The sequence below is a fragment of the Microtus oregoni genome, unplaced genomic scaffold (genome assembly GCF_018167655.1).
Source record: "Microtus oregoni isolate MIOR12 unplaced genomic scaffold, Mior012 000001F_ref0000356, whole genome shotgun sequence".
NCBI lineage: Eukaryota > Metazoa > Chordata > Mammalia > Rodentia > Cricetidae > Microtus > Microtus oregoni.
Window position 1 is genome coordinate 54,735,835 of NW_024543060.1, and position 71,933 is coordinate 54,807,767.

The 71,933-nt window shown below is 44.5% G+C and overlaps 1 protein-coding gene across 5 annotated transcripts; it reads left to right on the plus strand.

Annotated features, from left to right (window-relative positions):
• The first annotated feature begins 18,888 nt into the window (after positions 1-18,888).
• Mdm1 (Mdm1 nuclear protein) lies at positions 18,889-45,951 on the plus strand. Of its 5 annotated transcripts, XM_041677105.1 has the most exons (16): positions 18,889-19,045; positions 19,929-20,043; positions 23,964-24,337; positions 25,363-25,497; positions 28,210-28,377; positions 29,478-29,572; positions 29,651-29,750; positions 29,922-30,017; positions 34,563-34,592; positions 34,894-35,069; positions 35,480-35,779; positions 36,589-36,698; positions 37,197-37,306; positions 41,648-41,861; positions 43,525-43,584; positions 44,998-45,951. In XM_041677105.1, exons 1-16 carry the CDS (start codon positions 19,028-19,030, stop codon positions 45,108-45,110), a joined length of 2,214 nt encoding a protein of 737 aa, XP_041533039.1. In that variant the 5' UTR covers positions 18,889-19,027; the 3' UTR covers positions 45,111-45,951. The 5 variants fall into 5 exon arrangements, with proteins under 5 accessions (XP_041533039.1, XP_041533049.1, XP_041533058.1 ...); XM_041677115.1 differs by lacking the exon at positions 34,563-34,592; XM_041677124.1 differs by lacking the exon at positions 29,922-30,017.
• Positions 45,952-71,933: the final 25,982 nt, after the last annotated feature.

Here is a 71,933-nt window from a genome sequence, read left to right on the forward strand (position 1 = left end):
GCTTCACAAATTGGTCTGAATAAAGTACCAGAAGCAAGCGGGATAAATCCCAGCTCCATTCGGATCACATGTGGCCCCTCACCTGCAATGCCAAGAATACAGTCTTTATTGTAACTCTGTCACAATTTCTGCAGATGCTCCCACATAATTCCATGATTACTTTTGCAGATATAGTGCATGGAGATTGATAAATAGATTTTACAGCTTCTTTACTAAGCAGACATTTAACAGTCTAAGGAGTTTGTCTCAGCTTGGCAGAAACTCCAGGCTGGGAATAAAGTAAGTGTTTTCTTTCTTTAAAAAATAGAATACCTTTTAATTATTCTTTGAAAATTTCATAAATATAAGCAATACAAATACCAAGAGATACACACACTTAGGCTGTTGCTCTGAGATTCTGAATTTTCTTGCAAATACAGTACACATACAGTAGCCAAATGCTTGATAGAATTTAAGAAAAAGACATCAACATAGCTGTGGTCAGTGCAACAGGACGGACTACAGCAGGCCAGGGGGCAATGCCACCAAAGTCAGGAATGGCCCGGAAAAGGCTGTGTCCTAGTCTGCAGGTTTGATGACTCAGTGTGAAATATTTCCTACTTTATTGTAGACTTCAGCTTCCTCAGAAACATCTGTTGACCATAATGGTGTTCTGTGGGCTGTAGTAATTACAGTATCTAGAACCTATAGTTCGCCAACTACTATTTAACTATTTTACTTACATTAGGTAAATGCATTATTAGACATCTCACAAGGTAGGTACTGTTTATATGTGTGCATTCCTGTGTGTGTGTGTGTGTGCATGCGTGCACGCAATAATGTGGGTACATGTGCATATTTTGGGGTGTTGATTTCAACTTTGGGTGTCTTCTTCAATCACCTTTACCTTATTCTTTTAGAGTCTGAGTCACTCACTGAACTTGGGGTTCGTTAATTTGGCTGGGCTGGCTGGCAATGACTTTTAAAGCTCTGCCTGTTTCTGTCCCCTTACCCAGTATTGGGGTCACAAATCCATGGCACAGCACCTGGCTCTTACAGAAGGCGTAGAGACTTGAATTCAAGCCCTCACACATGTGTGGCAGGCACCATATTGGCTAAGCATCTCCCCAGCCCACAGCTACTATTTCTTTGCCCGGGTTACAAATGAGAAGATAGGCAGGTGGGCACTAGTGACCTTTCCCAGGATCATACAGAGAGCATAGCAGGACCAGATTCCAAGCCAGGAAGTTGGCTCTAGTATGTGGTTCTTCACTACTAAAGCACATGGCTCAACAAAGACTGTTCTGGCTGTGTATTAGCAGGGGGGAGAGGACCAGAACCCAGAGTCACGGTCAAACAAGGGAGAGAGTGCCCCAGCTGACCTGCTTCCCAGCAGGAATCCACAGGAAAAATGAAGATTTCTCCAGTCTCTGTTTACATGGAAGAAATTGCTCCTTCCCATGTGAGTAAATGATTTGCACTCCTGTCAGGTTATGAAACTTAAGGAAGGAAGTTACCTAAGAGGAAATCTGGGGTCTTCATATGTTTAACCTGAATAAAAGACATGAGATAGAATGGGAAAATACCAATTCAATTTAGGTCATATTTGAATGTTCTGGAAGGCCTTGTTGCTTCTAACTAATACTTTCACTGAAAGGGAAGCTCATGGGTTTTTAAAAAGCTTTTATTTTTATTTATTTATTTATTTTTAACTTTTATTTATTTTACATATCAACCACAGTTCCCCCTTCCACCTCTCCTCCCGCTCTCCCCAACCCACTTCCTATCCACTCCATAGGTAGTCAACAAAGCCTGGCACATTACCTTGAGACCGGACCAAGCTCCTCCCTGCATCAAGGCTGGAGCAAGGCATCCCACCATAGAGAATGGGCTCCAAAAAATCAGCTCATGCACCAGGGATGTATCCTGGTCCTACTGTCAGGGGTCCCTCAAACAGACCATGTTACATAACTGTCGCCCACATGCAGAGGGCTTATTTGGGTCCCATACAGGCTCCCTAGCTGTAGGTCTAGAGTCTGTAAGTTCCCATGAAGCCCATGGGTTCTTTCATGGGTTGGCAGTGGTGCACTTACAGAAATAAGACCGCCTTGTGCCCTTCTTCCCATCTTTTGGCTTGCTGCTCATTGCGAGCTAAGTTTCAGTGAACCAGATGGACTCATTGAGAGAGGTGACAATCACCTATTAGCTCACCCCCTAGGGAAGAAGCAGGTGACAGGATTCAGGCAGGAACATGAGCCCGAGAACAAAAGACGGTGTCATTACTTGGAGCCACAGAGCTGCTTCGGTTCCAGCAGCTCTGATTCCCAGACAGGTTGCTCACGAGGACAATTCTGCCCGCTCCATTTCCTTAAGAGGTTCTGCGCCTACAGCGGGGCTGCTCTTTATGTTGTTGCTTTCTGAGATTTGTTTGGCCTCCCTGAGCTATGCCTGCTCTATAAAATCTGAGAATGCAAACACACAGTGCCGTATGGTAATTGAATGAAACCATACTCCTAGCGCAGTCCTCTGGGACCAGTGAGAGTCTTGATTACACCTTGGTTCCTGACTGTCTTGGGGAGCAAACACTTGGGCATTCATATACCTGGGAGGGCTGTAATGATAACATGTAGTGATTACAGGCTCCAGCGTTGACTCTTATGAGAGAGAACTCACGGGTGTCAGGCCAGAGGTAGACAGTCTTTTTTGTCTTTCCAAGGGAAATAAAAGATACGATTCCACTTTACTGTGTGAAAGTAGTCCCACAGAAATTGGGGCATGATGGCTATCTTTACAGCAGCTAAATGGCAGTCAGTGAGAGAAAGTGACAGCTGGAATGACAGTCCTCAGGACTAAGAGACAGGTGACACCTGGGAGTCTCGGTGTGCTGAACCAGCAGCCCACGCACCACAGCCGTCCAGGCTTATATTATGACACAAATGATTGGTAGTAATATTTGACAAGGTTCATTATGCTAAGTGTATAAATCAAGCTTCTGGACTTGAATATCAGTGACGCTTTCCGTTCTGGGCGCTGCAGAGTTGAAGGAGCTTGATAAAATATGTTGAAGGAGTCCATCTGTTAGCTGTTATCAGGTTTCCTTTGAACATACTGTACGAGCCCCGCACAGGTAGAGAGAGTCTATCTGAGAGATTAAAAACCATGGTTACATTAGCACACATCTGTTTCTGGGGAACCCTGCTTTTCTTTTGTAGTGTGCATCTGTTTCCTGCGGCTGCTCTGCTCAGCTTGATGTCTGCCTTTGGAGTGTGTGGTGTCCCGCGTCTCTTCTGGGAGCGCTGGAGTGTGTAGACGTTGTGGAGACAGAAGAAATGCTAGAGGCAAGTCTACAGTGTCCCTTCTCACAGAAAGTTTGCTGGTGGTAGATAAAATGTAGGTAGCTTCTGTAAAAATCATCTCATTTGCCTTTTAAAATGAACTCTGCAGCCTTTGCCCATATGGAATCCAACTGAACTTACAAAAATGTTCAAATACTAATGACTTGGGAATAATACTTCTTAAAGTAGCAATGTTTCTTAATTTCCAATTTCATTTTAAAAGAAACACTACAGCTACCAAAGACAACCCCTTTGAAGACTTTGAAACTAGATTCCCCAAACCTCCATGAAGCTAGAAGGAAACAGAAGGCTAGCTTCTCTCTGGGCAGTGCTTTTTGAGTAGCAAGTCACTGTTTCCCCTTTTTCTTTAACAAACAGTGAAGAGATAGAATTTCCTGCTTGGGTCACAGGAAAAATGACAGAATTGTTCATCCCTGTGATTCGCTGACACAACCTCTCTTTCACAGTATGGGGTGACGAGTGTGAGAGCCCAGATTTGGGCTGTCACCTTGGACACTCGCTCCCAAAGAGTGAGACCATGGGATTCAGGTAGGTGTAGACAGGCTGCCACTCGGGGAAACATCTGATTCACTTTATCAAGGACACAGGTTAGCATGGAGAATCATTATTTGTACATGTTCAAAACTGTTTCTGATGACAGCAAGGAAGACATGCTTGAGCATCTGATTCACTTTATGGAGGACACAGGTTAACATGGAGAATCATTATTTGTGCATGTTCAAAACTGGTTCTCATTATAGCAAGGAAGACATGCTTGGGCTCTGCCCAGCACACGCCACCTCCCATGTGCCTTTTAGGGCAGGGCAGCTGCCAGTTAAAAGGGTTATTTCATGGTACCCTGAGAGTAATCTCTGTTACTTTATCTACAGAGCAGGGAGAGGTTACTGGTTATCCCTCCTTGCCCAGTTTTCTTTTGATTTATTTAGACACAGTGGTATAAAGGGAGGACAAATTGCATCTTAAAACAATACAATCTCCTTGTTCCTTTCAGTTTACAGGGGGTCCTTGCGTGTCTTCCCAATGTGTTTTCACACTGCAGCCTTTCCGAACTCCATCTGGCCTCACCTGCTGTAGCTCAGTCTGCAAGGATTACTTGCGGGTGGTGGTTAATAGTGGGCAACTTACTTGACCTCTCTGGGCCTTGGTTTCCTTAGTCATAAATGTGATAGCAGTGTTTTTACTTCATGGAATTATTGTGAGATCAAAGCAGGTTAATAGATGTAAAATTCCTTAGAACAGAATTCAGTATGTGGTGTACTGGAACATTATCATTGGTATCATCAAAGGATTCTGAGTCTTTCCCAATATTTTTAACTTTAAATTTTATTATTATTTTATGTGTATGGGTATTTTGCCTACACGGATGTCTGTCCACCGTGCAGGTGCTTGGTGCTCAGGAAGCTGGAAGAGAGCATCAGATCCCCTGGACTGGAGTTACAGACGGTTGTGAACTGCTACATGGGTGCTGAGAATTGGACCCAGGCCTCTGGAAGAGCAGCCAGGGCTCTTAACCTCTGAGCTCCCCCTCTAGGTGCAGCAGTGGAGGTTGAAGGGTGCTGTGAAGCGCAGGACCATATGGCAGCGTACAGTCGGAACCCCATAGCGAAACTCAGGGCGGTGACCTGTAACCTGGGCAGAGGCTGGGTTAAGTAGGCTTCTGTACCTTAGGGGCAACAGAGGTGGAGGACCAGGTAGGCTGAGATGGAGGAAGACAGTGAGGAGGGTGATTCAGATACAGACGTGAAAGAACAGGCAAGTCAGAAAGTAAGAATAGTGGAGGGCAGTGGGGAGCAGGGCAGTGAACTGGGGCTACTATTGTTGTTGTTGTTGTTATTACTACTACTTGTTGTGGGAATTCATTCCGTCAATAGATTTGGGGTACGGGCCTTAGGGCGTGGCTTCTTGTCTTCGGAAGTGACCTCATAAGGAAAGAGGAGGGCAGTCGCTGCTCTCTCGTGGTGGCGGAGGTCAGACTGCTGCTTCATCCGCTCGTCCCTACAACTGCATCTAAATACTGTGGCTTAAACAGAGGCCTCACATGTGCTCAGCAAGCACAATACTACTGAGCTATATCCCCAGACCCTTACAAATATTTTACTTTTTATTCTGAGATGGTGTCAAATTAAGTTGGCAAGGCAGGCCTCCGATTTGCCCAGGTAAGCCTTGAACTTGAGATACTTCTGCGACAGCCTCTAGGGCGATTGGGAACACAGGCTTTGCCTGGAGGATTCCCCACCTCCTGAGGTAATGAAACAGGATCACTGAAAATTTCCTGAGGGAAGGAAAGGATAGTTATCGGCCTCTGAAGGTTTCCTGTGTCGGGAGTGGAGCCTGGAGCCTGCCTGTCTGCCTGCCTCGGGTCTCTTACTCCACCAGTGCTTTTCCTGCTAGCATAGGAGACTGGGAAGCTTTCTGCCAAGCAGAGGGATGAAAAATGAAATAAAAAACAGTGACAGTTCAAAGGGAAAACCCCACAAAACCCAGCAGGAATGATCAAGGCCTAGCTGCCAACTGATTGGATAATGGACTTGAATTAGGGGCCAGGTCAAAGGTCACTCCGCACGTTCAGTTCTGTGGGTTTGAGAATTAGAGACAATGGGGAATGGGCTGAGAATTGACTCAGGAAGGGAGCAAATGAGACCTTGCTCTTGGAGAAACTGAGGCTGTGGCAACAGCATGACCTCCTCTAACGACAGTGAACTGTTAGTATTTCCTCTGCCCTTTTCTACAAGTGCTGCTCTTCCTCTTGGAACTGGTAGGTGACAGGTCCTGCTGCTGCCTCTACTCTGCGAAGGAGAAGAAGCTCAACACAGCTGCAAGATTACACAGACGGCTGACGCAAGCCGTCTGAATCCAGACCTCACGCTAATCCTTGGCTTTTCTCTCCAGCTCTCAGGACAGCCCGACCCTGGCAGGGAGAGTGGCACCAAAGGATTTACAGGGTAACTCTGTGCCCACAGAAGTCATGGCAGCTGCAGGATAGGGGAGCTGTTTGAAGAGGGAGGTGCAGACAGGAGAGACGCTGCCAGAAGACAGATGTTGGGAATGATGCCGAGCCCAGGAAGCGGAAGGAGGGAAGTACGAGCTGAGGACAGAAACTTTGTCCAGGAAGGCAGGGACCAGTGGCTGTTGAGTCATCAAAATGAAAAGTTTCTTTGCTGCTTTTTCCACCACCTAAACAGGACAGACCTAGGGCTAAGTCCAGCATGGTTCAGGGATGGCCCTGACTTGAACTCTCTGTGTAGCTGAGGATGACTGAACTCCTATATCTCCTGTCTCAGTCTTCCAGGTGCTGGCATTGCAGGCGTGTGCCACCACTGTGCCAAGCATCTACTGCGGTTTGGGATTGAGCCCAGGACTTCCTGCATGCTGGGTGAGCGCTCTACCGATGACACTTTGTCCCCAGCATGTGTGTTCTCATTCCTGAACAAGCCTATGATGCTGTCACCTCAGGACCCCTCTCATGTTCTCCTACATGGCGATTCACCTCTCCAGTACGTGTTTGCTGACTGCTTAGTATACAGCCAGGGCTGTTTGTAGGAAGTTGCAAATAAAATAGACCAAAAAAAATATGTGGCCTTTCTGTTTGTAAATTATCCCCCTCTCAGCATCTCTCACTCCTGTTTAGACATCACTTTATTAGAGAGGCCTTTGGGAGAACCTTGTTCAAACACCGATCCTTGCTGCTCACCTCACCGTCCCGCATTTGCTTTGCGTGGGTTATTTTATGTGGTAGTTCTCAACCTGGGGGTCGAATGACCCTTTCACAGGGGTCACCCAAGACCACCAGAAAGCACAGGTATTAACATTATGATTCATAACAGTAGGAAAATTACAGTTATGAACTGGCAACAAAAATAATTTTATGCTTGGGGGTGAGCACAGCAGCAGGCACCATATTAGAGGGCTGCAGCATCAGGAGGGTGAGCACCACTGTAACCACTGTCGAGAGCCGTCTGACACTTCCTGCTGTTTCTTTTTCTTTTCTCTAGTCCCAACACGAGACAAACTCTGTAGTAGAGAGCTGATTTTTGTCTCTGCTATAGTTCCAGAACAGGGGTATGCACACAGTAGGGGATTTCAAATATGGAAGGAATGAATTAAAGCTGTATTCAGAGAACACTTTTAATTTGGAAGCTTAGGTCTTTATTCTAGAACGATTGCTTATGTTGTGTGCTGTTCTATGGTCATTTCCTTCTCATCCTGTTTTCTTTCCAAACTCCTATCATGGCCTCAGATTCTGGACATTTTCAAGTGCCTGCTGATGTTTAGTAAGCCCACACTTTTTTTTTTAAAAAAAAAAAAAACAAAACTCTTGCTATCTTTTCCTGGGCTGGACCCAAACTCCTGGACTCAAACAATTTCCCTGCTTCAGTCTCTCAAGAAGTTGGCCCTGCAGGCATATACCAATGCATTGGACATTTAAAAACTTGTACCAGCTGATTGTAAATTCTACTGACATGTCTTTAGTTTCTAAGAGTGCTGTTGTGTCCTACCCTGTATTGGCACAATCAATTTACAAGCTAGACCGAGCAGGGTTCTTTTTCAGCTCTCTGCTAAATCCCATTCCTGGCTATGAAACTCACTACCTCATCTAATGCTCAGACATGTTAGTTAGTCTTAGAAAATAAGAAATGCTGGTAACCTTTGGGGACATGGCAGTGATTTCCACAGTCCCCAGACAGCATGCAGCTCTAATCCAGGCCCCTCTTTCCTTCCCCTGACTCAGTCCTGACAGCCATGCCCACTCAGGGCTCAGGCTCATGAAGATGGGACTACACAGCAGGCCTAGCTTCTCTACACCTCTGCCTTCACTTTCCTGTCTACTGTCTAAACCAAGGCTTCTCAAACTTTTGCACTAATGACTTCTTTTTGACTGAGAAATTTTTACATGACCCTGGGTATGGAATTTTTACATGACCCTGGGTATGGAATTTTTACACGACCCTAGGTATGGGAATAGAAGTACACAAATCAAACAATCCTTTGGTATGCACAAATCTTGCTGTTCATTAAAAAGCAAAGTATGTTTGCATACTAATGAGATAGATGCTATGCTTGTTTTCTTTTCTTTTTCTTTTCTTTCTTTCTTTTTTTTTTTTTTTTGATTTTTCGAGATAGGGTTTCTCTGTAGCTTTTCGTTCCTGTCCTGGAACTAGCTCTTGTAGACCAGGCTGGCCTCGAACTCAAAGAGATCAGCCTGCCTCTGCCTCCCGAGTGCTGGGATTAAAGGTGTGAGCCACCACCAGCCGGCTATGCTTGTTTTCTTTTTTTTTTAATTTATTTATTTATTAAGGATTTCTGCCTCGTCCCCACAACCGCTTCCCATTTCCCTCCCCCTCCCCCGATCAAGTCCCCCTCCCTCATCTGCTCGAAGAGCAATCAGGGTTCCCTGACCTGTGGGAAGCCCAAGGACTGCCCACCTCTATCCAGGTCTTGTAAGGTGAGCATTCAAACTGCCTAGGCTCCCACAAAGCCAGTACGTGCAGTAGTATGCTTGTTTTCTTGACACACAGAACTGAACCTTGGCTGAGTGCTGGATGCTGCAGGACATAGAGCTTCTTCAATGTTTTCAGAGTTGATAGACGTTCTAATCCTGGATCACCAGTGCAGAGACTCACTTTGCACAGAAGAGAAGTACAAAGTAGGAGCGTGCTTAGGACCGTTTCAAAAGGGTTGGAAATTCTGTCCTAATTCCAAGCCAAAATTTACCTAACTTTAAAACAAATGAAATTCAAATCAGTAACCGAAACTGAAAAAATTTAAAATCCAACACTGTGACCCAATTCAATCCAAAGACCCTAATATGTGGAGGAAAGTAGGCAGGCTAATCAAAGTTTGTGTTCTGTCATCAAACCATTATGTTCACACAAGAGCAGAAACTGCCGTTCATAACATAGAATAGCGCTGACCCTGAGCCAAGGCTTCTCAGGCACCAACACACACAGTGTGGCAAAGCGCACATGCCGTGCATTCGGAACGGAGGGCACAGTGAAGTCATCCGGCACAGTTGGGCCAGCCCCTCCGGAAACACCTTAGGGCCACCATTCTTTGATTTTGGATTACCTTTTGATCGTTGCTTGTCCCCAAATCTTTTATTTGTTCTCAAAATTGTCATGATTGCCACCTTCAGTCCATGGCTTACGAAGCTGGGTTCCAGATGCCAGCTTCCACATTCAGTAATGGGCCTCACCTAAATTAGGGTTTTTATGTCTGCGAAGAAGCACAATGACCAAAAGGCAAGCTGGGGAGGAAAGGGCTTATTTGCCTTACCTTACTTCATTGCTGGTCATCACTGAAGGAGGTCAGGACAGGAACTCAAGCAGGTCAGGATCCCAGAGCCAGGAGCTGGTACAGTGGCCATGGAGGGGTGCTGCTTACTGGCTTGCTCAGCCTGCTTTCTCATAGAACCCAGGACCGTCAGCCCAGGATGGCACCAGCCACCATGGGCTGGGCTCTCTAGCACTGATCACTGAAAGAACAAATGCCTCACAGTTGGATCTCATGGGAGTATTTCCTCTGATGACTCTAGCTTGTGTCCTGTACAGTGCCCCTCCCCCTACAGTATTTAAGGAGCTGGTAAGATGCATTTCCAGAGCTAGACTCGAGCCAGAGGGGTTACTGAAAAGGAAGCCTTTTGTGGCTCCTCCAGCGTGTGCACAGTTGCAGACCTTGTCCCTGGAGGGATGCTTTGGAGGTCCGCCCATGGAGGACCTCTGACTGCAGCAGCTGTGGGCGGGGCTGTACCTCAAGACAGTACCTGCTCTCATTTCTGGACTGCTGGCAAAGCACTCCGGATCATAGTTCCCTATCCTGCAATACTGTTAGCCGGGCTCAAATGCGAGTCCAGGCCCTCTCCCACTGTCCAGTTTGGCATACACAGAAACACAATTTCGCTCTTTTGTGGGGGTAAAGAGTTCCTAACATACCCCCTCTCTGTTGTCTTCAGTAAGCCTTGCTGTTCTGCCTTCCTGCAGAACTAGATGGTACTACTCGGTTTCTAAAGTCCAAGGCCACAGCTCAGGCTTTTCTAAGGGTCCCTTGAGGTACCTCACATCCAGCTGTGGTAACGGGAAGTGTGGAGGCTGAAGAAGTACCGTGTAGGGCACAGCCCTGGCAAACCTAGTGCACTGAGAACTGTGGATGCTGTTTTTCTCCTGCCAGAGGAAGGTGGGGGATCTGACGATACTGGCTCTTTCTGCTAATTCACTTGTTATGGAGGGAAGCAGACATGTCCGAGCTGGGCCTAGCTAGCACGTGCCTACTGTGTCGTCTCAGCCTGAGAGCCGTGTCTCTTAGAGTGCCATGGAAAAGTCAGAACGAATGTCTCTAGTGCTCACAGAAACATGGTCATAATGTCAAAAGAAATATGACCTGCAATCAGAATTTGTATCAGTTTTGAAGAGTTGTTCCAGGCGTGATCCTGAGCATCAGACAGGTTTGGGTTAGAGGTTCAGTGCTGTAACGACTAATATGTAATAATTTGGGGCAAGTTATTTAATATATGAGACTTTTTTTCTGTCATCAAAGAAAAAAGAGAGAAGGTTACTGGGAATGCCTATCTTCTAAGCACAATGGTCTGTGTGCAGGGTGGCTCAGTGCCTCCAGTTTCTGTCCTGTCTGAGGCTGGAACTACCTTTCCCAGAATCCCTTTTACATTTGATTCTGGATTTGAGTTTGTTATTTCAATTTGGAGTCTGTGACTTGTGCAAGATTTAGAAGGCAGAAGTAAAGGGAGATGCTGTTCTTGGGACACTAGTTTCCAAGGCTCATCAGTTAGGGTTTCCAAGGGCCTAGGAGCTCATAGCCCTTCCTGTTTTCTCACTGAATAGCGAGGGCAGGGTTCTCTGACCACCCATGAGCTGGTTTCTCCATCCATGGTCCGGGCTTCAGGCTGAAGTCTCCCATGGCTTTTTCTCTTGTCTTCCATTGTCACCTTCTGGACTTTTCCTCCTAAAATATCTCCCACATGCCTATGTAAGCTTGCATTTCTGTATGAAGCCATAAATCCTATGTCCCCTTCCCCAATTCTGATACAGCACCAACTGTCTTAAGACATGGGGCAATTGCTTCACAAATAGCAATAAGCATACAAGCAATACGTCAGAATAAATTTGATGCTAACATCAATTGTGAGGTTCAACTCTAGTTTATTTTCTTGTTTTTATTTTATTAAAAATTTAAATTTATCTTTCATATCAACCACAGTTTCTCTCCCTCCTCTCATCCCATTTCCTCCCTCCACCTCCTTTCTACCACCCCCATCCACTCCTCAGAAAGGGCAGGGCCTCTCATGGAGACTCAGCAAAGCCTGGCACAGTAAGCTGAGGTAGGCCAAGTAGCTCCCTCCTGCATTGAGGTTGAGCAAAGCACCCCAGCATAGGGAATGGGCTCCGAAGAGCCAAGAACAGATCCTGGTCCCACTGCCAGGGGCCCAACACACAGACCAAGCTACACAACTGTCACCCACAAGCAGAGGACCTATTTCAGTCCCATACAGGCTCCTCAACTGTCAGTCTAGAGTTGGTGAGCTCCCATGAGCTTGAGCCAGCTGTCTCTGTGGGTTTCCCCATCATGGTCCACCTCACTCTCTACAGCAGGACTTCTGGAGCACAGCCCAGTGAACTGAACATACATTTTATATGTACAGTGATTGGTTATCGAGCTGTGTGCTCACTAGGTGAAAGTGATAGTGTCTGCTTTATAAATTACTGCCAGTGGAATTAACTTTAAAGAACCCATACTATTTTTCTTGGTTCACTAATATCAGCAATTTTTCTTTGTACTGTGCTCTTCCAATCCAATTCCTTTTCCAGTTGTTCCCTTTGGATTTTAAACCCTCAGTTTCCACCCTCCTTTTGCCTGTGGAAACCATAAACAGAACACCCTGCTTTTCCATGGATCTGCCATTCGTAGTTTGAATGGTGCCAACATCTTTAGATTCTCTGGAAGTGCCAGGCTGTGGACTAGCTGTTCCAGATCTAGGAGCAGGAAAGAGCCACAGGGTAAATCCAGGGAAGGGAAAAAAAACGGGATTTAGAGCTACTGCTTGGTCCCTGGGGCTTGACCTCAAGCTAAGGGAACACAGATAAGGACAGGGACTCTTTCTCAGTCCTGCTGGGCCTGGGAATCAGGACTAGGCAACACTTGATTGACTATTCTGTACAAGAGCAAAAGCAACCAGTGCTGGTAAGAATCCTCCACTCCCACATGTGGTGGACGCAGACAGCATTGAGATTAGTTCTCAACAGAAGCAAAGGTTTTTAATTTTGGTTAATGGCAGTGATTCTCAGCCCATGGATCATGACCCCTTTGGGGTTGAAGGACCCTTTTGCAGGGGTCACATATCAGATATCCTGTATATCACATAGTTAGGTTATAATTCATAGCAGTAGCAAAATTGCAGTTATGAAGTAGCAATGAAAATAATTTTAGGGTTGAGGGGATCACCACAACATGAAGAACTGTATTGAAGGATCTCAGCATCAGGAAGGTTGAGGACCAATGGTCTATGGCTTCAAATAGGTGTTACTTGTTAAGAATACTGGCTGCTCCACCGGGATACACTGGGGATGACACACTGCCCATGTCCTACTTCAAGGAAGGGTGTGCTGTAGTACTTCTGGGAGGATTCGCTGCTGTCAGCCCCTGTGAAGGGTGACCTCCTCCTAAGAGAGGGGAGACACCTTGCCCAAAGCTTCCCAAGGAAAAGTCTGTCAAGCCGCCTTAGTTCAGGGCCCTTCCTCTGCCTGGCTGAGGCTGGGATCAGGCCTAGTTTGTAGCTTGCTTTTTGTCTCCCCCTTTCTCCTCTTTTGCCCTCCCTTCCACAGGGTTGATCCCAAGGTGGTCAGCATTCAGCTTACCATCTGCTTCTCTGAGAACCCGGTCCACAGCAGACCCTGCTCTCCAGCTCTGACTGATGCCTCAGTGGCATCAGTGGCTCAGCTTCCAATCGCTTTGACTTTCCTACTTTGCGCTTGATTTATTAACTTACCATCTTTTCGTGGAGTTTTGAGAGGGACTCGAGAGAAGAAACAATCATTCGGTGGAAAGAATCATTAGGAGAACTGAAGGACCACATCACAGAACACTCATGAGAGCTGCACTTGGGATATAGTAGAACCAGAAAGCTAACTGAGAAGCCATTGCTACAAGCCCTAGCCTCACCATGGTTGCCTGCTCCAGCACCACACCATGGTCACTGCTGATATGGCTTACACCATCAGATGCCCTAGTTCTGCTTCTCTTCATTACTCAGTGTGAGCCCTTCTGATTAGCAGGCTGTGAGTTATACCTGCGAATCTGCAGCACCATTGTCTAAGGTCAAAGGTCAAAGGGAGGTTTAGTTTCCCAGATACTGCAGGTGTAACGGATTTGGACTTTGTCATTTTCATTGTTTGCCGCTTCTACCATTAGTTAAGATGAACACGCCTTCTAAAACTTATTCCATAGCCGGTGCTCAATGATACTGAAAGAATTTCTTTGACTTTATAGGTGCAGTGTTTTACAGCTGGGCATTTTCCTGTCTGTACTGTCCCGCACCATTGACTTCATATTAAGAGACTGGAGGCTGAGCAACACAGGACTGAGATTTCCCAAACTCACTAACTCATAAATCTGTTAGGATCACCAACCATGAGAAAACAAAGGAGAAAAAACTGCTTTTATGTACTGAAAAATTCTTGATCACTTACTGACACTTACTGGAGCATTACCAATAGGGAGAGATACGGTCTCAGACAGAGCAAGGAAGCAAGCTGGCCTTGAGCCACAGCCACTAAGTGAATACACATGAACTATGTGACAAAGAAATATTTCAAAGTTAATGTTAGCCTAAGGATAGACATTAAGGGGATTGGTGGATTGCACCCTGTGATAATGCCACTCAGGGCAGAACAAAGGCAGAGTGAAAGGCCCTGGATCAGGTGGCTCTGGGGGTGGCATTTAAAAGCAGCTTCTTTGTCCTGCCTACTCTATAGTCTCCTCTAGATGGAACTTTCTGGCAGTAGATTTAAAAGCATCCTTAGCAAATCCAGGTGCTCACAGGCAGCCCCTGCCGTGTTTCGTTTTACTCCCTGCACTCTTTGTGTAAGCATCCTTCCGCGTGCACGATTGGGATCGGTTTGACAGCAGGGCTGTGTCTTACCCATCCACCTGGCACCATTTCCTGCCCCTAGCCTTGTGGTATTTTACTTGTGTAGAATTTTGTTTTGTTAAATAAAGCAAATATATTTAGAAGCAAATGCAAATTCCCTAGCATTTCTGCTGCTCCCATGAGAGGAAGGGCATTGTAAGGCCCTTGGCTCCTGCGTTTAACTGAAAGGCAGACAAGTCATTTCAAGGACCATTAAAGCTGCTTTAAAAGTATTTTTTGTTACTGTATAGAAATTATGTGTAGTATATGCAAATTAGATGACCCTAGAGAGGGCCTGTTGAAGGAGTTAATTTATAAAAGGAAAACAGTCCCAAAGGCAACTATTAGTATTGCCTCCAAAAGCTGCCCTCTGACCTCTACGCACACGCCACAGCACACATGTGCTACTCCCTCCATAAAAATAATTTGCATATCCTTGTAAGTGGGTTGAACAAAATACTTCTCTCTAGTGCTGCGAATGGGATTAGAGTCACCCTGTGAATGTCCCTGTACCATAGCAGATGACACAGCTTCTCTTCTTATGATCTTCCTGGGTCCCAACTGTTGGCAGATCATATGCATACCCGGCTTTTCCTTTTATCTTGGAGAGTCTTGAATGCTAACTAATGGAAATGTCTTTCTCTTTAAGGGTTACATGGTGTGTGTGTGTGTGTGTACGCGCCAGTCACCTGTCAGTTCCTGTTATCTCACTTCAGACCCTGCATCCCGCTAGGTTTGCTAAGAAAGAGCCCCAGAGAGGCTGGACTGGAACTGTTGTCCCTCTCCGCTGTACAAGTGACCTCATGCCCCATGGTGGCAGTCCATCGCAGGCTCCAGTTTCCCCATTTTCTTTTGCCTCCTTTGGCCTTGCCTCATGGTGTTCCCCTTGGAGCACTGGCACCACCTGGGCAGTGACACTTTCTCAGAGGCCTGGGCAGTCCAGAGGCTTCTCCTGTAAACTTCTGTTCTTTTCTTCCTTTGTGCTCCCAGCCCCAGGGTATGAGCTGCTTTCCAGGGCTACTATTCTCTGTTTCTTCTTTCTGCTTTAAAAGTTCTTGGCCGGACAAGTGGTGGCACGTGCCTTTAATCCCAGCACTCGGGAGGCAGAGGCAGGTGGATCTCTGTGAGTTCGAGGCCAGCCTGGTCTACAAGGGCTAGTTCCAGGACAGGCTCCAAAGCGACAGAGAAACCCTGCTTTAAAGAAAAAAAAAAGGTTCTCAGTAAGAAAGAAACAAAATACTGGGAATGTCTCTTTGCAGAAATGCCTAGGCGCTTTCTGTTTTCCTGGCTGGACACTAACAGATACAGGATTCAACACCAGAAGGCCCAACACGCTCGGGGTTGCTGCAGCAGAGACCGAAGTGGCAGAGCACCTGGCTCTTGTGTGGCCACTGAAAAGCCTGCTCTTTCTCTGGCCTTAGATGAACCACGGCATATTTAACTTGTCCTCTTTGAAGGACGGTTAGACCATGCCTTACTGTATGCGTTATTCTTCTCATCGCTGGAAGCCGTCCACTCTCTACTGCCCACACCTCTTTGTTGTCAACAGAAGCGACTTAAAGGAGGAAGGATTTAACAAGGGATGCACAGTTTAGTAAGGGCTGTAGTCTACCATGGCGGGAAGATGTGGCGGTGGAAACACGAGGCCGCTGCTCACATTTTGTTCATATGCAGGAAGCAAAGAGAAATGAATGCTGATGACCATACCCTCGTCCCCCGACTCCTCCCTGCTTTCCTGACATTCCAGCTATGGGATGCTGCTTGCCGCCCTTTCTCTGGAAATACTTTCAGAGATACAGGTGCACTTCCGAGGTGGTTCCCACCCAGTAGAGTAAACAAAGTAACCATCATACCTATCTTTCATTATCAGTAACAAGAAGAGGAACTGATTCATCAAAAATGATTGTCAAATTGTTCTCATCTGGGGTTATAGTAACTCTGCTTGTAGGAGAAACAGAGAGTCACACGGGGGTGGGGGAAGCAGGTACGGTACGCTGGTCCCATCCATTGCGAGCGGTTGTGAGAGGCTCCTAAGGGAAGAGAGAAGCAAAACATAAAATCTGTTTTAAGAGGAACTGCTTTCTGGCCTCTTCTCCCATCAACTTCATTTTGAGACCTTTGGAAATAAGAAGGATCAAAACAAAGCAACAGCTGTTTAAGATGCTTCACCATTCTCTTTCTAGGGGGAAAGAAAAGAGGGATCGTCTATCCATAGCCAGACTGAACAGTTTAAACAGTAGCTTTGTCTCGTGGAGACTTGGTACCCAGCTAATGTAGTTGTAGCCGGCAGTAACAGTGTAGTGCTTCTATAGACGTGAGGCTATTGGAGAGGCCATGCTGCTGGGTGTACTGTGTACAGCTAGCTCTAAGTCCCTGTGAGGCAGTGCCTGTTGAGTCCTGAAAAACATGCGTGGAATTTTGGAAGCCACCCCACTCTTGTGTTTTTTTGTAGTGGCAAAGACGGCAAGAGTTGGTCACACAGACTGCACAATTCATTCACAGAATCCACACTTCTTCTATTCTACATATTTGATTCATTTCTGGGGCATTGATATTTGCTTAATGGTAGTACAATAAAAAAAATTCTTCTTGAGTCCTTGTAATACACCTCTAGCAGACTTGGCCTCAAGTCATTTTTCCCACCGGCCCTTTTGTTTTCTGGCCTTTGGTTCCCTGCCCCGCAAAGCTTTAGCAGGATCCTCATTGTCCTTGTTTAAGCAGACAGGCCGTGTTCTTTCAGTTCTGCGTGCTGACTTCCGCCTGGCATTGTGTGGTGACAAAGCTTTGTGTGCAGTCAGAATGGGGTCTTCCCTACCCTGTAGTCTGGGCGCTTTCCTGCAGGGGAGTTTTGTTTCAAGTTCCACTGGGCCTCGCTCGTGCCGTTCTTAATTCACACAGCTGAGGTTTGTCATCACCAATTAACATTAATGAAAGGCCTCCTGGATGCGTGGCTGCTCGGGGACTTATTTAATATGCTCTTTGTTTTGTACAGCAGGTGGCTTTTTCAAATGAATTTTTAAGTGTCTCAGGGATGATGAAGATGAACAAAGACATCAATTAGAGATCAGAAAGGCAAGTCCACAGGAAATACTTAAAGGAGAGCATGAAGGGTTCATCTGATCACCCCAACATTTAAAAGAGGTGTTTTTTTTTCTTTCAGTCAACAAATGACAAAAGTAACAGGTATATTCCTTATTCCTGGAAGAACCCTGGCAGCCTTCTAGCCAGACTTCTGCCTTGATCATCTGGTTTCCTTGCAGTTTTCAAGGGCAAGTCTGAAATTCCCCCCCCCCCCCCAAATCTTTTCTAATCATTCCAATCCCAGGGAATGACTTCTCTGCTTCAAACTTTTTATTCATGTTTCCTATTTGGGAAGTGAACCTGGGACACATTATACTAGTGAACCTGGGACACATTATACTATTATTAAATAAATCTATGTGTATCTTTCCCTGGCATGCCCGAACAATTTCTTTCTTGACTTTTAGAGTGAGCAATTTTAAGAATATTTAGGATAATAGGCAAAATAGCCTATTTAAGTCAGAAGGACATTCATTCATTCATTCATTCATTCATTCATATTTAGGGTTTCTCTGTGTAGCCTTGGCCGTACTGGAAACGTAGACCAACCAGGCCGGCCCCGTACTCAGAGTTCACCCTGTCACACCTTTAATTACAGCACCCCCAAGGCAGAGGCAGGAGGATCTCTGTGAGTTTGAAGCCAGCCTGGTCTATAGATAGAATTTTATTTTTAAAAATGGATGAGAGAAAAAACAAGGCTGAAGGACTAGTAGTTGCGATTCACAAACCTAATGCCCTCCCCTTAAGGCCTGATATGAATCTCTGTTTTTCCCCCCTTGGGAGAACACCATGGAAAGACGGCAGTGCTGGTTTCGTGGTCTTAATAAGATTATCTTAATAATCTGCCAACGTCGTGTGCAGTTTTGGACCTATCCTTTTTGATCTGAGGCTAGCTAGTGTAATGCGGCTGTTGCTAGAAACAGGTTTTCAGCCAGGTCCTCCTGGACAATTTCCTTTCAGGAAAAAGAAACTGTGGGTTCTGTCGTGCATTCTGGAACGCCAGGCGCGCGTTCACGGTCTGTGATGCCAGACGCCTGGAACCAGCGAGGTGGCGGAATTCGGCCGGCACAGGGCTGGCACCCACTCAGGTCATCGAGCAGTGCGAGCACTGGTGCCACAGCCTCCTCCGGGACCCAGCTCCAGCGGGCCCCGCCCACCGCAGTTCCCGCATCCTCATTGGCTGGTTCTCCGCCCGCCATTCCTTCCCCCGCAGCAGGCCGGGGTGCGGGGCGGCGCCCTTGCGAGCGCTGGTTGGTCTAATCGTAATGACGGTAAGGGCTGCCATTGGTCTGCAGGCTCCCAAACGGGCCGAGCAAACCCGAGCGGGGGGGGCGGGAGAGCGGCGAGGAGTGCGCCGGCGCGTCGTCGGGGACGCCGGCTCCGGGATCTTGCTAGGGAACAGGTGTTGTCGCCCCGCCCCTCGTGGCTTTAGGTCCCGTTAACTGTCGGCGGGGCTGGCGCCGAAGCGCAGGGCGACATGCCGGTGCGCTTCAAGGTGAGCTGGGGGCTCGGCGTCTGGTGGCCGGGTGCGCGCTTCGGCCTCACGGAGGCTCCTGGCTTGGAGTCTGTGCAGGGGCCGTGGATGCTCCGACCCGTGGTCCATCGCGGAGGTGCGGGTGTGGGAGAGTTCTATGGGGTCCTCATGGGGTCATTCTGGGGGCGCCAGGAGCGGAGACGGAAGGAGGGCACTTGACAGTGGGACGAAAGGCTGCTTTCAGTGTAGGACACCCGTGGTCCCTCTGATGTTTGCATTCAGCACCCCCTTTCCAGCAAACCTTAAAGTGTGTGTGCCTTTTAATTGGGAAACAGGCCCTCAGTGAGAGGAGAGCGTGGGTGGGTATGCAGCGTGCCTCGTTGTACGTTCGTTTTAGGGGTTGCTAACATTTCCAGGTAGCTGTCTGTGTCTGGCACCCTTCTACGCAACAGGTGGCCATAGTGTTCCAGAAATCCCCACTAATTCTTCAGGGCTTGTCGGCGAAGTGGGAGGGGAAACTTGTTTTTCTGCAGTTGTCTTTTATTAAAAGGAATTAGGTGGAATCCATAATATTATGCACTTGGTGGGGATTTATAATACATCTCTAGGGATGATGAGCTCACACTTTGGGATTAGAGAACCAGCTAAGGGCAGCCTCTCAGAGTGGCAGACTCCTGCTCCCATCTGCCTCAGGGTGGTTGTGAGGATTAAAGGGCTACTTAGCCGTGGCTGGGTAAATATTAGCCATTATTAAGGAGCTTGTCTGGGTCTAATGATCATTCTTAGGCGGTTCAACACTCTTTGGAGGTTGAGATTTTCTTTGTTTTTCCTTTTTGATGCTGGCTTTTAAAACACTGTTCATTACACACGGTGCTCAAATTGTACTTCGCACTTGGCGTTGCAGGGGCTGAGTGAATACCAGAGAAACTTTCTGTGGAAGAAGTCATATTTGTCAGAGTCCTACAACCCCTCAGTGGGGCGGAAGTACTCAGGGGCCGGACTTAGATCGGATCAGTTAGGTAAGTGGAGCAAACCAGTAGCTGTTATAACCTGAATAAACCTTGGGTTTTGTTTACAAAACAATTAAGATCCACTTGTCTTGACTGACTCGTTATTCATGTAGTCGGCAAATATTTATTGATGCTCTACCGTGACCCCAAACTCCTTTATGTACAGAAAAGAAGAAACTCAGTAAGGCATTTCAGGTTGTATATAAAATAGCACGATAGCAAACAGGTTGGAGAGTAGAGATGAAGGGAATACACTTGAGGTTTGCCGTCCTTTAAAGGTACTTCTGGGGGTGTTTGGACTTGAGCCAGAAAATTGAGAGGGGTGAGCATGGGGAGGAAGACTCCCATCGTTTTGAGGAGCAGAAGCGTAGGTAGAGCAGCTTACCCAGGTTCAGGTAGCATCAGAGCCGTGGCTTGCACTCGTCTGTTTTGGCCAGTGTTCGTGAGTTCAGAGCTGTGTTCTTATTGATATGCTTCCTCTCCAGACCTGAGAGAATTGAGCCCTGGAGTACCACATCTCTGAGCACAGCCCTCTTATCTCCTGTTTGTCACTGGAAACACAGGGCTCTAGGACTCTTGGCTTCCTATTAGAATACTTTTTATTATGCTTGTATGTGTGCAGGTCCACGTATGTGCATATACCCGCAGAGGCCAGAGGACCATCCTGGGTATCATTCCTCAGGAAGATCGCCCACTTCATTTTGAGACATGGTCTCTCATTGGCCTGGAGCTCACCAATTAGATTAGCTTTATGGGCCCGTGAGCCCCAAGGGTCCACATCTGTCTCCACTTGCCAGTGCTCACGTAAGAACATGCCACCACATGTGGCTGTTTTTACATGGGTCCTGGGGGTCAAACTCAGGTTCTCATGCTGAGGAGGCAATGTCAGCCCTAAAACTCATTTTCAAATTGATGAATCAATCTGAATTTGAATCTACAATAACTATAACTTTGAGCAAGTCAAGCCTTGCCAAATGGGCCTTAGGAAGACACATTGCACATGGTTGCTGGGTAGGGCCAAAGGAGGCATTGCTTGGTGAGGGCTTTATGTACATAGATCAGTACTTATTGTCCTATAGGTGGTGTGTGACAGTGACTGATGGGTAAGCCCTCAAATGTGAGCATCTGAAGCCAGGGGAAGGCATGACTTACAGTGAGGGCTCCAAGCCTTGAAGGCAGTAAAATAGGGGATGTGTTTAAATTAGGTTTGGAGAACAGAAGGAAGTGTGGATAGCTCCTTAGGGCTCCTTGCAGCATAAAGATTCTTAGTCCAGGGCCTGACTTCAGAGCCTGGTTCTCAGGCAGCACACTGGAAAACTTCTCTCCTCCTGTGTTCTGTATTTTGCAGGGTTTGTCAGATCAAGAATGCAAACTAGGGCTGGAGAGATGGCTCAGAGGTTAAGAGCACTGGCAGCTCTTCCAGGGGTCCTGAGTTCAATTCCCAGCAACCACATGGTGGCTCACAACCATCTGTAATGAGATCTAGCACCCTCTTCTGGCAAGCAGGAATACATGTAGGCAGAACACCATAATAAATAATAAAATTAAAATAAAAGAATAATAAAAAAAATTTAAAAAACGAATGCAAACTAAACTGGTCTTCAAGTCTAACCGTCTTCACTGAAGGCCAGAGGGTCTGACTGGACACTGGACAATTGGTTAACTTGATCCATTGCCTTTTAAAATTTTAGCTGCCATTAGCAGCATTCAGGGGACCAGTGATGAGAAGAGACCATGTGAGTGAAGCCGCCTCGGAGCGGGGTACATTTTGAAGGAAGTAATGGTTTAGGGGAGGGAGGCTCGTAGGAATTTTAGGTAAGCACAAAGAACTGCACAAGGATTCCAGGGTACTCAGAAATGGAAGTAGGAGGCCACCAAGGAGCCATGGGCTTACCTAGGACTGTGGTCTGTTCTCTCAATACAGTGCAAACCAGGGGCGTTTGTTTGCTGGAGCTGGGAAGACAGAGGGTAGCTGATGAGAGATTGGTCCTCTTTGCTTGTCACTAAAACCCTCCCCTCTGTTCCAGCAGAAGTCTAAAGCAGTGGTCTTCCATTTTTGTTTTGATTTATTTTCATACTTCCTATAATAATTAGAGGGCCTGGAAGAAATGGCTCTGAGGTTTCGAGCACCGCTGCTCCTGCAGAGGACCCAGGTTTAGTCTCTGTTACCTGCGTGGCAGCTCACAACTATCTTGCCCCTGAGGGCACCAATTATGCATGCACTATACATACGCACAGGTACGTCCAATAAGAATTAAAAAAAAAAGATTTAGAGGGCAGCAGAGTGTAGTTCAGTGGCAGAGCTCATGCCTAACCTTGGGATTGGTCCCTACTGGTCCCCCCAAAGTTAGGAAGATCTTGTTAACTTTCCTTCTATTATAAAATTGATCTTTAATTTTCCCAAGCTCTTCAATTGCCCCCAAGGATGTTTCTGTACTTTAGAGCTGCCAGCTCGGCTCAGTTCAGTTCGTAGAAAATATAATTTGCAAAGCCACCCTCACTGGCGAACTGACTTACCAAATTGAGCGATTTCCTATGCGAAGAGCTAACTGTGTGCTGTGGTTCAAGGTTAAGGTGCAAACGTGCGTGGCTTCCCATGCCATCTCCACACTTGAACTGTGGGGCGTCCGGGAAAGCATGGAATCAGCTGCAGCTCCTTCGTTGTTTCTAGCCTTTGCTTTTCTGTGAGACAGTGTCCCTTAGTGGGCGGGCCTTGTGCTCTCTTGTCCCTTTGTCTCCCTAGCCCTGGGTTACTGGAATATGTTGCATAGGTCATATCGGGCTGCTGGAGATGTGTTCCCGTGTCCTGTAGAGCGAAAGTGGGACCACGGTAGGCTGCAGCGGATAGAAACAGATGGCAGATAGAGCAACGCCAAGCAAGAGCACACGCAGAATTCGGGATCTAGAAAATGCCCCTTTCTGATCACCCCACTCCCTCCATATGTTTCTTTGTCTCTGTACAGTGACATCATCAAGACCAGGGAGCCCGTGAGCACGGGACCCTTGCTTCAGTGCAGAGCCGCTCAGAGAGAGGCTTGGGAAGGTTGGGTTTACCTCACGCCAGCTTTCCTGCCGCCTTCCCTTCCCTTCTGCTCTGGTCTTTCTCTTCTTAGGTGGAGCAGCCCTTCTATTTAAAGAAGGGCCCGGCCTGAACTAGAGCATTAGCTCAGTGCTGCAGACTCCACCTCCCTCAGTAGAGGCTGAGGTCCAGTTTGGTCTGTGTGCCTGCTGGACAGTCATGTGGAGAAACTGTGTCTTAGCTCTTGTTAAAGGGTCACTCTTGAATTCTCAGGAAATCAAGGCAAAGGAGAACCAGGATCTCGCGTGGTGACATCTCATCCTGCTCATCTTGGTCTGTTGTGCACAGGAGAAGCTTTGTGAAAGTTCTGGATCTCATAGACCAGAGCTTATTGTTCTAAGTAGCACAGGAAAGTAACCAGAAACGGAGGCAGCATTCCTGACCTGCCAGGCCTCTCACCTTGTGATGCCCGTGGCTTGTGCCAGGAGATTTCGGACATTGTGACCTCCGTGTTCAATTTTAATACTACTTTAAGGCAGAATAAATATTTGATGTTGAAAACTTTACCTAGTTAGTTTTTTAAAGTCCTGTAATCTGGAGGACTGTGTGTGTGTGTGTGTGTGTGTGTGTGTGTGTGTGTGTGAGAGAGAGAGAGAGAGAGAGAGAGAGAGAGAGAGAGAGAGAGAGAGAGAGGAGAGAGACGGGGCATGTGTGGAAGTCACACAACAACTTGTGGGAGTAGGTTGTCCTTTCTACCTGGGGATTTAACTCAGGTTGTCAAGCTTGGTGGCAGGTGCCATCTTGCTCTCTCTCAATTTTAAGCTCTGTTTCTCTCCTTGTAGGTTTTATTAAAAGCACTTCCCAACTGTGAGCTTTGGTAGTAGCCACTTTTATGTGCTATGTTTTGTAGGGATCACGAAAGAGCCAAGTTTTATTTCAAAAAGGAGGGTTCCTTACCATGACACTCAGATTACAAAATCCCTGGAGTGGAACGGAGCCATCACAGAGGATGCTATGGTTGTCCCACCTGAGCCCCAGACCCTCCCAACACAAAATCCACAGGAGACAGAGCCAAAGGAAGATGCTAACCAAGAAAGAGCTCTCTCGTTAGAGGCTTCCAGGGTTCCCAAGAGAACTCGATCTCATTCTGCAGACTCCAGAGCTGAAGGGGCTTCAGGTGCTGTGGAAAAGCACCAGGATGTAACAAGAAACCACGTTGTGGATCCCAAAGAAGCAGAGTTGGAACTTTCTACCAAACCTCCTGCAGAGCGTGTAGATCCCAGGGTAGGAATGTCCATCATATTTTCTTAGAAAAGTGTGACAGGTTTTATTGGTTTCATCATCATTTATTACTACTACATTGTGTATTTGAAATTTTTTTCTTGATATTTTCTTGTGTCTCTGGCCTAGATGCACCAGGCTGCTGAAAGTTACTAAGAATGGCTTTATTCTTAATAGTCACTATTTTGTACTATGTACTGGTTGTACTAAGACATTGCCTTTCCGAGATGAACAGCTGCTTCTGGATTCTATTCTCCAGAGAGACTGGCACCAGAGTCCTGAGGGATGAGGTCAAATTGAGGCATAAGGGGAGCAGGCTGTTTCTTTGGCTGGGGCGCTCAGCTGACTTCTGCCTACCCTCGTTTCTCTTTCTTACTGTGACCAGCAAGGGAACAAACAGCATCTCAGTTGACAGGAGGGAGAGGAAGGAGCCTTCTGGCCTGCTCTCCAAGTGCTCTGATGTCACAGCTGGCCTGTAGCAGGCACATAAGTGGAGGCTGCAGGTGTGTGTGTGGGAATCTCACTGCCTCCCACAGTCAGTTCTGTTGCTCTTGCCCGAATTTATTACTTCAGCCACTGATCGGAACCCAGGAACCATTTGGGAGTGCTGGAGGAGCTTCTGTGACTTGTTAAGAAAGCCAGAGGATGTAGGGGGACCGTGGAAGGTGATGTGTAAGCTTGGTGGGCATAGGGAAGGGTGGCCACAGAAACTGGGGATAGGGCAAGGGGCTGTGATTTTTTTTTTTTGATACTAGAGTTGTGAATGATTAGACGGAAGGAACTGAGCAACGCTGTTTTTTAGATGTATAATACTCCTTGACACTATTATTAAGAAAGGAATTTTAAATATTTTGACTGTTAAATGTGATTAGAAGTTAAAAGTTTGCTATACTGTGTGCATGTAGTTGGCAATACTGTAAGGAACACTTAAAACTTAAGGGGATGAATTTCATGTTACATGGTTTATAGCACACTTTAAAAAGGAACAGATTTTAATAGCTTTGCCTGGGTTTTCTTCTCCCCAACAGTTGGATAGGCATCTTCGTAAGAAAGCTGGATTGGCTGTTGTTCCGTCGTACAATGCCTTGAGAAATTCTGAATACCAGAGGCAGTTTGTGTGGAAGACCCGTAAAGAGACTGCTCCTGTGTTTCCAGCCAGTCAGGTAGTGGAGCAGCTGTGGTATGTTTCTGAACATGCTAGCCTGGCTTAGTAATGCAGGCTCATGTGGAACTAAGCTGGGAGAAAGTCGGGACTGACCTAGGCCTGGGTCTAGGTTCTGAAAGACAGAGTGAGGGTTTAGCTGGACTCCTGCTTTCCCTTATGATTTATATAATAATATTCAGGCCTGTGCTGCTGATGGTCGCTGTGGCCTGACCCGCTAAGCAGGAGGCAGAACAGCGAGAAAGCCGGGGGTGGCAAGTGTTCCCACACCAAAAGGGCTTTTTAGGTCATTTACCTTTTAAATCATTAAATTAGGTATATTCTAAACTGTTGTTTATTTGACTAATGTTTTTGTATGATATGTTTTTTTTAAAGAAAGATAGCTGTTTTGGGTAGTGAATAAATGCAAAGTACATTGACAGTAGCCCTTGGTGTGATTGTTCCCTTGAATCAGCTGAATGATGACAGGAATCGAGTTTAGCTGTATTTGTATGTCATTATATTTAGATTCTTAGATTTCATTATATTCTTGTGCAGTTTTAGTATTTTATTACCTTGCTAATAAACACTCTGTTAGTTGCTGCTGTCTTCTGGAGAGTTGTTAGCCTCTGAATTGTTACTTATGTTTCTCACTTTCAGCCCCCTGACATGGCAGCTTCATCTTTTCCCTGATCTTTGTGTTTTTCTTTATAAGTCAGGGCCCCCTTCCACGCCCTCCATTCATTCTGCCTGGATTTCAGTGCTCATTGCCCGCTCTGTACCCGAGCACGGAGAGGGCGGTAGATGCAGCGTGGCTTAACCTTTGTGATTTTACACTGGCATCTGCACACCTCTGGCCATATAAACCGTGGCAGCCTTGTTTACTTGTTATATGTTTTAGGATCCTGTGAGGTGTAACACAAAGTGTTGTTCTCTTTTTAGGACCTAATAAATAAGACCACCATTTCTTCTTGCTTGCTTTCAAGTGTTCTTAGATCGTAAGTGTCCCTAAAAAATACCCGTGACTTGAAAATGGAGTTTTGTTTTCATAGAGCCTTTGACCTATAGCTAGAGCTGACTCAAATCCAAGATCTCTTCACAAATTTTACGTGCCACTGAAAGCATTTTGCAGAAATGATTTTTCCATAGGATCAGAAGGACAACGTGAAACAAACCGCCAGTGGTGTCTCATCAGTGATCCGATTGCTTTCATTAGCGAGGCTTTCAAAGGGTTTCTTTGGGAAGCAAATGCTCTTTGTAAGTTCAAAGCTTTGAGGCCTGGCGGAGCTCGCTGGTAGCTTTCAGGGCTCCGCCAAAGGAGCTGTCTGCTTTTAATCAGGTGCCTCATCTTAATAAGGTCGTCATGTTAATATTGAAGAGAGTTGGAATAGTTTTGGCTGAAAAGCCCTGAGGTTGTGTTGTACTGAGATGTGTTTGGATTGGGTCTACGTAAAGAAGTGCTCTTCAGTGTTGCAAAGCCGTAGTGGTGTGAGTCCTACTTGGCCTCCTGGGATTTCATTGTCATTGGAGGTAATATACTGGTGCATGGAAACCATATTGAATATTATGGATGAAAGAAAATGTTTAAAAGAGAAATACAGTAACTGATGGATGCTCTCTCTGCCTTAATGAAAATGCTAAATCTAAGCATGCAAAGGGCAAGGAAAAAAAATCCCAGATTGAACAAATCAGGCACCATTTTATGTTATTTCAGTAAAAGTGGAATTCTTTTCTTTTAATTGATTTTATTGAGCTCTACATTTTCTCTGCTCTCTTCCCTGCCTCTTCCCTCCCCTTCAACCTTCTCCCATGGTCCCCATGGTCCCAATTTACTCAGGAGATCTTGTCCTTTTTCTACTTCCCATGTAGATTAGATCCATGTGTGTCTCTCTTAGGGTCCTCATTGTTGTCCAGAATCTCTGGGATTGTGGTTCGTAGTCTGATTTTCATTGCTTTATGTCTAAAAACCACTTATGAGTGAGTACCTATGTTAATTGTCTTTCTGGGTCTGGGTTACCTCACTCAATATGATATTTTCTAGCTCCATCCATTTGCTTGCAAATTTCAAGATGTTGTTTGTTTGTTTGTTTTACCACTGTGTAAATGTATTTTCCTTATTCATTTTTTGGTCGAGAGACATTTAGGTTGTTTCCAGGTTCTGGCTATGACAAACAAAGCTGCTATGAACATAGTTGAGCACATGTCCTTGTGGCATGATTGAGCATCCTTTGGGTATATACCCAAAAGTGGTATTGCTGGGTCTTGAGAAATCACCACACTGACATCCAAAGGGGCTGTACCAACTTGCATTTCCACCAGTGTAAAAAGGGAAATTCTGCAAGGAGAAACATAATCTGTAGAGCTGACCACAGTTACTTTAGTAAAGCTCATGTCTGTTCATATTATGAAAATATACTTAGTTCATTATCTCACTGGTGGGAGGAAGCAGGGAACTCTGGGAAGAGAAAAATCAGACAAGGAATGTGGTTTATTTTTGCTTAAGTAATATTTTGATCGTGATTTGACTATTTGAACATGGTAATGAGTATAGAAATTTGACCTTTGGCCACTAACGACACCTGTGAAATGAAATTGCAGTCATATACAATTTTGCCTTTTTGTGTATTATAAATAATTCAACTTTTTATAAGTTTTTAAGAGCAATTAAACACCTAAGTTCTGTGTCACTTTAATAACTAACCAAAAACTGAACTATTTCTTTGTCTGTTTTAAGGTTTTCCGTAATAAAAGCCAAATTATTCCACAATTCAAAGGCAACACAGTCGTCCATGAGACTGAATACAGGCGGAATTTCAAGGGTTTGTCTTCAGTGAAGGAACCAAAGCTAAGGGAGGGTTTGAAAGGGAACAGTGGCCTTAAGACATTGTCTCCAGAGAAGAAGGTATCTGCCAGCTCCTCACGGTCTCTGTTACACTGAATTCCCTGCCGGCTGCTAGCATTAACTCATTTGTTTGTTAAATGCCAGATGTTCATTGGCCGCTTACAGACCCAGGTCCTGTGTGTGTGCTGAGATGCAGCTGCAGACTCAGCAAGGCTCAGCAGCGCTTAGGCTGCTGGGAGAAAGATGCATAGGTAACTAACACTGATAGAGCATGGCCATACTTAGCAGTCCCCCAGGTAAGTCTTCCGTGTCTAATGTTATGTGATTGGCCTTGCAGAGAGCTCCAGGGCAGCCAGAGTGATGGAAAGGTGTATTTCAGGGTAGTGCCCATTAAACATAGCACATATCTATCTTAAGACAAGCTTTTTATTATGCTAAATTATAGTTAGTAATTCATATCATTTACTTCAGTGAATTTACATTCACTGGGTTTGCGTGTGAACTTACAGGTATTCTAAGTTATGGGTGGCATCAGAATAAAATCATTACAGATTATAGAAAAATGAAATATAGAATATTGTTTTCAGTCTCCTGTAGTAATGTTACCTGCTACTTTGTGGTTTTTAAAAATAGAAAGTATATGACTGAAAGTAAAGGTATATACCTGTGTATGTGTGCATGGATGCAAATGCTCACTCACATGTACTCATCATTCATGTGCATGCACACGCATGCGTGTGCACACAACACACACTTATGCTTTCTTTTCATGACATTCCTGGGGATGGAAAATTATTCTATTAAGCACTGTGGTAACTTAATTAGCAAAACTTTAATAACTATAACACTGGAATGTAAATTTAAGGATTAATTCAAAATCTCTGTTCAGTATGTAGTAGTGTCATTGGCTTAATATTTAGATGGCATTGGTTAATCTTTAAATTACAAAAACAAAACAACAAAACCCTAGTCAGGGGTCTAAACTCATTGGTTTCAAAACTTGTTGACTTTTCTTGTTTTCTTTAGTAGCTAAAACATCTAAAAAAGCAAAAATGTATTTGGATTTGCAAGCCTACCTTTATAACAGCTGGTGTTTTTACTTTAATGTATGACATATCTAAGCATAAATGCTGAAATTATTTCCATTTCAATATAACAAGGCAGACGAGCCTTTAGAATTAGAAGTAGAGATGGCATCAGAAGATACAGACCAGCCTAAAAGGAAGCTTTCTTCGTGGAGACACCAAAGGCTTGGGTATGTGTTTGATAAGGCGACAGTCATTTTTGGGTGGTCAGCATGCTGAAATACTTACTTCCATTCTGTTTTTCTCAGCAAGGTGAATTCTGAATATAGAGCCAAGTTTCTGAGCCCAGCTCAGTATTTATATAAAGCTGGAGCTTGGACACACATGAAGGAGAACGTGCCAAACCAGGTGAGCCTACCCATCGACAGTAACAGCATGCCAGATTCCACCCTCTTAATTGTAGGTAGTAACTGACAGTGTGGTCAGTTATTATCAAAGTCATTTTTTACCATCAACTAACTATCTGATAGTTTTAATCAGTTCAACTTACATTGTTGATTTGTTTCTCATGACATTCAGACCTCCAGTCTCTCAACTGAAGGTCATTGTCCAATCAATGATGTATGTGATAAGAAGGCTGCTGACAGTTTGTGCCATTGCTGCACGAAGGAAAGGGTAGGTGTAGCCTGAGCTCATTCAGTTTCAAGGGGGGGGTGCCCTGACATAGGGGAGGAACTGGGGACCTAAATAGGCCAGAGGAAAGGGCAGTTATTTCCCAGTACAGAGAGCTGGGGCTTCAAGGACAAATAGCAGAACGTTTAAATAATTAGTATCTTAAAACTACATCCTGACAGTTTTTGACCTTTTCCATGTACACAAGCTAAATTAAAACATTTTTGGTTAGATTATATAATAACAGACATTCTTCCCCATCCACCTTTTCAAAGAGGATGCATCGGATGGAAAATGCGTTTGTTTAGCTCAGGGCTGAAGACCATGGCTGCAATTGTGTATCAGCCTCCGGGGACAGCCGGGGGCAGCTGTTGGCCCCGTTGAGCTGCTGCCCTTCCCAGATGAATGTCCTGCTATTCCTGCCTCAGCATTCTGTTTCAGGAGGTTTCTGGATCTATTGCAGTCACTCTGAGTATTGTCTGCCTGAGCCTAGTTCAGGCCACACGGGACAGAAGAGTCGGGCAGCTCCCGTTTCATCTGGGCCGTTTGTCTGTTCACTCTGCTGAAATCAAATAGAACAACTGAGCATCCAAAGCAGGAAAGGATGGAAAACCCCAAGCTCTTGTCTTAGCACAGAGAATATCTGGGAAAGTGGGCAGGGCAGGAGAAATTGGGGAGCACAGAGCAGTGTGGCTGCTGAGGGCTTGTGGACAGGGCCTGAGGCCATGAGAAAGTCTTGTGTTAGGAAGATTCCTGGCTAGTGTGTGGCTCCTTTAAGTTGGTATTTAGTCCTCAACTCTAAATGTTCAGTGGATTGAGAGGGCTGTAGAGATGTTGAAGTCAAATGAAATTCCTTGTATTGCCCCAATGGAGGAGAATGCTGTGTTGTAATTTAAGGTCTCTTTTCTTGATTTTACCTAATATGATATCTTGATGCTGTAACCTTTTGTGAGTTGTATTACTGGAAGTTATAGGTATATAAATTAGGAGTGAAGTTTGTATTAACCTTTTTTTTTCAAAAAAACTAACAGAATAACAATTCTCTATGGAATCAGTGATCAGTTTTTATTAACCAGGTTCCAGACATTTATAATACTGGGCTGTATTTTGCTAAAATGCTAGATTTTTTTTCTGGACTGTTATTTGTGGTACCTGACTATCAAGTATTCTTTATTTCCCTCCTTCCTGGCATGCTGTGGTGTGTATCCTGTGTATGTGTGGTGTATGCACTGTGCATACTCGGCTGTGCTGTGGAAGCCAGAGCTCACTTATGGGCTAGACTGGCTGCCGTTGAGTGCCAGGAGCTCTTTACTGACCGGTGCTGGCAGGCACTCTGGGCACGGAGCTGTCACTCCAGCCTGCAATCCTTACAGTAACTCAGCTTCTGACTCATAATCTTCTATAGTTTCAAAATGCTGCTCTTTTGGAATCCATTTTTGCAGCTTTACTGGGTGTTCTATCCTAAGTCTCATATGCTTATTCATGGAGTGTTGGTGTGTGTGTTTTGAATGTGGTTGTCTGTTCCACACCTGTATAGTGCTACCATTGCATGGATGTTTGATACCATTCTTAAAAGAACATTATATATTTTCTTTAATAATGAATCTGCTTTTGCTTTAAGTTAATTTGTTTTTGGAAAAGAGTATGATCTTGGATTCACAGCAGTCCTCCTGCCTCAGTGTCTCCCATGTAGGCAGCACAGGCATCTGTCACAATGGCTGGCTGGCAAGAAGTCTTTTTGACTAGTTATTGATTTGACTGTTGAGGACACGTAGGCCTTTGATTTTAGATAAAGATTCACATTTGAGAGCTCCTGTAATTCAGCAGATGCTATATAAGAACCATCTATGAGATTGGTCCTCATTTGGGGGCAAGATTTTTGAGAAAAAAGTTGTTTCTCTCAGTTTTTCTGAATTTGAATTTTCTGCATGTAAATTTTAAATGACTTAGTTCAATTTGGGAAAAATAGTTTGGTCATGAAAATATTCTACTTACAGTGTTTAGATGGTGTGTGTGTGTGTGTGTGTGTGTGTGTGTGTGTGTGTGTTTAGGCCAGAAGAGGGCATTGCATACCCTGGAACTGGAGTTCTAAGTGGTTATAAGCCACTTGATGTGGGTTCTGTACTATGTAAGAGCAGCAAATGACTTAACTTCTGAGCCATCTCTCTGCCCACTGCTTAAGGTATTTATGTCCTGTCATTGAATAGCATTGCTATATAGACTGTTTAGTTGGGAATAATTTATTCCTATTCTTTATAGTGGTCTGGTCATTGGTCTTAGGGGTTATTTCTGGAGTCCACATTCAGTGTCCCCCTCATGTCCGTAGACCTGTGAGAGATGCTGTGAGTGATGCTGGCCTCTTCGCCTTTCATCTGAGTTTAGGATTTAGACATTTAAATGTCAGACACTGACATTATTAGGAAGGATGGCAGATGAAGATTTGTGAAATAGAACTGAATGGTTGTACCGGATTTCCATAAGTGTCTGCTCTCCATCCTTCTGAATAATTGGTATCCAAAGGGGTTCGCTGTATGCAGAGGGCTCTTCATCCACCATCTTAGGCGTCCTTTTGAATAGGCTGCAGCCTCCTTGACTGCTCAGCCCTCAGGTCTGTGCTGATTGGAGCCCCCATTGAATCCGCCCTTCAGTGTACACCTCACTTGTTTATTAGGGCGCAGACTGTGCCAGTGTTAGGGTGGTCGTATAGATGCAGGCCTGCGTCCTTGGTCACTGTGAGCCCACTGACTCTGAGAGTTCTTGGCTCTGGCCGTTCTCTTCCTCTGCTGCCCAGTCCACACTCTGGACACAGCTGCAGAGTTCCTGCTTTGGCACTGCACGGCCCCTCCCTGCTACATGTTCACAGGTTCCTGGAGAGAGACCGTGAGCACACAGGGGAGTGATCCTAAGGCTTGCAGGTGTTACATCTGATACATGGGCATTTCGTAGCAGGTTTCCTGCTCGCTCGGAATGCCCTGTGAGTTGCTCAGCACATTTAAACCAGACGACCTAGTTCTGCCGCTGGTGTACAAACTGCTAGTGCGGATTCCCCTTGAAGTATAGGAGTTGGTAGAACTGATGTATACATAGTTTATTTTTGGTGGTGAAGACAAGTAGGATTTTAGTTTCTTCCTCAGATATTTTTAAGTTCTCCTGCATAAGAGCGCTCTGCTGGGGTTGCGTGGTCCCTTATGCTACAGCAGGTACTATCTCTGTGATGGCTCTTCCCCTAGACGTGCACTGCTCTCCCTGTTACCAGCTGTCTTCTGAGGAGCCGTGGGGAGTTTCCCCAATGGCTTTTGCATCACAGATTTCATTGATTGCTTTCTCTTTTGCCTTTAAGTGAAGCAAGCAGTTTTAGCGTGGAGTCCAGCAGCAGTACAAGAGTCTCAACCTTTATGGTAGAAAATGAACAAATTTTAGGGATGGAGAGAAGGCTCAGTAGGGGAAGGGCTTGCAGCAGCCCGAGTCTGGTTCTGGGGTTCCACGTGGTAGAGAGAGCTGAATCCGTAAGGTCAGTTGTCCTCTGACCACACACACACGCGCACACGCTCACACGCGCACACACACACACACACATGCCCGCATGCACACACTACTACTAAAGAATGACGCAGTAATAATAAAGGCATAATCAGTTTTTTTCCCCTGAAGGTTAAAACATGACACTGTTAACAGTCATACCTAAAATAAATTGTCAAGGGATAAAGGATTTTACAGAAATATGGGAATTCCGTGCTTAAAATTACAGAATTATTAATGGCAATAAAAATTGTTAAATGTAATAAACAAGATTTTTAAAGCCGGATTTTAACGGTTTAGCTTTTTGTGTTGTGGTTTCTACACAGTTTATTCGCATTTAGAGAAGCCAGCAGGTGGCAGTATGATGTGTGGGGTAAAAGGCTTTCCAGTGGGCAGTTAGGGTTCTTTTCATAGGAAAGCAACTTACTTGCAGGTTAGGGAATGCGAAGTATTCATCATAATTTAAAAAAAATAATCTTGCTACTTATGAATATACAACCATTATTTGGTAGGGATTTTTACTCAAATATATATTTAATTAGTGCTTTTTTTAAAAAAAAAAGTTGAGATTTTGCTGACTCCAAGGAAAACTGAGTGGTTTGGAGAGGGAACCTCAGAACTTTTCAGAGGATCTTCTGTCACAGGAGCAGCTCTGTAGAAAGCTGGGGGAGTAGCCAGGCGGGGAGTTATGACATGTCAGCACTCTTCTAGAGGTGGAGAGCTAGGGACAGCAATCAGTCACCTGTTAGAGCACTGTCACAGCCAGAGACTAGGGATAACAATCAGTTACCTGTTACAGCACCGTCACAGCCAGAGGTGGGGAGCAAGAAATGTGGCTGATCCTTGAGGCAGCATTGAGATGTCTTGGTTACTGAGTTAAATGTTACTAAGAATGCAAGAAATAGTGATTGACAAGTTTATTTATATTTAGAAGTACGAATAATAAGGTACAGCATCTCACTGACCCCCATTAATACTTATTTATGGCGTTAACCTGTCATTAAGTGTGTCTCTGTATTCCTCCTCTAGGGTTCTCTAAATGCCATGTGGTATGCAGAGGTTGGTTGCTTTTGAGTTCTTAAAAACTATAATAATGCATAGAATACTTGTACAATTTCATTTGCAATAAAAGTATGTTTTAGTATTTTTCTTAGCTGCCACAAATGTCTCCTTGCCTGTTAGTCTGAAGTAAAGTAACTGCATTGTGCTTTAACTTAATTGTCTTAATCTCTGCTTCAATGCATAGTCCGAGGAGTTCTGTGGCTTTATTCTTGCCTTCCTTTCTCATTGGCTTTGATATGTGCTTGCTGACATCTGTAAGACCGTGAGTAACAAGCGGCATCTGCACTCTTCGGTGTAGGTTAAGGAACTCCGGGAAAAGGCTGAGTCTTACAGGAAGCGAGTTCAGGGAACACATTTTTCTCGGGACCATCTGAACCAGATTCTGTCCAATAGCAACTGCTGTTGGGATGTCTCCTCAACCACGAGCTCAGAAGGAAGCATTAGTAGCAACATCCGAGCACTGGATCTTGCCGGGTGAGGTATTCTTTGTGGGTGGTGGGAAGAGTGTGTTGTAGCTTTAATAATGTTTAATAATGTAGTCTTTAATAATGTTTTAGAAAAATTAATATATAAAAATTTGAATCTGCATACTTGTTCACATGTATATTGTACATGGATATGAATTTAGTTACAACAGATTAGCCTAGTTGGGGTGTTAGTCTTTTTCATGGTGAGGGTAAACAATGGCCTTGCCACCAGAAGTGCAAGCATATAAGTGTGAAGGTAGGCAGACGTAACTTCCACTTAATATTCCACAGTAACTTCAGTACCCAGACAAGGCCTTGCTGTGGGAAACAAGTGAAGGAAGGTTATGAACTCACTAGACCAGTATAAACTGAAACACTCGAATGCACACTTACAGCGAAACTTTCTCTGTTGTGCAGCAATCTTACAGGCCACAAGACTCCCCAGAAACATCCTTCTCCCAAACTAGAGGAAAGAAAAGTTGCCTTGGGAGAGCAGTCCCCGAAAAATACCACTGGGAAGCATGCCCTGCAAGAGGCGGCCACCCTGCCCGTCAGGAGGAAGCTGGCTTGGGACTCAGAGAGCCCCAACGAAGACACACAGGAGCAGCCCACGGGAGACGGGGAGGAGGAAAGGGGGAGAGACAAGCAGTTCTATGTGGGCGAGTCCGAGAAACTGGACACACAGGACAAGTCTAACGCAGACAGAATGAAAGAAAGGTAAGACCCAAACTTCTCAACATAGCGAACATTCTAGCACATGACTAATGTGTGTTTGCTTCGTCACAAGGTGTAGGGCTTTGCCCCTGCAACTGTATGACTAATAAAGAGCAGGGTTTGCTTTGACGCAGTGAAGTCGGCACTGCCACGTGGTATATGCTGTGCAGTGGCTCCAACTGGTGCTCATGGAGAACAGAAGCAGTGGGGCTCCTTCAGGAGGACACAGATGTTTTCAGTGACACCCTGGTGGGGAGGACTTATCAGATTTGTAATGTGTCTGGAAGGATGGCTTCGTGGATCAAGCTGGTGTTTACTAATTTCTGATGGTTCTGCCAAGGAGGGGAGGCTACTGGTTTGTAGTGTTTTAAAGTGGGTTCTGAAAATCACTAATAACAGCCGTTGTATGCGTAGACCGCTTGGGGGCACTCTTGGCTCTTGCTAATGGTCCGTCTTGGCTATAGTCAAACCCTTTGTTCACGCCTGGGTGTTGCAGGAGTATGTAACTTGGTGCTGACTAAAGGGAAGACGACTTAGCCATGGATTGCTGACTTACAGTGATCGCCCCTCCTTTCTAGTACTACAAATGAATTAAGAATTTTTAAAAAGATTGTTTTTAGGGCAGGGGCTTCCCTGAGTAATTGAGGCTGCCTTGGAACTCATGACTCTCCATGCCCTCCTCCTAATACTGGGATTGTAGGAAACGTCTCTTAGACAGTTTATGCTTTATTACTATCTACATAACTGATGACGTAGTTTTGATCGTAGTTTTCTGGAAGAGAGGCTTCCTAATAGATTGTTTCACCTTTTAGGTCGGAGTTATCTTCTGTTTCCTCAGGAAAGGGGGGAAGGCTTCCCACTCCGAAACTGAGAGAACTGGGCATGCAGCGGACCCACCATGACCTCACGACTCCGGCTGTTGGTAATGGTCAAACCTGCCATCCGTAGTCTGAAACATGAACGGGCCTGGCTTGTTGTTGGGGTTTTTGTCCTGCCCGGTACCCCCAGCTGTTTAGCCCCAAAGAAAATCACACATAGGTCTCTATAAATTATAAGCTGATTGGCCCATTAGCTCTAGGCTCTTGCTGGCTAACTCTCATATCTTCATTAACCCATTTTTCTGATCTATGTTAGCCATGTGGCTCAGTACGTTTTTTTAGTGAGGCAGATCATATCCTCCTGCTTCGGTGGCCTGGGCAGGACTGGGAGGAATCAACTTCCTCCTTCCCAGAATTTTTCTGTTTTCATTACATCATTTTTATTTTTTGTTTGGTTTTTCCGTCTATATTTTTTGTCTGGCCAATCAGCGTTTATTTATAACATGATTGACAGAATACAGACAATTTTCCCACACCAATAGTCTGCCTGTTTAGAATGTAGCTTAGTGTGATTGACACTTGGTTTCTGTGGGATTTTCCAGGTGGGGCTGTCTTAGTGTCACCATCTAAAGGGAAACCTTCAACCCCAGAGCAGAGGAAGAGAGCATCCTCCCAGGATGGCATAGATGCTCCGAAGAGAGACCTTCCTAAGGTAGACACGTGTTTCAGAGGAAAGCCTCTCTTCTTGGGTTCACATGGTCTCTTGTAATAGGTGACGTCTAGACCGAGTCCTCAGAAAATCCCGCCTACTGAATGTAGAAATATTGCTGTTAATCTTTTGGTAGGGCAAGGCAAAGGCACTGGGTATTTGACTGATGTATTTGGTCTTGACATTGTATTGTTCTCACATATTCTTAGTACTGACTCATCGGGAAGGAAGGAGGAAAATGCGATCTGTTGTCTGGTAGTTGTATTCCGATCATGTTTCAGACACTGCTGAGCTCTGGAGATAAAAACTAGACAGAAGTCTTAGGGCTCAGTGAGGTTACTGTCCAGTGGAGGGTGGGGCCACAGTCACGAGAGTGAACGTAAAACACACGGGTAGGCGTCAGTGATTTGAGAGGAACAGGCAGGGGGATGAGCAGGAGGTGGTCCAGCAGGTCCTTCCCAAGAGGGAGGTGTTGAAGCAGAATCTGAGGAAGGAAGACTGACCCTGAGCATGGCTGAGATGACGTCACAGACAACAGAAATGAAAAATCTACGGTGAGAGGACACCTAGTTCATTGAGTACCAGCCCCGTGTTCTTGTCACCTGGAGCAGAGAATAGCCTCCAGGGTAATGTGTCCTGAGACAGAAAGCTGTGCCAAGTTGTGTAGGGCTTTGTAGGTCATAGGAAAGACATCCATGTTGTTTTCAGTGACATAGCGTTGGGTGGCAGAGGAGGGGCATGCTCTCCGTTCTAGAGAGGATGGACGCAGGGACCGGGCACGTGTGAGAAGCAGCCCGTCTCCAGACTCAGGAAGACACGATGGTGACTGGAGTGTGGTGAAGGCCAGTTCTGGATGCGCTCTGAAGACGTCTGCCAAGAGTCGCTGAAAGCTGGGATATGGCATGGGAGGAAGAGAAGAATCAGGATGACCGGGAAATGCTTGGCCTGAGCAAGAGGGGCTGAGTTGCTTTTTAAACTGAGATAGGAAAGATGGATAGGAAAAGGTTTGTCAGAAATAGCAGGAGTTCTCTTTAGGATGTATAAGATTTGAGAAGCTTATGAGCTGTATGAGCAGACATGCTGATGGTAGCTATGTTTTTGAAAAGTGGGCTAAGGAGAGATACTGGATGCTCTGTGTTTCACACACATAACACGTATATCTACATGCATATGTATGTATACACACATATACACATGTACATTAACACACATATACATGTACACAAGCATATACACAAACACACAATACACATATGTGTACATGCACACACATATACACACAACAGATATATATGTATATAATATGCATGCATATATGTTGTGTATAACACGTATGTTTTATATGTGTGTTATAAATATCTATATTTTACAGGTATTTAAAGACTTAGGTGATCGAGGGGACAGGTATCAACAGTGAAGAGGAGGTGTAGACATGTCTGAGCCGCAGGTTTTGATGGTAGGAAGTTGAGAAGTAACCAGGCAAAGCAGACAACCAGTGAGACAGTGATAGTCAGCAGTGTGCTGGAGGTCGCAGGAAGGGAGCATGAGCTCAGTGTCTCACTGCTTGCTGTCCTCCAGAGCACCTGAATGTGGGTCCCAACACCCGCATCAAGTCCCTGGCAACAGCTGGGAACACCATCCCCTGGGGATCCAGTGCTGTCAGCTGGCCGCTGCATTCACAAGCACACCCAAATGTGTATGAGGGCACACACAAATAAAAGTAAGAAAAACGAGAGTTAGTGCAGCTAAGTCAGGATGAGACTTAGAAATAAATTAGAATCTTGTAAAAGCCTAAATGCAAGAGATTAAATAGAAAAGAAAGGGGAGAGTTAGAGAAAACCACTGCGGGTCTATCTATCTGTCTGTCTGTCTGTCTATCTATCTATCTATCATCTATGTATTTATGTATGTATGTATCTATTATCTGTCTGCCTGTCTATTTTTGGTAGTTGCAGGAGTTGATCCCAGAGCAGTGGGCATGATTAGCAAATGCTGTACCATTGACTACATTCCCAGCTTCCAGAGACAATTCTTTCCAGTGCTGTCTCCAAGAAAGCAAAGAAGGAGCTGTGGGCATACAGTGACTCCAAAATGGGAAAGACAATAGAGTGCTCACCCATGGGGGGAGGGCAAAATTGTTGTAAAGTTGTTGAGTAGAATAAAGGTTTTAGGTGCCTGGAGAGCAGCAGGGCGGTGTCAGGCACACCCCAGCCCCTTTGCTGTTACAGAGGGAGGAGAGCCGGTGAGCACAAAAAGCTCTGAGAGGGAGCATGAGAAAGAGTCTTCTGAACACGTCTTGGGGGTGTGGGGAAAATATCCTTGCCATGAATGAGTTTGAGAAAGAGCCAGTTGATCTTTTAGATCAAGAAGAGGAGGCATTAAAGTGTCAAGTCAGAGAGATTGAGAGAGGAAGCCAGGAAAACTGTGTGGCACAGGGCATTGTTAGGGCCATTTGGGCTAGTCACACATTCGACGGAAAACAACTTGCATTGCTTGTGTCTTTTCTCCTGGTGTGTCTCGTTACAGCGATGTTGTAAGTTGGTTTAACTGGACTTGTGATAATGTTTTGCCAAGAGCAGGACAGAATGAGAAAGGAGATAAGAAAATTGTGGGATATTGAGGGCAGCGATGGCAGTGATTGACTATCGGAATCGAATAGGCTAGGGAGGAGCACTGCTCAGAGTGGATGGGAGATCAGTGGAGGGAAGGTCTTCTCAGACTGAAACTTGCCAGATTGTAGTAGCACCGATTAACAGGACTTGGTTAACGTTTGCTCCTTGGTGGAGTTCCATCTACACCTGTGTAAGGGCACACCCACACGTAAAAGGTCGCGAGTACGGTGAGGAACTGATAACGGAGAGGTAGTTTCCCAGGAATGCCGGGTGTCATGTAGAGTGAGCGGCTGAAGTATAGTGGAAGCCCTTTTGAGGAGATGCTGAAAATTGTGTGGCTTAGCTGCTGGTCAGCTCCAGATGCCATCAGTTAAAGTGTTTTGTAAGCTTTCATTCAGCTCTTTTTAGCAGTGGTAAAACCAAGGTGACAGAGTTGTGAGCCACAGAGGAAGGAAAAACTGCATCTTTAGTGCGACTTGTAACTCCCTAAGTGTCAGGAGTAAGGGGAGGTCAGTGGGAGATCTGTCTTCTACTCGGGAGGAAGCCATCCACTCTGCAGTCATGGAAAATGATTGCTTGGGTTGGAACTGCATAAATGTCCCATCCATGGGCTCAGATGAGGGTAGGAGGAGCACTCAGGGGGTGACTAGGTCTGTGCCTGTGTTTGCAATCTGTGGAACTCAGGGTTAAGCTGCGCTGTCACTGTGGAAATCAGGTCACAGTAAGAAAAGGATTGCCTCCATGCCCGCTGTCTGTGAGGTCATCAGTGTTGAGCTCTGAGGTACTTAGTAATAGTGTATAAATAATTGCCATCCTACAGGCAGGGTTTCATAACTTTTTTTTTGTTTTTTTTTATGTGCTAGTTTTATTTCAGATTATATACATCTTTTTCTGATTACTTTTTGCTTACTTAGCTGCACTGCAAACATATTTTTGCACCATTAAGCATCATTTATTTTAATCTATAATTAAAAATTCTAGAGCCAGATACTATTATCCAAATATAGTTTTCAGATGTATATCATTTCATTTTTATTTATCATTAATATAAAGAAATCCATCTGTCAGCTACAATTATCCTCTCATGTCATTGTTTCCCAAGTATTAATATAGCATTAATGCAGGCACAATTGGTTTTGTTTTGTTCTTTGAGACAGGGTTTCTCTGTAGCTTTGGAGCTGTTCCAGAACTTGCTCTGTAGACCAGAGCAGACACAATTTAAAGTTTATGTTGTGTCTTTCTGGGCTCTCATAAAGGGTGAGCCCCAGTAAGTCTGTAGAAGGTTCCTGTCTTTCTACGTCTGTGTCATTTCTGTAATATTGTGTTCAATTAACTTTTACGGTGGTAAATGAACATTGCTTTTATTCTGTGATTTACTCTCACATCTGCCTGAATCACCGGCGAATGTCTTCTGCTTCGTGATGAAGCTTGCCTCTTCCTGCTTCTAAGGAGGGACAATTGGAGTGTGATAATAATTCACCATTGCTCTGTCTTCCCGCGTTTGCCTTGTTTGCCTTTTCAATGCATTGTTAATGTACATTTTGTCTTTCCGTCAGCAGGTCTGTTTCTCTATGCTGGTGGTTATGCACGTAGCCTTCTCTCCATGGGCTCTGTGTCCCTCTCCCCCATCTTCTGTGACTTGTGATCGTTCTGTGTTTGAACGCTGCCCCTTTTTTACTTTTGCACACACATGTGCATCTTTTTTTAAATTCAATTTCTTCTTGTCATCTAGACAGGAAACCACCGTGCTATGTCTCTGCTGACTTCTCCTGCTGCTGGCATCAAGACAGTTGATCCCCTGCCTTTGCGGGAAGACTGGGAAGCCAAAGTTCCAGAATATCAGACAAACACCCCCGGGCAACATTCCACTCCGGGTTTCCTACCTTACTGGCATCCTTCCAGCAGGATCCAAGGCCGGCTGCGAGACCCTCAGTTTCAGCAGAATGGTGAGTATTTTAGCTTTAATTTCTTGTCTTTTTAAAATAAAAGTGTTAAATGACAGCAAAATGCTATAGGAGAACCGCATGCCAATAGAATTCTGTTGTTTATCTGTTTTTCGTTTCTTTTTTTTTTATAGTTTATAATGGCTCCTGCACTGTCTCCCTCCCTCCCTTCCTCCCTCCCTCCCTCCTTCCCTCCCTTCCTCCCTCCCTCCCTTCCTCCCTCCCTTCCTCCCTCCTCTCAGCAAGGCCTCAGGAGGTAGCCCAGACTAACGGATTTCTGTGAACGGCAGATCTCCTTTCTGGATACCGGATTGTGCTGCTGTAGCCAACTCCACATTTCAGTTTTATAAAGTGAGAGGAGCCGCTCATGTTCTTCCCAGGGCACAGATCTGGTTGCTCTGCTGTTTGAGCCTCCTCCCGTCACAGTTGGGAATCCTGCGGTCTCTATTCTGAAGCTTTCGAGTGTGGTGTTTTCTTTCTGTGGCCTCTGGGATGCTCTGTTCATACCCCATGCCACTGATTCTTTACAGACAGCATCCCCTAAGCAGGTGGCCCCTGTAGACCTTTCAGCCTGGTCAGTTCCTCACTGCTCTGCCTCTCTGCTGCTCCTGTTCTCTGGCTCCAGGGCATCTGGCCACAGCAGCACTGATGACCCCTAAGACAAATCTTTAGTCCACTCTTGGGCGACACGGTCATCAGCTGTGCAGGTGTAAAGACATTGTGATCTAGCTATTGCATAACAAGGTTTTCAGAGTCCTGTGTGTCCCTCCTCCCACCCCTGCCTGCTCCATCCCAAACCCCACATCACTGGTGATGGACAGACAAGCGGACAGACACATGATCTCTGCTTCTTAGTTTCTCTACTCTCCCCACTTAAGAGTTAAATTTTGTACTGGCCTCTTCCGACTCTTTCCAATCTCTTAATGTGGTGGTTGCTTCCTTGTCTTTCATTTTCTTTTTTCTGTGGGCTTCTGCTCTCTCTCTAAATATGTGTATTGAATTTTCCATCTCTTACTAGAGGCCTATGTTTCTTTGAAGTTACACCAATATTATCATTGTGAAGAATTAGGAGCTTAATCACAGTTTATGTACTTGCTAAACACATTCAAATTACCCATTGGCCCTTTGATGTAGTAGTCTCTATCAATATACAAAATTAATTGATAAGTATGTCTCTAGAACAGTGGTTTTCAACCTGTAGGTCATGACCCCTGTGGAGTCATATGATCTTTTCACAGGGGTCACATATTAGATATCCTGCATATCAGATATTTATATAATAATTCCCAACAGCAAAATTATAGTTATGAAGTAGCAACAAAATGATTTTATGGTTGGGGTCAGCATGACATGAGGAACTGTATTAAGTGACAGTGTTAAGAAGATTGAGACCCACTGCTGAAGAAGCTGGGAAGTGCATGATAGAGAGGGGCAGCATCTAGTGAACATCTCCTTCTCCATCATCTCCTGGCAGAAAGGTGAGAGAAGGAAGGACAGACCGTCCGTGGTACTGCCTTAGGCCACACCTTCTCAGGTGTCCTAATGCTATCGCAACAGCAGTTCAGTTTCACCGTGAATTTTGGAGCGGACAAATATTGAAACAATTGAGTTAACATGTGATGTCTGGTGGCTAAAGAATAATGTCTTCTGCCTTTCTTTCTTTAAGTGGGGAAGCCGAGGATGAACAGTTTGCAGTTACCGTCACCTGAAGCCTTTAATGACGAAGGTATTCAATACTTACGATCAGCACGAGCTCTTCTGTCAGGCGGTCTGTAGCTTATGATCTCACATTTGGCTGGCACTGCACAGACCGCAGAGGACTCCTGTAGACATTTTTATATTAGGTCTTTGAGACCTTATTTATGACAGGGATGGAATTATTCCCATCTTACACAGGAGCCGTGTGGGGCTGTGTGCTGAGGAGTCTTCCCAGCAAATGTGTGCCTCCCCTCAGCGGAGGCCATGGCTCTGCCTGCTTCCACCTGTCTGTCTCAGAAATTTGGCCCGATGTTAATCCATATTTTTTTCAAATGCCTACATAGTCTTATCATTTTTCATTCCAAAATATGTGTAATTAATAAAAATAGGCCTCTTTTCCTCCTGTGTACTCCTCCTTTTTCATCCTATCAAATTTTTTGATTTTAATAAAGGAAGGAGGAGTTTGGGATCTTGAGGTGAACATTCACAATGACTGTTGTCCCGTCCTGAGCCCTGACTGTAATCTGTAAAGTACCAATAAGTTCCTGAAGGTTTTAACTTTGAGTTGGGAAATTAATTTGAACTTAATGCTCTTTACACTGGTAGCTAGGTATATTAGAAGTTGTTTTTTTCTCTTTTAGCAAGTTTGCAACTCCTTATTCAGTGAGCTCAAGTTGTGTTTTAGATCTAATTCTGCCTTTTGTCTTGTTGATGAAGAAGAGTGTGTGTAAACGTGATGGATTTGCTCACTCAGAATGTGGGGTTTCAGTGCCTAGAGGTGGTAGCTTATTGCCAAATAATTTTTTTTTTTTTACATTTAGTAAGACTTTCAAAAAGTGACATCATGGCATGTTAAAATATAGCATTTAAGTAAGACTTATTTTTATTATTCTTGATAATGTATGTGAGCATGTGCATTTGCATACAGGTACCCTTAAGGCCAGAGGCATGGCGATTGCTTGGAATTGGAGCTGCATGTGGTCGTGAGCCGCCTGCTGTGGGTGCTAGGGATTGAACTCGGGACCTCTGGAAAAGCGGTGTGTGCTCTTAGCCACCGAGCCATCTTCCGGCCCCAACAGTCTGCTTTCTTAGTTGAAAGTCTTTTCAGTACAAATAGCCATTCTTTTGAAAGTAGGATAAGACATTTCAGGATGAGTTCTTTCCCAGTAATACTGAAATCATAAGCTGTGTGTAGCTAATGACATTATAGGATTTCAAGGATGTGAAAAGGTTTCTGGTCACGTCATCATGCTTGACCTGTGATCACCGTAGGAGGCCGCCGTGAACTATGATGAGTTAAACTCTCCATTTACCAGTTCCCTTGTTTTCTGATAGATCCAGCGTTGCTATTGATGAGGTAGTTTTGATTTCTGTTACTAGTACATTATTGTTCTGAGGCGGTTTCCACCGGGAATGTAATCCTGGGATTCTCTCGTTACAGATGCCGACAGACTGTCTGAGATCTCTGCCCGCTCTGCCGCTTCCAGTCTCCAGGCCTTTCAGACTCTAGCGCGAGCTCAGAAAAGAAAGGAGAATTTCTGGGGCAAAACATAAACCTGCTCTTCTTATCTGGAGATGTACCAGCATCATCTTTCTTTCCTGCTCACTGTGTTAGGATGTTCAGAGTGTTTTATTTCCTTCTGCTACTTCCAACTTCATTATTTGATTTTTAAGTAGCTCATCTTACCCAGAAAATTTTAATGCAGGAGTATCTAAATTTAACTCTTTGAGAATTCTTTCCTGAATTCCTGTTTATCTGAACACGAAGACATGGATTATGTAGTTTCTCACACATTCTGCCTTTTATGGCAGGTGTCGGGGGTGCCTGGTGGAAGTGTGAATATCACCTGTCCAGAGAATATTCTAAAGGGATAAAATTAAGTCAAAATTAAGATCTCCCAGATTATATTCCCTCCCAGAATGGTTGTAGCATTTGTAGCCGTAGTAGTCGTGAAAGGAATCTGCCATTCCTTTGACTTTTACTTCAGCGTTTTTATTAGCTCCTTCTGTATACAGTGTTAGGAGAATTGTACTTTGAAATCCGGCTGTATATATTTTTCTTATTTATGTAACAAAATTTGCTGAGAGACTATGTATATTTTTGATCCTTTTGTGTATTCTGTTTGTACAATAACTGACATACATTTGAATAATGTCTAGATTTTGAGGAATTATTTGTGTAATGGAGAATTAAAACTTTGTAGACATTTAAAAATGAAAATTAATTGTGCTTGGCTTCTCCAAAAGGTTATCATGTGGAATAAATGCCTTCTAGAAGCATCTCCTAGAATTGGTTAACTAAAGATTACACTATGTTTGCAGCTGTCAAATGCAGTTGGACAGTCTGCAGTATTTTTTTGTACAAATACAGGATTTTAAAAGCATATTCATTAAAAACAACTTCTCATCAATTTTGTGATTCTGTTTTTTACTTCTAGGACATTTAACAGCTGTTTACAAATCAGTATGGATTTAAGTTTCTGATAAGAATGGGCTTTATAAACATGTTATTCAAATCTCTAAAATAGTATGTGTTTCTTCATTTATTGTTTTCTCCATTTATTTACCAAGAGATGGTCTCTCTAGTTTCTAAGGCTGGCCTCAAACTTACAATCCTCCTGTGTAAGCTTCCTCAGTGTTGGAATGACAGGCAGGTGGCATCTTGCAGTCACACCCCCCAAATGACGTGTTTGGAAGTTTGGAGCCCACCTGATAGCGCTGTTGAGAGATGATGAAGACTCCAGCAGGTCGGGCCTAGCTGAAGAATCAGCTCCCTGAGCTTTGCCTCTGAAGGGTGTATTTTGTCCCAGTCATCCACCTTTGCCGACCTGTGCAGATCTGGGTGGGAGACCTGGGATTTGAAGACCTGGTAGAATGAGGCTGACTGCGGTCTAATACTGCAGACAACACCAGCTTTGTATTCTTGTATACATGGATGTAATCAACAAAGAAAGCAATGGCCCAAGGAAGGTTGTCTGAGTTCAGAAAAACGCCAGAAAGCACATACTAAATATGAACGGAACAGCCCTTTCCCAGAATAGAGCAACTTAAACAGACTTGCTTGGCACGCACTATAGGTTATATCTGGGAAGCACGAAAGCAAGGCAGAGGACATACCCAGATCCAGGGTACACTGGGGCCAGCACCCAGCGCATCCCTGTACCAGATTGGGTCCTATAGCTATGTTCTGACATCCAACAAGAATAAACATGTCTTAGAAATCAAATGTAAATGTTTAACACAGCGGCATGAAATCACATCCAAGAACAAGCCTGGCGCCAAAATGCGTCTGAGGTAAAGAGCTGCCCTTCTGGAGACTTCTCTCACAGTTCAGCCCTGGGCATTGTTCATCGTGTGTCGTTCTTTTGACCGTGTTCTGACACCCAGGTGCTGGCTTTCATAGTCTGTGCTTCCTGGCTGCCAGGAGGTGAGTTCTTGGCTCCATCACGCCTGCACTTCCATGATGCTGTCTCGCTGTGGGTCCAAAGCAGAAAAGCCAGCCTACCATGGGCTGTAACTGAGTCAAAACCAGTGATTTCTCCTTTTTGTCGCAGTGGCAAAGTTGACAATAGAGTAGTATAGATAAAATATTCAGAATTATCAATGCCCGTGGATTAGAAATAAAATTGTGCTTGGTTTGATGAAAACTACTTTGTAGATTAGTGGTTTACACTGAATTGTTAGTGATCTTATGTTGTTATAAAACTGTAAAGAACTATAAGCATGTGAATATTTGCCTCCATTCCACTGACTTCTGAAAGAACTGGTCATGAAAATTTCCTGAGCCACTAAATACAGAAGGAATAAGGACTTCGAATCTGGCACAACTTGGCTTTCAGTGCACAGATTATATCTGTGCAGCTGTTTTCTGAGGCTTGTGGACTCTTAGTTTGAAACTCACTGTTGCTTGAGGCTCAAAGGTGTTTATTTTCTTCCTCAAAGGTTGCTTCATTTTGTTGGTTCCCAGTGGCTGGGAGTGAATCTGTAGTCAGTACAGACTAATATTTGGTTACACCCATCACAGTGAATCAAGCTATCTGGCCTCAGTCTGTGAGCTATCTATCAGGTTAGGGACGGGTCTCACAAGCCTAGCACGACTCTGTGATGCTTTGGATCTGCAGTATATCACTAGCTCCCTCGATCTTAAAAGCTTCTTAGGCAGCCCCAGGGAGAAGAAGTTTTGGAATCATCATTGTTTCAGCACTAGAGTAGGTGCTTGAAGGGCACACATTTGAATTGGCTGTGTAGTCTTAATAAGAGGCCACAAAGTTTCCTAGTACTGAGAAGGGGCCATGGATGGGAATTTATTTTCAATCGATTTTATTTAGGTCTACTTTAATAAACTGATGCTGTTATGTCTCGTAGAGTTTGGACAGGTAAACACACCTGAAAACAGTGCAGCCATCAAGATGTATTTCTAACCTGTGTGTCCTGATTTTCCTTTTGTCAAGTCTGTTCCATGGCAGGTCCTCCAGGTGGCCATGAATCTTGGGTCCAGAAAAATGTTAGTCTTGTTTTCTCTTGTATTCTTGAGATCATTCATGTTTTGGTGTGCATGCTTTTCTAATTTATTCACCTTCTGGCAAACTTTGGATTTCTTGCAGTTTGAGGCTAGACCAAACACATTTGCTATTCACATCATGAGCCCTTGTGTGGAGCTATGCTTTCCACTGTCTTCAGGGACACTCAGTGAATCCTGCCTTATTTGTTGTTAGTATAGTCTCCCTCCACCCCTGAGACAGGGTCTCTCTATGTAGTCTTGGCTGGCCTGGAACTCATAGACTCGCCCTGGCCTTTTCCTTGGACTAGATACGTGGTACGATGTCTGGACTGAGTCTGAATTCGTTGAACCGTATGTGTTAGAGGTACAGGATAGCCAAATGGGTATTATACCTTGGTGACTTGGCATTTTTGTCAAAATTGGCACTTCATGAGTCATATTTAGAAGTGAACATTTAACTCACTGTGTAGGGTTTTCCCCAAAGTTCCCACTCCTCCCCCTGCCCCACTCCTAGCCCCACATTCACTCCAGGAGCTGGAGCTCTCCATGCTCCTCTTGTTGAGAACCCAGTACAAGTACACACATGTGCGTCTTACCTCTGGTTCCTATGGAATCTGAATTCCTACTTAAGAACATTTGAGGAATGATTAAGAACCTGATAAATATGTTTGGTATGTTGTTAGGAAAGGTTTTATAATTTCAGCAGAATCATGTTCACTTTATAGATAAAACAAGTTTAATGACTTGGTCCAAGAGCCCATTGGCTCGTGAGTTATGTCTAGATCTTCTTACTTGAACTCCACCTACACTCCCTTCTCTGAAGCGTTCGTGCTCAAATGTAATACCTACTATGAATCAACTACTTCTGGTTGATTCATTCGGGAGTTAACTTCTCTCTTTGTCTTCTTGGAAGGTAAAATATCTTTCTGTTTTGAGTCAAGAAAACAGGACAATGTGGGCAGGGAATTATGAAATAGATGGACTCAACCAGAATGGAAGCAAGTTAACACACGAAGCCAGCTGTCCTATGGGGCAGTGTCCAGGCTGGCCTTCTTCTGTGCGCCTTTGCTGTGGCTGTATCTAATTGCAGTAGACAGCATAGTTTCAAAAGGTATTGATCCTTCTGAATGTTTACCAAAGGAACAAACAGTCTAAATGGTGACTGATCATAGAAGTGTTCATATTGGATCTGGGAATATGTTTAGCATGCTTTTACATATGCTGGGCCATAGTCTGAAGGTATATTTAGGAGCTACTGTTTGTCAGGCTACCGTAATATAACCGTTCTATTTCCCAAAAGTATTCGCAGGGAACAGCACAGTCCCAGCTACTGGACATTAAGGCTCTGCCTGTGGTGCCTCCTAGCTCGCCCCTCCAGTTGACCTTGCAGTGCAAAGCAGTCAGTGGGCGCTTCAGCTTCACGCTGATGAGCTTTCATGGCAGCACTGACCTTGACCAAGGCTAGAGACACCTTTTTCCTATGTTGAGCATAAGCACAGAAAGACCCACCCGCCACTCTCACTTTCAGAGTCAAGTTTCCTTAGTCCCATTCCGTATTTCTTTCTACTCTGATGCTTCCAAGCAAGGGGCAGCTCCCCAGTCCCAAGAGCTCGAGGTGGCATTTTCTTTCTGCCAAGGGCTCATTCACTAGTCTAATTCATTTTATGATACCCCAGACTCTGTCAGAGCATTTCCTTGGGAACAGTGAGAAATAAGGACTTATGGGGACATTAAACTACCTTTGAGGTCCTGATGCCAATAGGTATAGTGTTATTGGAGGAATTTGCATCAAGTTAAACAATGAAATGCTCAGATTATGCTGTGAAATTTCACCATATATTCTATGTCTGATAGTAGGCTAGAGTGAGATACAGACCCATTGTTAAGTCTCTGTAAATCTGTGATAGTTGCTAAAGCACCAATAGTTTGAGACTGCCCACATCAGCAAGCTGTGTAAATCATCCTTTCTATTTCCCTCCCAGAGAAGCAGTGTAGGTGCTCCCTACTGTGTGTTCTGTCCATCACTGCTACTCCTGTGTCATTTGCCTGATGGAAAACATCAACTCCAGGAAATAAGCAGCAGCTGTAATGTTTATTACACCACACACCCCTTGGCATATACAAAGAAATGCTTTAGTTTTCTTTCTTTGGTGAAATCCATCTAAAAAATAAAACAAGCCAGGAGGACATCCATGGTAATCCTATGAACCAGCCCAGAGATGGGCCCGAGATTCTGTGTGTATAATCTAGAGGGTGGTTCTCACCCTAAGTCTGTGATTCTCATGTTGTGCTGACTCACAACTATAAACTTATTTTCATTGCTACTGCATAACTATAATTTTGCTAGTTACAAATCGTAAACATCTGTGCTTTCTGATGGCCCCTATGGTGTCAGGCGACCCATGTGAAAGGGTCACTCTCCCCTTCCCTTACAGAGGTCACAATTCACAGGTGGAGAATCACTATTCTAGATGATCCTTTGGGAACCACAGGCTTTGGGTTTATAACTCCTCCTTGAATAAGTCTATTCAGCTTTGTGCCTGGGTTCTTCCTTCTGCCAATGAGCTCAAGTTCAGTCTTCAAGTCAAATGGTGTGTGGTGTTAAAGGAGTTTTACATATGCTATTTAAATGTTCAGCTCAAAATATTTTTATTGGCAAATTTTTGTTAAAACAGTAGAAGGAAAGGAGCTCATTTCAGAGACACTCAGGATTGATCTAGCAAGCAGGAGCCACAGCGCCCTGAAACGAAACTGTGGCGCATCTCAAGCACAGAGCTGTCTCTCCTGACCTACATTCAGCTCTCACGGAGAGGCAGTTTTAGGTAGAGATGCTGAAATGATTTGTCTATTTCCGTTATGTGGTAAAGAAAAAAAAAGTTTCTGACTGTAGTGTTGTGACTCAGCGATTGTAGAAGGCGGAATCGATTACCTAGTGTGTACAAGCCAGGTTAGTGTAACCATGAATTGGAGATGGTATCAAGCCTGAGTCAGGAAATGCCGACATACAGGAGCCCTGCTGATAACTGATAAAAGGAAAGATTGTCAAGCCTGGTCCATGAATGAGTGTGTCCAATATCAAAGGCTTCCTATATGTGCTGCAAGATACTTCTAAGAGGAACACAACAAAAACTAAGTTTTGTGATTCCAAGAAGAAAATAAAAACTACCCCTAGCGCCGTATGTTATGGGAAGAGGTTGACGAGCGCCTGCTGTCAGAGTGCAATGAGAGTCTGAGTTCGGGCCCTTTCCACACTCAGGAAAATTGCCCACAATGACTACCTTAGCGTGTGATGTTCCCATTAAAAATGTATTCGGGTCAAAGCAGATGACTGGAAAATCAACACAAAACTGAAAATAGGTTGCGCAACAATGCTGTCTGGTTCCGTAAAGGACCCATCATCCTAGAGCCTTTGCCTTGTAATTGTGCAAAGATGGAGCCGCCAAAATGTGTTAAGAGTAGAGAGAGAATGTATACTTGGGAATAACAACATTCAAATTGACTTCTATGACCGTGGCTGAGACTCACCATATACCTCGCTGCATGTTCTAAGAACACGCGGTGTCTACGATCAGTCACAATCCAAGTATGGAGACCAAGAAAAGTTTTGTCCATATTTATTTTGTAATTTGGAACAGGTGAGGCACAAGGCAGTAGAGAGAATTTCCACTTACATAACTCCTAGTAAGGAGGGCGCTAAAACAGCAATGGCAAATTTTGATTGAGAAAGCTTCTAGAAAGACTGGATAGCATCCTCAGGCGGATCTAGCGGAGAGCTTTATCCATTCACACACTCAAACTACATGCAAAAATTCCACAGGTTGCCAATGTGCCCAACAGTTAAGCCACAGACAAGTTGAAGATTCACTGTCCATTCTGTCAATGGAGAAAGACCACTTTCCACTTACTCATCATGGGAGATTGGTGACAAGAAATTTGCATTTACTCCCAGTCCCTGAAGGTCACTGGAATCAGCAAGCCTTACTTTTTCCTGTGTCATATTCCTCTTCTTAAATGGCCTGTTACCTGCTATGACAAAAAGTCCATCTAAGCCACAGTCATGTATGCACGGTTTGGGTGCGTGAGAATGTGTTTGCGTGTGTGTTAGTGACTCACCACACACGCTCATTTGGTCACCACAATTGCTTGGTCTAATTACACATACAAAAGTGAGATGGAAATACTGTAAACCTTTAGTGCATTTTCCTCCGGCAGTGTACTTGCTTTGAAGATCATGTGCCTTGCCTCTGTCCTGCTGCCTTGGTAAGCCAAGGACATGTTTCCTTCTGGGTCTCAAGGTCTTAGTTGCTTTAAGATTCTGGAACTAGCCTTTCCCTGGCTTCTGAAGGGATCCCCAGGGACTCTGAAAGCCAGGAATGGCAACGGCACACAGTCAGATGTATTTAGAAATGTACGAACTTGTCATCCCCTCTGGGTGAATGATTCATTCTCCACACTATCCACAGCACAGCCTTTCTCAATCTGTGGGTCGTGACCCCTTTGGGGGGGGGATCACAGATATCCTGCATATTGGAGATTTATATTACAACTCATAAAAGTAGCAAAATTACAGTTATGAAGTAGCAACAAAATAATTTAATGTTGGGGGGGTGGTCACCACAACATGGGGAGCTGTATTAAAGAGTTGCAGCACTAGGAAGGTTGAGAGCTAATGCTATAGCAGGTGTTCTGCAGCTCTCTGAACAGACCACAAGAAAACAACCCAGAAACAATCATAATCAGATAATGGTGTGCAAATCTTAGTTCTGCCACTTGGTAGCTGTGCAATCCTGGCAAAGTTACTTGACTTTTCTGAGCTCTAGTAGCTGAGGGTGCTAAATATAGTTTAGTAATCTTAAGTCATCTCAGAAAACATCAGTAAACATGATGTCGAATCCTTATTGTCACTTGGCCACATGTAGACTCAAGCCAAGCATCTGGGCACACTCACGGAGGATTTTCTTGGTTGGATTGTTTGAGGTGAGAAGACCCACCCTAAATCTAGGCTATCCCTACTGGTGGCACCCTATATAAAAAGACCTGGAAGAGGGAAGGGTTTTTTTTTTTTTTTGGGCCTGTTTGTCTTCACTCTCCTTGACAAGTTCATCTACCCTGTTATGAGTCATTCTGCTCTGCGTGTTAGGATCAACTTGAGGATTCTAATATAGACAGCGAACCGGCAGCTCTCCAGACCTCCCTGGGACTCTGGCATCAGACTGAGGTTGAGACTGAGGTCCAGTCTCCTGGACTGAACAAAACCACATCCTTGGCCTTTCTGTCAGGAGAACCTGTATGTAAGCCATGCTCACCAATCCCCTGTTAATGTGTCTACATACTGTCGTTTTATGAGTTCTGTTCCTTTAGGAGCTCTGACTGGTACAGGTGGTGGTAGCAGGAGAGTTCAAGACAAGCAGGATTTTGAGAATGAAATGGTTAAGTGTCTAGAACAGGCTTTGCGATTCGCCCACTCGGTTACTGTTCTGGTAGCATGGAGAACTTGGGAAGCTTATGTTTTCCCACAGCAAGCCCTTAAATATTTCCAACCGTGGGCTTTCACTGTTCTCCATGCTACCTTGAACAAACATGAAAATAATGATGTTCCTTGGCTGCTTCTAACAGTTTTCAGTAAACTGACAAATGGCACAAATGAGCTCTGTGTTGAAATTCATCAGCTCCTATCAGCTCAGGATACCAAGACAAAGGACAAGGACTTGATGATGTAATTGTCTGGATCAGATGTGCACGCACAGTCTAGGGTTTCTAAGTGTGTCTTCAGAAGCCATCACATTCAGGTTGCAGAAAATCAAACTGAAGTCCTTATTCTAAGGTTGGCTGTAAAAATTCAAATCTTAGCCTCTGAGGGTATTGGTGGTTAAAGTAAGGAAATTGATTGGTACAAAATGGGATTCTGTAACTTGGGATGCATATGTTTACTTTGGGGGAACCCTACTGAGACCAAGGACTTTGAATCCTTAGGTTCTAAAAGGTTTATCTCACCTGAGGAAGTTGTCTCTCCACCCTTAGCAGAGGATAGCCCCTTCTTCTGGAATATTGCCCACTCTGCCTTTGTCTGAAGGAATTAATCCCTCATTGTCTCCCCAACCCTGGGTAAGTTTCTTTGAGGTAGATGCCAGGCAAGACAATACTGATGCAGTCAACAGACTCTAGACCTATAACCAGATGTTGTACAGTATTAGCTAGGCAAAGATATGTTGCATTTGTTTATGCTGAAGAATATCACTTTAACTGTGTGAAGGTGTGTTCCTTTTGTTTTTGCTGCATTTGTTTAATTACGTAAAGACGCGTTGCTGTTTCACCTTGCCTGCCTAAGGCACCCGATTGGTCTAATAGAGAGCTAAGAACCAATAGCTAGGCATAAAAAGGATAGGTGGGACTGGCGGGCAGAGAGAATAAGAGGAGGAGAAATCTAGACTCAAGAGGAAGAAGAAAAGGAGGAATGAGAGAATGAGGAAGACACCCTAGGGCTAGAAGCCAGGCAGACCTCCAGCCAGCAGACATGAGAAGCAGTGAAAGCAAGAGATACAGAGAGTAAAAAGTATGGAGGGAAAAGGTAGATACCGAGAAACCAGGTATCTTAAGTGAAGGAGCTAGCCAGAAATGAGCCTTGCTTCACAGCCAGAAGAGTCATGGATTCCACCAGTCTTTCCATGTTCCTCACCATCCTAAAGCAACTGGCCTGACAGAGTGTGATGTAATGGGTGGGCTGGAGCAGGACTCTCCAGAAGGTACTATGTAAGTACCACATCCAGAAGATGTTTTGAATCAGCATCCAGTATATGATATGGTTTCTCTCTTAGTCAAGATTCATGGGTATAGGAATCTAGGGTTGGAAATGTGTGTCAATCTCCAGGAGATTGTTAGGAGGGGTGATTGATCCAGAAAACCAGGAAGGAATTGGATAGCTTCTCTACAACTGAGGCAAGCAAGAATGCAAGAGATTCTTCAGGGTATCCCTTGTTACCATAGCCTGTGATAAATGCCAATGGGAAATCACAACAGCTCAATCCAGACAGGATGGCGAAGGGCCTAGGCCCTGTCACGTTTTGTCAAGAACGTGTTTGTGCATTTATAGACATACATTTAGCAATGTTTGTGCTTTCTTCAGTTTCTTTATCATGTAACAATATCAGTTGAGACAATTGTCAGTGGTTTTCATATTTATGATATAACAAAAAGGATGTTCCTCAAGGGACATTGCCACCTATTCTAAAATCTATAATGCATTTGTGGTTGTGCATGGATAGTTACATCATACTGGATAGACATATGACTTGCTTATTGTTTTCGTTTGGAAATTAAGCAAGATATAAGAACATGTGATTGTGAGTCAAGCTGACAAGGAGTCGACTTCTGATGGCTAATCTTGGTTGTCATTTGACCACATCTGGGATCAACTAACACCCAACCATCTGGAGACCTGGATACACCTGTGACAGATTTTCTTGGTTGGATCACTTGAGGTGAAAAACTCATACTGAACTTGGACCATGCCTTCTGGCAGCAGCATGCATATAAAAACATGGAAGGAAAAAAAAAGAGCAAGGAAGTCTGGTCCACCCACTGAGACAGTGTGCCTGTTCTAATGGGAGCTCACCAAATCCAGCTGGACCGGGACTGAAAGAGCATGCAATCAAAACAGACTCTCTGAATGTGGCTGAAAACTGAGAAGCCATTGATAAAGGCACCGGGACCTGTTTCTACTGTGTGTGCTGGCTTTTTGGGACCCTAGTCTATTTGGATGCAAAGTTTCCTAGGCCTGGATGTAGCAGGGAGGGCTTTGGACTTCCCACAGGGCAGGGTTCTCTGCCCTCTCTTAAGGAGGGAGGGGGAAGGAGGAGGGTGAGTGGGGGAGCGGGAGGGGAATGGGAGGATGGGAGGAAGTGTAAATTTTTAATGGAAAAATAAATAAAAAAGAAAAAAAACCAAAAGTTAAAAATAAAAAAAAATAGAGGTTAAAATAAAGCCACATAAAGAAAATACACACACACACACACACACACACACACACACACACACAAACTTGGAAGAAGGAAGTTTTGCATGTGCTCACTCTCGCTGGCAAGTCTGTCTGTTCCAGAGTCCTTCCTCCACCAGTGCTGCAACCTACCTCTTCGGGATTCCAATGTAGGCTGAAAGCCAGGCAGTGCTCTAGGACTTCCCTGGGACTCCAGCACTGTACTGGGACTGCTGAGATACCAGTCCTGGACTGAACAATTTCCACATCCTTGGCCTTTTAGTCAGGAGAGCCATTTTTGGATACTCATACCACAGCCTTTATGTAAGCCAGGCTAATGAATGCCCATTGAATATTCTTATATAAGTTCTGTTCCCTTAGATGACCATGACTAATATAATTAATCTTAGATCCAAAGTACTCAGCACTTCAAGTATATGGCCCTCAGTAATTATAAATGATGCTATTTTCTATCTTATTTCCTGGGGATATCTCTATTTCACAAATCTGAGAGACACCAGGGAAAATAAAAATTACTTCAATTTTGTATTTAAAAAAATTTAACTGGTGAGAAACACAGGTCGGTGACTGGGGGTGGGGTATTGTAAACCTTAAAGGTGTACAAACCAGTGTGCTGGCATCTTTTGTCTGTTCCCTGAGCACACCATCTCATCCACTGAAGCTCGTGGAGTCTGTATCTGACACACACACACACACACACACACACACACACCACAAAGACACACACACACATAGACACACACATACACACACACCACACAGACACACACGCATAGACACACACAGAGACACACACAAACACACAGGCACACACAGAGACACCACACAGACACACACAATAGACACACACACAGACACACACACAGACACACACACAGACACACACACATAGACACACACACATAGACACACACAGGCACACACAGACATAGACACACACACAGACACACACACACATAGACACACACACAGACACACACACACCACACAGACACACACTCACATAGACAGACACAGACACACACAGGCACATACACAGACACACACACACCACACAGACACACACTCACATAGACAGACACAGACACACACAGGCACATACACAGACACACACACACCACACAGACACACACTCACATAGACAGACACAGACACACACACACACACTCATGTATACAAAGTTAAAAAGAAAGGAAGACTATTAACATGGTTAATTTTTGAAAACATCTCTATGAACAATGCACTTTTTAGGCTATGGACTCCGATGAACTGGGTCCCTGTCTCTGCTTTGAGGTATGACGAAATTTTAGACACGTTACTATGCATCTCTAAACCCACAAAGCACAAAGATTGAATAAGCAGGTGCAGAAAGCATCCTTCTGCAGTCAGCCATACACAGAAGATACTCTGTAGCTACTGCTCTTAGAAAGTAAGACAAGCCGTGGGCGACTTGTCCTCTGCCTACACTACTTAGTTCAGTTTTCTGAATGATCTTATAGGTACTCCCCCACCTTTGCCAGTAAGGAGATCTAGGCTGCGATACCTCGGGTCTTATTAGTTTAAAGCTGTGTAGGCACTTCTTCATTGCCATGGAGACAGGGATGATGGACACCCCCTGACTCCACTCAGGGGAGTGGCAGACCATTTGAATTCTTCAGGACCCAGCTGCAAAGGGTCTCTTTACTGCTATTCAAGATATGTAACGGCATAAACAAATGCAGATAGATTGTAAAATATATATATATCTATAGCTTTAATGTAGAAATAGACTTACAGAACCACCGTTCTCGCGGAGACCAGGAAAGCAGAAGCGATGGCTGGGAGCACGCTCGCCAAATTTATAGGCAGACATTAGCCCGAGGCGAACACGCCCCCCAAGGGGCGGGACCTATCCCTACAAAGATAGATGTAAAGAATGCAAATATTTTTGTTAGAGAATAACCAAGAAAGCGAAGTTTGTTCTTCATAAGCAAAGTTGGCTACTAGCCAGGTGTGGTAGCATATGCCTTTAAATCCAGCACTTAGGAGTCGGTGGTAGGTGAATCTCTGTGAGTTTGAGGCCAGCCTGATCTATAAAGCGGGTTCAAGGAGAGCCAAGGCTACACAGGGAAACTCTGTATCAGAAAACGAAATAAACAAACACAAAGTTAGCCATTTATTTCCATATAAGATGGCATTACAATGGCTGCATGCATATCACTCTATTTTATACTATGTTTTTACTATGGGAGAAATGCTTGTTCAATTACATTATGTATCTAAAACATGCTGATTTTAACTATTGTGTTTGCTTTCTGTAATACTGACAAAAAGTACCTGGGAAAATCAAAGGAAGGAGCATCCCCACCTCCCCAGATCACCAGCCCTGTTGTTTCCTGTTTCTGACGAGGCAGTACCTCCCAGCTGATAAGCGCACATCCCACCTTCCCTTCAGATGAAGGTGACCTTTGATCCATTGCTGTGGTACAGGATCCACAAAGAGGTCAAACCTGAAGTTAAAGAGCCTTGTCCACTACTCTTGAGGTCACCCTTCCTTGTGTGGGAAAAGGGACTCAGAATGCTGTCCCCAGGAAAGCTCCATTCTGCCATGCTTGGGCAGAGTGCCTGAGGTTGTGACTTAGATATGTCTCAATAGAAGGAGGTGACAGAAGTGTTGGGTGCTTTTCACTCAATGCCAACGACTTATTTCTTTATATATTTAAATTAGTGTCTTAAAAACAAGTAACATGTTCATATGGTTCAAAATCAGAGCAATATAAAGTTATGAATACACACATTTCCACCTTCGTTTCCATCTACTCTAAATTAATAAATCTTTCTGTTAGTGTCTCATGTGATCATTTTCATGCTTTCAAAATGCAAATACAGGCAAATACAAAGATATTTCTGCTCCCTTCCCTTACGCTAAGTAGGTACTCCATGCTCATAAATTCTGGGTGTTCTCGTATCCGCACAGATAGCACCTCTTTCCTCTTCATGTCTGCACAACACTGCTCTGTGTAGCTACAGTGTTCTTTATCCAAGAGACCCCATCCATTGGCACTTAAATTGCTCTCAGTCTTGTAATTACAAACAGCCCCGTAAAGGACATCAGGGAGTTGGAAGGATGGTTCAATGGTTAAGAGCAGTTGCTGTTTTTTGTTTTTGGGGGGGTTATTTTTGGGAGGACCAGAGTTCAGTTCCCAGCACCCATGTCAGCAGGCTCACAATTCCTTGTACTCCAGCTCCACAGGCACGTGTACTCATGTGCAAATACCGATACACAAACAAATACTCATACACATAATTAAAAATAAAATAAATCTAGGGAAAAAAGATAAACACGTATAAATGAGTGTCTTTGGGTCTCCATTGCCGTGAAGAGATGACATTACACCATGGCAACCCTTGTTTTTTTTTTTAAAAGATTTATTTGTTTTATGCATGAGTGTGGGTGCTTTATCTGCATGTCCACATTTATGCCAGAATAGGGCATGAGATCCCTCCAGAGATGGTTGTCTGGGAATTGAATTCAGAACCTCTAGCAGAGTAGCCAGTACTCTTCACCACTGAGCCATCTCTCTACCCCACCATGGCAATTCCTATAAAGAAAACATAGTTGAGGGGGCTTACAGCTCAGAGGTTTGGTTTATTATCATCATGGTGGGAGCATGGTATCTTGCAGGCAGATGTGCTGGAGTAGTAGCTGAGAGACCTACGTCTTGCAGGCAATAGGAAGCCAACCAAGTATTCTTAGCATAGGAAACATCAAAGCCCACCCTCCACAGTGACACACTTCCTTGAACAAGGCCATACCCACTCTAACAATAGTGCCACTCCCTAAAATTACATTCAAACTATTGCAATGACTTTTACCTTCTTAGATAGATATTCTTGTAGATTAAATCTCTAGAAGTGACAGCTATGGTAAGAGGGTTGTTTGTAGGCCTTGAGAGGTAGTGCTGGATGCAAGTATCTCCCCCTCCCCTGCCCAGACAATCGAGTACTGGATTCTTGCCAATCTGATGGGCAGGAAATGTCTTCATGCTCTGATTTACAGTTTTGTTTTGAACTGAGGTTCAGAAATTTTCATATGCTTAAGGACAATTTTATTCTTTTCATGAAATAAAAAGTGTTCTCGGGAGAGCACCCAAGATGAGGTAGCTGTATTTTTGCAGACAATCCCTTATTTGCTGATTTTGCTTCTTGTGCTGTTTTTACTACTGCTCTCCACAGAGAGCCTTTTCCATATGCAGTTGGTGCGTAATTTCCCCTCATGACCTCTACTTTGAGCCTCAGTTAGAAAGGCGTCCTCAGCTGTATGTGTCCCATCATTATTTTCTAGTTTATCTCCATGCTGAAGCCTACCATTTATTTGGAGTGTCCTGGTATACAGTATTTTAGATATGGATCCTACTTTGCCTTTTGGGGTGATCTCTCAATTACTCCCACATGGGTATATTGAAAAGTCTACCTTGGCACCAACTGAATTAGACACTATCACATATCAAATCCCTTTGTCTCTAATTCTTTCTATTCTTTTCAATTGACCTATTTGTGAGCACATCTAGTAGTACCACATTGTTTTAAGTATTGAAACAGCATATTTTAATAATTTATGAAGGTTTCCATTTGAGACAGATCTCACATTGTATTCTAGACTTGTCTGAAGCTGACTGGAGTCCATGTTGGTCAGTAACTCCTACAAAACTCATATTTTAGTCTCATGAGTGCTAGAGTCACATACGTGAGCCACCATGATTGCCAATTTTTTATAGTATTCTATAGTATTTATAGTATTCTGTAGGGAAGAGAAGAAGCTCTTCTCTCAGGCCTTCCACGAGAAAAAGTTTGTCTTATGTATAAAGCCCACACCTTTCTTTAGGTATCAATATACAGCAGCACCAGGATTTCACTATCGTCAATAACTTTATGAGGGAAATAGCTGTTAGATGTCTGGAGAGCCATGTGTGGGTGACACTCATTTACCCAATGAGCTCTGCATAGCACGTCTACTTGTCCACTAACTTCTCAAGGAATGACCACTGTGTGGAAGGTTTGCTGGCCTCAGCAGCAACAACAGCAGCAGCAGCAGCAGCAACAACAGCATCAGCAGCAGCAGCAACAACAGCATCAGCAGCAGCAGCAACAACAGCATCAGCAGCAGCAGCAACAACAGCATCAGCAGCAGCAGCAACAACAGCATCAGCAGCAGCAGCAACAACAGCATCAGCAGCAGCAGCAACAACAGCATCAGCAGCAGCAGCAACAACAGCATCAGCAGCAGCAGCAACAACAGCATCAGCAGCAGCAGCAACAACAGCATCAGCAGCAGCAGCAACAACAGCATCAGCAACAACAGCAGCAGCAGCAGCAGCAACAGCAGCAGCAGGACACATGCAGAAGCAATGATTCCCATTTCTAGACAGGGCTAGAGAATGAAGCTTACTTAAAAGAAATATACAAAGGGGATGGAGAGATGGGTCAGATGTTAAGAGCAATTGTTGCTCTTTGCAGAGGCCTGGGGTTCAATTCCCAGCACCCACGTGGCGGTTCACAATCACCTACAACTCCAATTCTAGATGTGATACCCTCTTCTGATTTCTTTAGGCACCAGGCACCCAGGTGACACACGTAGGCATGCAAGCAAAACACTCATACACATAAAATAAAACGAATAAATCTTTTCTAAAGGAGAAATATACAAGTAGCATAAAATGAATTTGGGAGCTTCCCCGAGGTGCCTTTCCATTGGATTGCTGTAGTGATCGCACAAGACTCATCTCCGTGTGTTGCTCCATGGACTCCTCAAATGCACTGATGAAGTTAGCACAGAGGGGCTTAGTGATTCCCAAACTGAGCACGCAGCAGGAGCGAGGCATGGTTGCTGTGCGTGCTTGAGGGAGTGTGAGCTGGGCTGGGAGGTGGAGGAGGCAGGAAACCCTCTGTTCTTGATATTACAGATCTCAGAGTCACTTTCTTTCTCGGTAGGGACCTGGCTTGTTAATCGCCGTATTATCTGTGGTTTGTTTTTGGCACCCTTCAGCCCCCCACAGTGGGAATACGTCCCTCTTTTTTCTCACTGTCTTCTGTTTCTCCCACTCAGCTGTGACAAACCTCTCTCTTCACCCTCCTGACCGTGTCTGGTGTTTGGAAGTTGACTATTTTTCACGTTAGATATGTCCTTCAATTCACTTCTAACAGCTATGAAATTTTTCCTAAAAATGCTTATTTTCCTCTTCCCAAAGGCAATGCATACATACAATAAAATGAAATAAAACAAAATAAAATGTGCGGGCAAAGGCAACATCCCCTGCAGAGAAAACTACTTTAACTGTGCAGTGACTTAATATTTTCAATACTGGTTAGCTATTTTTATTCTACAAAATTGGTGTTATGCTCTATATACTACTTTTGTGAGCATCTTTCTTCACTTGGGAGCCCTCCCAGCCCTTCCTTACAGAGATCCCTATTGTAATGACTGGTGTGGGAAACGTTTTGGCTCCATTGCTTCCAATAACACCAAGTTTTGCCCGTGTGATGAAGAATGGATGCCAGAGTAAGAGCGAGGAGTCTGGAGTTTCCAGCATAACCCTGCCATTAGCTGGCTGTGTGATTGAGACGCAGAATTCAACCTTTTGGCCTCAAGTTTGCTTTGTCAATTAAGGCATTGGCTTGTGACTTTGAAAGCCCCTCCTAGTTCTCTTAGGCTGATTGAGACCACCGGGTATGGATTAGAATATGTTTCAGGCACTGATCTAGGAACTGGGTAACCAGGACAAGAGAAAAATGCTCTTTCAACTCCCCCAGAGCTGACTGTATCCCACTATGAATAGTACAGTTGGCTTTCCTAAAACAACGGTCTTTTCTCCCTCCATTTCTCTGGCTCCTCATCAGCCTCCAGCTATAGCAACCAAGCCCCTGTTCCAGCCATGTCTGTGAAAGATACGTAACAAATGCTGACAAAGGCCTTCGATGGGTGCCATCCACTGGATTCTACTGAGTCTTTGTTTTGTTAGGTGGTCTGTGAAATGTAATATTGTTATTTGTCTTGTCATTTTTCTAAGAGTCCTTGGAAGTGGTGGGGCCCGAGAATGCCCACTCTTTTCCTTGAATGTATATGCAGTCAACTCATTATGTGTGATTCCAGGTACAAACCCATCTCTGCTAACATTTATCTGTAACTCTGCCATCAATCCTGATGGGGCTTTTCGGGTTATTTGCAGAAGTGGGCAGAGCAGAGAGAACTGTGCATATTCCCAGCTGTGGCTGTATATTTCTCTCTTTCTCTGTTTCCCTTGAATACCCTGACAGAAGCAGCTTTAGTGAAGAAGGGCTTGCTCTGGCTCACGTTCAAGGCGCCTTGGCAAGAGAGTCAAGGAATCCGGAGCCCGAGGCAGCTGCCAAGTCACTTCCACAGTCAGGAAGGTGAGAGCAACGGACGCATTCAGGCTGCTCCGTCCCCATTCTTTACTTACTGGAAGGAGGATCCCAGCCAGGAAGCGGCCCCACCCACAGGCATACCTAGAGGCCCATGTCCCAGGTCCTTGCTAAATTCTGTTAAGTTGACAATACCCGCCATTAATATCTTCTCTGCCTTCTTGTTCCAACTCTTAAATGATTAAAAAGTTGTTTTTTTTTTTTTTAAATTGCACTAAGTTTTGTGGAAGTGTTTTATATTCTGATGCTTTTTGGTTGCTGTTTAGGATTTTATTATTTAAAATGCTTCCAGGGCAATATTTGGGAAAACTAAGCAGAAGAAACCTTACTGTGTCTTATGGAGAAAATGTATTCTAACTCTCGCTCTCAGTCAGGACTTCTGTGCCTTTGGTGTCTTCTACTACAAGGCCAGAGAAGGTATCCCAGCTACACATTAGGGGACCTGGACTTCACGGCCCAGACCTTGTGTTAGAGATCATTTTGTATCACGGTATGCACAGTTATACCCACTAGAATGGACACTCCCAAGACTCATGGGTAACAAAACCCTAGTAAGCCCTGGACAGCAAACCCTTACCCTTTGTGGTTCAGTCTCTGGCTACCCTGCCAACTTCCTGTGTCGATTTCTCTTGGGTTTCTGCTCACCTCCACACCACTCTCTGCTGCGCTCTCTGCTCTGGATCTTGTTTCTTTTATCTGCGTGCTGAACACTTACTCAACTGACCACACTTGGCTTGCACATCATCTCCTTGAAGAAAACTCACAGAACTTTCCAAGTAAAGTTGACCACACCCTGTCTGTTGTCCCTACTACTAGCTCTAGAAGCTTCCATCAAAGCCCCACTTTACCACATTTGTTGTGTAAATGAGCTCATCCTTGCTTATGACTCTCTCTTTACGTGCCCCGTGAGCTCATCCTTGCTCATGACTCTCCTGCCATGTGCATGCCGAGTGCCTGGTGCATTACTCTAGCTCCCTGGCCCCTGCTTCACCCCTGTTCTTGCCTCTCTGTGTCAGAATGACCTAAGCCACTTAGCAATTTCTTTCCTTGCTCTGTTCTATCACCAGATGCCGAGTGAAGGGGACCCCACCAGCCTACTGCTCAAGCCAGGGAGTTTGGAGCTGTGGCCTCTCCTGTCCCTCCTCGTACCGCATCCATCTCTCAATCTCTTTAGCTCAGTTGATTCTACTCATTCATCTTTTGCATTCTTTCCATGCCAGTGATCTACCTCAGGCCACTCTCTCCCCACTATCTCACCAGCCTGCTGCCAGAGATCTCTTTCTCATTCTCATCAGAACTGTGTCTCAGGTGGGCAGACGGGGCCTCAGGGGTTCACACCATTGTCCTCCTTTGTTGCCTGACCAGCTCCTGTAGCAGGAAGTGTAAGTCCTGAGAATGACTGAGCCTTCTGTTTTTTTCTCTCAAATCTTATCTTTTTCTACTTTCCTCTCTGGGGCAGCACAGGCTTTCAGCCTTGTCTACCTACTCATGGTTCACCAAAGCTGGATTTGTGCCTGCTGATTCCTCCGGGAATGAGCGAATTCCATCCCAGCCTCCCCCACCCCCTTGGCTTGGCCCTGCAGATCTTTAGCTCTGAGTGTTTCCTCCACCCTCAGAAAGCTCCTCTAACCATCATATCATATGCTTCAAATACCTAGAAGGTAGGAGCTTTGTGTCAGCAGAAGAACATAGCCCAGTGGCCAGGTAGCAGCTGAATATCAGCCTAAGGACATACCCCAATGGCCAGGTAGGATCTGTGTGTCAGCCTAAGGACATAGCCCCGTGGCCAGGTAGGAGCTGTATATCAGCCTAAGGACATAGTCCCGTGGCCAGCATGGTTGAGGTAAGGTATAGCAATTTGCTGAATGAAGAAATGAACTCAAGAGTATGAAGATGTTGGTCAGAGGTACTGTTGACCCACTACTCATCTGACTGACCAGTGGGCAAACCATGCTAGAAACAAGCCCTTCTGACCACACTGGGGCTGTAGTTGAAGAAAAAACACACTGCTGGAATGTAGATGCTCTTTGTTTATGGGACCACACTTGTTAGCTCAGACACACTCCCTTGCGTCCTCTGAGCTTTATTATCATCAACCATGGTTGAAGAAATTCCAAGTAGCAGAACGCAGGCAATGAATTGCCTTTTGTGTTACTTGAATAATAATTAAAAAATATTTCTAAGTCAATGATCTCACTGACTTCACTGGATCTTGTTTTGGTTTCTGTTGATTCGTTCCCCTGGAGAAGTTGAGCATAGGGTCAGGAGACCTGGACATATGGTACCATTTGACAACGAATAAAAACATTTATTCCCTGTGGGAGGTTAAAAAATGGTTCTGATTAGGCTTACACTTTTTTGCAAAACTACATACATTGATCTAAACAGGACTTTGCAAAAAAGGAAATGGTAAGATTATGTGCATGGCGTGACCTCATTTTTGTAGGCAAGAATGATCTAGTCAGAATATCTTGGAAAGCTATTAGGGGTGTGTGGGAATATAGGGGTCCTTCACCTTGAGCAATGCTTATTTCTGGTCTTACTGTACTAAAAGGAATCTGCAGAAAGTTCTAGAATCATTTTTATTTACAGTTTTGTCTTGGGAACTCTGATTGTCTTCACCCTCTGAGTAACAGGGTGTCTGAAACAACTAATTAACAACTTAACAACTAGGGGAATGACTTTCATTCATAAAATGGGGCCGTCGTAATATTTGAGTTTGGTTCTAAAACATTTAACACAACATAGATTCCTTCCTTGCACAACAAGATCACAGACCATGAGAGCTAGAAATTACCTTAGTGAGCAGCTGATCCGCACCGCTACCACCCCCATTTTATCACTCAGGTAGTTCCTTTACTGGACATGGCTGAAAATCCCCCCACCACACCAGCTACCTGTCTTGGGAATTCTCAGATAGTTATTTTTCAACAACTCATTCCACTACACTCTAATGTTCAGTGCACAGTAAGTGGTGCTTTACAGCTGTTACGGGAGGACAATCCCTAATATGAACTGAATAATATTAATGATTGATGTTGACATTACTATGTGCTTAGGTATCGCTAATGCAGCATTTAAGATTACCATCTCTTATCTTACCACACTGGCAGTGCGCACCAACAGGCTTGCATTTTAAATCTCATGTTAATAATGGCTCTAATGTTGTTTCTGGTTTTGATTTTTGTTACTGTACTTCACCTGACATAATGGCCAATTCTTCCGTTGTGTTAGTGCTGTGAAGAATTATGTTAAGCATTTTGAGACAGAACACTATATTTGTGAATATCATTTTATGGCTTCTTTTCATTTAGAGGATACCTTTCAGTGTGGAAATTTATGAAAATTTCTTTTTGCTCTATAATCTGTCATGTGTTGTAGGTTAAATCTTATTTTTCTGTGAATAAGACTTATTCAATAAAGCACTATTCTTTACAAAAAAAAAGGGACTGTGGACTAGTCTCATATTGGAGCTCAGAAGGTCACTTCAACTTTTGTTTAAATATCTGGGAATAGAAAGTTCTTGAGTAAGATAATAATATAAAAGTTTCAAACCATTTGAAATTCAATCAATAACGATTTCTTAAAAAATTAAAATTTGTCATGTACATAAAAAGCGGTTTGCAAGCTGCGAGGCTGCTTCACCTCTGGGGTAAGGCTGGGGCATTTCAGCTGTGATATGGGTGGGGTCAAAAAGAAGCCCAGGCGCTCAAATGCCTCAATGGGTAAGACTCTCCCTGCCAATTCTGTAATATGGTGACATGTCACCCATCTGTTTTGATGCCCTTTGGGCCAAGTCCACATTCCTGGGCATAGTTTCTATGAGGCTCCATGTCATGATGCCTCACACAATGTGCACTGCTGGCCTTTGTAAAAATTCTGCAACATGGATCTTTTTGTGAGGGCAGGACCACACCTGTCACAAGTGCCATCGTCAGACCCAGAAGAGCAGCTGACACTTGGGAGGAACTCGGCAAATGTCTAAATGTGTCAGGCGATTCTGCCTGTGCTTGAACCAAACACCTTAGAACAATATTCCCAGACACTGTGAGTCAATAGTCTTTTGAGTCCTGTTTCTCACCTTGGAAATACCGCCCCTGGAGGAGTTCGCTGAGAGTCACATACAGGCTCTGCACATCAATCACTTCTGCACAACACTGCGGAGGACGCTCTGGAGTTGCAGCTTCCTCGTAAGGCGGATTGTTCTCTTACATGCTTGAGCAGTTCTGTTCAAGAGAAAATACAAAACTGGGGAGATAAAAGCCCTCTGAGGGTGGAACACATTTTAATTAGTTTTTCAATCGCAATTAGATGGATATTGTAGGACACAAGAGACAGTACTAGTCAAAGTCTTTATTTCATTAGGTCTATTGAGATAAAATTAACATAAACGCCATCTTTTAACAAACACATGTGGTCTTGTTACTTTTATAAAAAGTTTTAAATTTTCTGTGAATTCTTTCTTGGCAATAACTCAGAACAGTTCTTACTCTTTCTTTTCCTGAAAAAATGGGAACCTTCAATTTCAAGTGATTTGAGACCCAGGGCTTGAACCCTCTGGAATTGATCTTTATTGAGTGGGTGGGTGTGTGGTGGACAGGCATATGTTGGGTCGCTTTTGTGCCAGTGTGAAGATTATTATTCAAATTATCCCAAAGATTAACCAAATATTAACCAACTTCAGTATTAAAATGCTATTCTATTGATTCTGATTTGAGGAATTTTAAAGAAAAATCTGAATGCAGGGTTGGGGAGATGTTTCAGTCCATTAAGTGTCTGCCACAGAAGCACGAGAGTCTTAATTTAGGTCACCAGCCTCGACATGAAAAGCCAGACAGCATGTACCGATAATCCCAGCATGTGGGAGGTAGAGAGAGGCAGACGCTGGTGCTCTAGGTTAGGCACGCTGGGCTCCAGGTTCATTGAGAGACCTTGTATCTAGAAACATGGAGAAGTGACGTGGATAAGACCTGCCATCAACCTCTAGCCTGTGCACCCATGAGCCCTCCTGCCTGCTTACACCTGTGCACACAAACACACCATCCACGTTCACAGAGAAACTGGATTTTTCCTTCTACAGGACTAAATTAGAACTGGCTCACAGTAACCAAATAGCAAATGCCCTTTGAGAGAACAGCTGGTGAGGCTTTTGGCACACATGTTAAGGTCTTTTGCAGGTAAATCAGAATTTCTGGGTAGAAGTCCTACTTGGCAGGTTAGAACTTCTACTTTCTTACAATAAACCATCTTTTGCCAGTCTATTTTCTCATCACTTCATGAAATAAATGACCCTGCAACACTCTATCACAATGTAGACCTCTAGAAAGGTGGGTGATCTCCACAGATCAAGGCAGTTTGGGTTCCATCTGTGGGTGCAAAGACTTGAAAGAAGGAAGCATTTGTGGCTCTTGAGGTGAAGTGATGCTAGCTTCCAGTTCTTTCCCGCAGCCCTCCTCAGTTTCAAGTCATTGTCGAGAATACTAAACCACCAGGGTGAGGCAGGGGAACCCCACAGGTAATCATGAAATAGCTCATGTTCTTGGAGTGGCCCCTGGAAGAGTTTTTGGACGTTGCAGAGTTGCTAGTGGTAACTTAGCAGTAAGTATACAACGAGGTCTCAGAAATCAATCTGGTGCCCCCCAAACACAACCATCCATTCTAGGATATCAAAAAAAAAATCTACCTTCTTCAGTGTCAATTAGTAAAATTAACCACAACTATTTCCAAAGAGGTAACAAAAATGCTATGAGAAGGTCAGAGAATTAGGGCTTAGCCTAAAATGGAGCATAAAAATATAAAAAGTAAGCCGGGCGATGGTGGCGCACGCCTTTAATCCCAGCACTCGGGAGGCAGAGGCAGGCGGATCTCTGTGAGTTCGAGACCAGCCTGGTCTACAGAGCTAGTTCCAGGACAGGCTCCAAAGCCACAGAGAAACCCTGTCTCGAAAAACCAAAAAAAAAAAAAAAAAAAAAAAAAAAAAAAAAAATATAAAAAGTAGCCATGAGACACTTAATTTAAGCTTTATCCCAATTTTGTCATTTCCCTCCAAATTTCTGTTCATTGCTCCTTTAAACTCATGATAAGGAATCTCCACACGACCTGCACCTGACTTTCCTGGCTACTACGACCTTGCTTGGGTTAGTTTGCCGTGATTGCACCCGGTGCCTTGTATAGTTGTTGATGTAGGGCCTAGACCCTAGACCACTGGGTTCCCCCTCTGTCATCGTGCCTTTGTTGGGGTAACCTCTGAGTAGTCTTGGGGGTTCAGGAAAGGGCTTCAGAAATGGTAGAACATCAGAGGGAGAAGAAGTTTCCATAGCAACGAGGCTGTGTGTGGTTGTCACTATAGTTTGCACCTATGGTACCCTGGATAAGGCCTGTGACATTCTCAGACAGCAGGACAGCAGTAGGGAACTTGGGAGTCTTTGGGGGCAAACATACCTGCTTGTCTAATGGAAGAATTAGAAAAGTTTCTTAAGTCATAGAGACTTCGTCTTCCCTGATCCAGGAGTGGGACTCCCGGGCACAAACGACACGGCATAGGGAGGCTGTGTAGCTCATGTGAGTGCAGGCCTGGTCGCTCCCTAACTGGGGAAGTGGGAAGCTGGCTCCTCCTGGTGCCATAGATATCCACACAGCATTTTTTTTTTTATCTTTCTTGACATCCTTTCCATCTCTGTTTCTAATGCAAGGGGAAAGTTTCCTAATTTTTTAAAGCATCATTTGAAAAAAAAAATCATATAATTTCCTAGAAACTTGGCAGAGTGGTCATATTACCATTTTATCTTCTCTTTATTTTTTGTCAAGCCATCCCAGGTAAAACATAAAATATGGGGGAAAAATAAAAGAGAGAGGGAGAAGGAGGAGAGGAGGAAGTAATGATGATGATGGTGGTCATGATGATGATAACAGGAATAATAATAATAATAATAAATAATTTCCTGGCATTACCAAAAGAAGCAACTACAGGCCAAGCTGTTCATGCCTCCTGCCCTTATAGAGAGAGACAGAAGTAGTCAGAGTATTTTGATTGCAACTTTTCCATACTATGATGGGAGTAGACACAAGATATTGTGCACTTTTGGGGGTGGTGTATTTTCATGAATTCCAGCAAGCCTCCATCACAGACCAAGTATGCCCCTCTCCAAAGAAGAGAGCACTGAGCTGGCTTCCTGAGTGGAAAGAGCTCTTCATTGATCCCAGACCTGTCACTGTAACAATATGACTTGGAAGAAGTCACGTCGCCTTTCTGAGCTTTGTATTTCTCACACGTAGAAGTGGAGGTAGATGGCCTGTCAGGTGAAGACCAAATGAAATGAAAGCCAGGGGCCGCTTGAAAATTATGGATCAGGTAAATTCTGTGGATTTATGACCATCTGACGATGAAATAGAGAAGGTAGAAAGTTAGGAGATTTAGTGAAAGAAGCGGAGCGAGGAAGAGGCCCAAGTCCCCACAGCAGTCCTGTGCTACTGTGGCTTTGCTTCCAGAAGTCTTAATTGAAGGTAATTGAAGAAATTCAGACAATCACTTCTGATGCGCAGGGAGAAATGGGAAGAAAGACTAGAAGGTGTGTGGCCTGGTCAGCGTGGTGGCCTGCCTATGGACCAGCTGCTTTTCTTTTCACAGAGACTACAAGGTAGGGCATGTAGGCACTCCGCGTACAGCAAGCGGCTCAGCTAGGATGGATGTGGTTTCAGAAGTCCCCTCAGGAAAGCACGTTCATGGAAGCCGGAGAATTTGACTCAGAGAGCAAAACCATGCCAACTGGAGAGAACTTTTGAGTGGTCCTTAGGGTGCCAGAATACAGACATTTCATCACACCTAGTGGGCTGGGGTGGGCTGCAGCTCTCGTGTTTTGTAAAACAGAAAAACATGACCGACCAAAGACTGTCCTCGCGCAGGCCATCTCTTCTCACTTGCTCAGTGGGTGAGTCCTAACGTGAGATGGGCTGCGGATCCCCTCCCCATGTGTTTGTCTCTGTTGGTAGCGTGGGCAGCCGGAGCAACGGGCACCTAAGCGGCAGAAATCAGTCCCTGTGACTCACTTGTCTCTTGTCAGCCCCCAGTGAGAAATAGAGAAATTTTGGTTTTACTCTGCGCGCAACCTTGCTCGGGTTCTCTCAAGAAGTTGTCGAGACACGTTGAAAGCGAAGACTCTGCTAACCAAAGGTCTGGGCTTTGGTTAGCAGTTCTCAGGATTAGATGTGTGGCCCACGTCCATAGCAGGAAATCACGGCTGTGCGGCCCATGTCCACAGCAGGAAATCACGGCTGTACAGCTCATGTCCATAGCAGGAAATCATGGAGTCATTTACGGTTCTCTGACTTAGATGTGTGGCCCATTCTATAGGGGAAAACTACGGAGGCATGCTTTTTGTTTCCTTTTACAAACTCAAACTTAGTTCCACACAATACAGTAAGTTAGAATCACCAAGCTTGATAAGATGAGGCCTAGCATGAGGAG

Bases quoted from the DNA above. Each gene is read 5' to 3' on its own strand.
- Mdm1 (XM_041677105.1), top strand. The intron at 25,498-28,209 runs GTAGTGGAGCAG...GTCTGTTTTAAG, and splicing joins CTGTGTTTCCAGCCAGTCAG to GTTTTCCGTAATAAAAGCCA. The intron at 29,573-29,650 runs GTATGTGTTTGA...TGTTTTTCTCAG, and splicing joins TGGAGACACCAAAGGCTTGG to CAAGGTGAATTCTGAATATA.